Source organism: Neopelma chrysocephalum, unplaced genomic scaffold (assembly GCF_003984885.1).
Source record: "Neopelma chrysocephalum unplaced genomic scaffold, ASM398488v2 Primary Assembly neopelma1_200, whole genome shotgun sequence".
NCBI classification, from domain to species: domain Eukaryota; kingdom Metazoa; phylum Chordata; class Aves; order Passeriformes; family Pipridae; genus Neopelma; species Neopelma chrysocephalum.
Window position 1 is genome coordinate 461314 of NW_020897862.1, and position 71347 is coordinate 532660.

General features: G+C 50.9%; 1 protein-coding gene across 1 annotated transcript; it reads right to left on the minus strand.

Moving 5' to 3' along the window:
• Positions 1 to 20190: 20190 nt before the first annotated feature.
• Positions 20191 to 52641, minus strand: ZBTB40 (zinc finger and BTB domain containing 40). Its single transcript, XM_027702926.1, is given in 16 exon segments — positions 20191 to 26745; positions 27802 to 27827; positions 27885 to 27990; positions 27993 to 28080; positions 28332 to 28336; positions 29068 to 29143; positions 29145 to 29473; positions 33957 to 34169; positions 36678 to 36755; positions 38138 to 38330; positions 43273 to 43415; positions 43934 to 44174; positions 50010 to 50037; positions 50039 to 50138; positions 50731 to 51148; positions 51150 to 52641. Coding segments are annotated over 16 exon segments (2676 nt in total). The 5' UTR covers positions 51468 to 52641; the 3' UTR covers positions 20191 to 26431.
• Positions 52642 to 71347: the final 18706 nt, after the last annotated feature.

Sequence of the window (71347 nt, forward strand, 5' to 3'; positions counted from 1 at the left end):
GGGAGAGAAATGGGAATTTCCCAGGGTCGAGGACAAAAGGATGTGTGAGGACTGGAGCATCAGCATTGTGCATAGGGCTGGGACAAATTTCAGGTCTGATCTCTCCATGTCTAATGGAAAGAGGAGCCTCCCCTCACAGGCTGTTCCACTGCAGCAGGGACAGGCTCAGAGGCACGCTGAGGGAGGCATGCAGATGCCAGCATAATTAGCCACAAAATAGACTTTTCAGTATCACACAATGACAAAGGAAAATAAAAAAGCCCTGCGTGCTGATAATTCCTCAGTGCGCCTCGGTGACAAGGAACTGGGACAGACCTGAGCTTCCACTGAGCCAGAGGAAAAGGTATTTTTAAAAAGCAGATTATCTGGTTAAACAGAGGGCAGGGGGCTGAGCCAGGAGATAATGGGGGTGTCTGTGACAGCTTTATTAGGAAGTGCCTAACGTCAAAGTGATTTCACGGAGGCTCTCAGAGCAGAGGCTGACTGGGAGCTGGATCTCCACCGGGGAGCCTCAGCAGCACTGTCACAGGGGCTTAGACAGCAACTGAACCCGGCTCTGAGCAGCAGGGGACAATGGGAGGGGCAGGCACGGGCTGCAGGGGGTCACCACCTGCACATCCTCCTGGGGTACCACCTCAGGGCTGCAATGGGCGAGCACGGTATCCTTGGGCTGTTGTCAGCAGGAGCAGCTCTGCTAAACTGAAAGAGGGGAATGCTCAGAAACACGGGGCAGTGGCACTGCCTCCACTGTCAGGACTGGCAGTCCCGGCCCAAACATCTCCCAGGCTCAGCAGGCGCAGAATACAACCCTTCCTTGGCCTTGCAGCTGCCATCCAGGACACTTTCACTCGTCTTTTTGCAAGGTTCCCTTGCTGCTCCTGTCTTGGTTCTTGCTGTGTCAAAGACCCCACAAAGCTGGCATGGCATCCATGCAGCCGAGCCCAGCCAAGGATGGTTCTCAAAGTGGTCAGCACTGAACAGGCTCCCCAGGGCAGTAGTCATGGCCCCAGGGCTGCCAGAGCTCAAGGAGTGTTTGGACAACACTCTCAGGCACATGGTGGGATTGTTGGAGTATCTCATGCAGGGCCAGGGGTTGGACTCGATGATCCCTGTGGGTCCCTTCCAGCTCAGGATATTACACAATTCTATGATTCTCATCAAATCTCCAGTGCCCTCTGCATCCAGGGCCTGCAGAGAGATACCATCTCCAGCTCTCGGGGTGCTCCTGCCCACCCTGGCAGCACAGCACGTCCCACAGGAGCACCTCCTGGCACTGACTCCTGCAGTGCTGGGCTCCCAGAGATCTGGGAGTGCACAGCTCCAGAGTGCAAGAGCAGTACATGGGATGGGGCACATCCTGGTTCTTCTGTCAGGGCAGAGACCTGGCATCATGCTGTCGTCAGTGTGCACTGGCAGGATGCTCACCACCAAAAAACCCAAACTGGGATCAAACCATTCCTGGGGACCAGCGAGCGATGCAGGGTACCAGAGAGCAACAAAGCTTTGCCAGCGTGACTCCTGGCCTAGGTCTCTGGAGCAGCTGTAATCGGGAACAGGGGCACATGAACCAGTCTGTAATCCCAGATTTTACATGAGCTGAACAGGTCCTGAGCCGCTTGCCTGGGGCTTACAGTGGGATTGACAGCAGCTCCCACACTGCCCGGAGCCGCCCGAGCAGACCCGAGTGGCTCCTGTCATCCGGGCCAGGGCTTCCCCAGGAGAGGAGGGCAAGTTTGGATGCTGGGCCTGGCCCTGAATGTGCCCGGCCATGGCTCTGTCCACGAGCATCAGACGGAGGATGTAAATCCAGGTCTCCAGGAACAAAAGGCTGCGGCGCCTCTGCCCCCAAAGCTGCCAGCTCAGCGTGAGAGGACTCCCCAGGGCTCAGGGGAGCCAGCGATGAAGCTGTGTCTGACAAGGGAAGCTAAAGATGTAAGAGGCAGCATGAAATCACGGGTGACAACCATAACAGGAGCAGCTCCAGACATGAGAGGAGGAGCAGGAGCTGTGCCGCATCCACCCGGGAGGCTCGGCCGCCTTTGTAAGGAGCGGTGCTGGCGGTGCTGGGGTGGAGGACTGACAGAGGAGGAGATGGAGACAGACCCTGCCTTGGCCCCACTGCCCGGTGATTCCCTGTTCCCTGGCTCACCGGCACAGGGACAGGGTGACACATTGTCCCAGTCTGGCCATGACTCCAGCTGCTGGAGCTTTCTGCCTGATGCTGCAACCCCAAATGAAATAGGAAAAGGTTCTTCCCCCAGAGGGTGGTTGGGCACTGGGCACAGCATCAAGGCTGACAGAGCTCAAGGAGCTCAAGGATGATCCTCTGGGGCACAGGGTGTGACTCTTGGGGATGGGCCTGTGCAGGGCTAAAAGTTTGGACCCAATGATCCTTGTGGGTCCCTTCCTACTCAGCATATTCTGTGCTTCTGTGTGATTCTGTGATTCTGTGAAATGTGTTGAACACAAAGGGGATTGCAGCACCCAGGGTCCAGGATGGCAGGGGGGCAGCTGCTGACAGATGAACCCAAAACCTGCCTGCTATCTTCCCCTGCTTCTCACCTTGACCGGGCTGCTGGCCTGGGCACCCAACTGGGACAGAAAACAATCGCTAATTTCCCCGTGAAAGCATTTCTGTGCCATTATCAGTTTAATCCGGACTGCCTGAGCCAGTGCACCATCTTGTCAAACCCCTGGAGCTGCTGAGCCTGCTGCCTGTGTGGGCAGGGACGTTGCCTGTGCTGGGATGCTGCCTGTGGTGTCAGGAATGCTGCCCAGCCACCCTCATTACCTCCTCCGGCCCCTCAGCTCCACATTTCCCCTTTGTGCACCTCTGCACGAGGGCACCAGAATTTAGCCACCCTCTCTTTCAACTTTTCCCCTCTTTCCTTTCCCCCCTTCTGTAACAAATCAGTGAAAAGAGGGAAGAGAAGAGGCTCCAATGACAGATGGAGCTGGCGCTATCATCTCTCTTAACTGTCACCGAGAAAATCACACGGCAGCCACTGAAATTCAAATTAGAGTTTTGCTGAAGCTGCTAAAACTCATCAAAAGATATCTTTGAAGTCCACTGGCAGGCTGGTCATTTCTTTTAAATTAGTCCCTGTTGAAAATGAAATTGCAGGGAGTTGGTGTATTAGCATATTGGAGTGCGAGAGACAGCATAATGCTGCCTTTCCAGAGAGCAGAGGCAGTTTGCTCCCACACAAAGCCCACACTCAAACTGAGCTCTCACTGCATTAGTTTAAATGAACGAGTCATTTCAAAGCTCCCATTAAGGGGGCCGGTCTGGTGCTGGCAGGGAAGGCAGCAAAGCAGGTCAGTGCTGTCCCCGTGTCTGTGCCCTCAGAGCCAACAGCACCGCAGCCTCCTTGGCAGAGCCAGCGTGGTGAGGAGGGCACAGGGCTCCTCTGCACTCCTGTTCCCAGAGCTGAGGTGATGTTCAGGACATGCAGCTCATCACAGCCCTGGGGGGATGCAGAGCCGGGATCAACCTCACAAAAGCAGGGACAGTCCCCTTCCCAGGCTTTTTACATGCTGTGCTTTATTCCAGTGCCTTCCAGACGGACTGGAGTCAGCATCCTGCTGTCCCAGAGGTAACTGAGTCCCAAGGAAGGGCCCTGGAGATCCCCAGACCATCCCTGGAAAGCTGCTGCAGTGCCAGTGGAAGCCCTGGATGGATCACCCCTGACTGTTTGGCACTGAAAAAGGGGACCATTTCCATCAATGGCTTCTCCTCACCTGAACCCCAGGTGCCTTGCATCCCAAAGACGCCTGTTGGAGGTATTCACAGCCCTTGTGAGCCACAGAATGTGGTAGGACTAAGGGAAGCTCCCTGAGACATTGGAAACCAGAGACTGGCCACAGTGGGGTGGTGACCAGTTGCCCCAAGAACAGCTGCAGCATCTGCCATTAATGGATATTTCCAACACAGACAAAATTGGGCTGACATCCCACTCCAGTTAAGTCCAACCAGGCATTTGCCCAGAAACATTCTCTTAGGATGAGTACCAGCCCCCTTCTCATCTCTCAGGCTTTGCACTGAACCACCCTACCCTCTCCTGGGGGGCTAAGCATAACATTCCTGCTCTCCAGGAGGCAGTCAGGCACTGCTCCCTCTTTCCCCAGCCCCACAGGCAAGGACATCCAGTTTCCTCTGCCTGCCCTGAATCTCTAAGCAGAGGTTTCCCTGTCAGCCCAAATCCTCGAGCAGACAGCTGCTGTTGGATGGAGTTGTTTCTTTCATTCCCGAGCTGATGTGATGGGATTTGGAGTGGCACTAGTCACACTCCTGCATCTTGACACAGAATATCTTTGAGCCAAGAGCTATCAGCTGCAGATTTCACAGGGCTCTGAGAGGGGTTGGGAGCAGGTCAGAGGTGGGAAGTGTGGCCAATTCCCCGTGAACTGCAGGAGAAGGCAGAGCAGAACTTGCCCCAAAGCATGTAACCTGTGACATTTTCCTGGGCTGATGCAAATTGCACCAACCCAGGTGGAGAGCCGAGCTCCTGCCGTCACCAGCACACGTGGCACGGGCTGAGCAGAGGCTTTTGCTGAGGGTTTTGTCGGAAAGGTCACAGCCTGCAGGGCTGAGTGTGTTCTCCAAGTCATCAGCTCCTTACTGTGATTTCCCCCGGATTTCTGACAAAGGGGCACAAAGAGGCACAGATCCAATCTAGCAAGTACACCATCAGGGTGCATGGTGAGAAGGCTTTTCTCCACCACCATGGTTAGTTCATGGTATTTAACTGCATTGCCCAGCCTTGGTCAGGCCCGATACCAAAGTGTTGGATGGGGTGGGGATGCTCTGTAGGTCATGTGCTGTGTAGAGCCCAGTGCCACAACTTCTCAAGCAGGAGCAGCAAGCAGGGAGGACAATGCCAGGGTTAGGAGCACGTGTTTCTGCCATGCAACCCCAAATCCCCTGCGTAGGAGGAGACTTGAAGCAGCACCTGCAGTTTGCCAGGGGTCACCAGCCTCCAGCTTGGAAGGAGAAGCAGTGCCCAGGGATCACTGGGCACACCCACCACTGTTGTTTTTGATAGTACCATAGAATCATGGAATCATGTAATATCCTGAGCTGGAAGGAATCCACGAGGATTATGAGTCCAACTCCTGGCACAGGACACCCCAGCAATCCCACCCTGTCCCTGTGAGAGCATTGTCCGAATGCTCCTTGAGTTCTGGCAGCCCTGGGGCCGTGCCCACTGCCCTGGGGAGCCTGGTCAGTGCCCAACCACCCTCTGGGGGAAGAACCTTTTCCTAATACCCAGCCCAAACCTCTCAAGCTTTGGCAAGCAGGTGAGCAGCTGATCTGCAACTGGTGGATCACATCCCGGTCACCTCAAGCAAGGCACTGCCTCAGCTGGAAGTTCAAACCTCTGATCTTGGTTTTCAAGGTCTCACCTTGTCCCCTGAAATCCTGTCACTTGGCTGCCAGCAGCCTGGATGGGAAAGCAGTAGGATGGTTGGAAAGCCATGCCAGAAACAAAACTTCTTGCAGCTCTGGACTGTTAATTGCCATCTCTCTAAGATGATGCCAGAGGCTGCAACTGCTTTGCTCTTCCCCGGCGTCTCACCATCCTTCCACGGGCACCAACAGTGCCAACCAGAGTGTGCCTGGGGCAAGGGCAGCAGCAACCTGCCCAGCTGGGGCAGACATCTCCATCACTCACCCAGGCACCAAAACACACCAGGCATCGACACCAAAAGCTGCCGAGCTCCTTTGGAACAGCTCTGAGGCAGCGGCTGCGGCGGGAGAGGAGGAGGCAGGGCAAGGCCTCTGTTCCCGTAGCAGGCACACAGAGGATGGCTCCTTTCATCTGCTCCATGTGACAGGAGGAGCAGCTGGTGCCTCCTCTGATCCATCCCTGCCCTGCTGCCTCCTGTCTTGGCAAACACAGCCCAGCCCAGCCATCCAGCCACGGCATTAATTGGGGAGCAGAGAGGACGGCAGGGAAGGGCAGAGCCCAGAGTCATTAGCTCCTCATTGTGAGTGCCACTTCCTCTTAGGGAGAAAGGCTTTAAATGTCACCATTTTCTGCTGTAACTACCCGGAGGTGACGCACACTGAGCACTACTTGCTTTGCCAGCCCGAGGCTGGGGAGATTTCCAGCACATGGGCATTGCAAGAGCAAAAGAATCCCACCAGCCTGAGTGCCAGCTCCCCATTTTGCTGAGCCCAGGGAGCCTTGAGTGCCACGGGAGAAACTTCTCGGGATATTTCCTCAGGATGTGAAAAGCCCCTAAGATCGTTTTCCCATGGGATCACAGGGAGAAGTGGGCTGGAGGAGAGGAGTGGGAAATTCATGTCCCAGGCATGGACAAGTGTCAGTCCAGGGACCAGCATGATGGCACAACATCCCACAAGGTTCTCATCTGGAAGAGATCTTGAGACTTCTCCATTTAAACCTGCTTGTTTTACCGGAAAAGATCCTGTTGGTAAGATTAAAAAGCAGGAAATTGATGTAAAACCTCACTGGAAGGCTGCATGAATGGGAAGGGGATTTATTTAATGCCATTTCCAAGATGAACCAAGCACCCAGCAGCGTCCAAGTGCTCTGAGCAGAATCCCTTGTGTATGACAGAGGGGACACAGGATGACAATGTCCCATCCTCGGCAGCAGTGACAACAAAGTGGCTTTAACACCCTTTGGGGAGCAGTGGTGGTTACAGGGTGATCTCTCACCTTGGGATCTTGCATACTTCACCCTCACAGACCATGGGCCAAGTTGCTGCCCACTGCACTGGTGTTTGTGTCCTCATTTTGCACATCCACAGCCACAGCTTTCCTGCTGGAGGTCTTTCCCAACTGACCCCTCTGCTGCAGGTTGTTCCCAGGGCAGGGCACAAAGCCTGGGTTTGCAGGATGGGTATGGAGGGAGAATTCCAGGTCATGAGCTGTTTTCAGGGTGGGATCTGGTCTGTTCTCTGTGGGGAAGGAAGAACTAATCTGAATTTCTGCAGGATGGTGAGGATTTACCACCTGCTGCTTCAAGGAGACCCTTACACCAACACATACAACAACCTGCAGAGCATCTCTTAAATGTCTTGCCCAAAGGCAGGATTTGTCACAAAGGCAAACATAGTGTCATAGTTTTATGAACAGCTTTATCATCCATTTGGGTTTGGCATCAGCCTTGGTGTCTGGTGATGAATAACCCAGGGTACACTGAGGCAGCTGGAGAGACAGAAATGGGGTGACTGCACCAGGAATGCAGACAGGTAAGTAGGAAACCAAGATCTCTTTAATGCTACCCAAGAATCATAGAAGTTGAAAGGGACCTTAAAGCTCACCCAGTTCCCTTGCCATGGGCAGGGACACCTTCCACTAGCCCAGGTTGCTCCAAACCCTGTCCAACCTGGCCTTGGACACTTCCAGGGATGGGGCAGCCACAGCTTCTCTGGGCCTCCCCACCCTCACAGGGAGGAATTTCTTCCCACTATCTAATCTGAATCTGCCTCCCTTCAGCTTAAGGCAATTATGGAAGGAAGGAGCCACATTCTCTGGAAGAATTAATGGTGGGAGCAGCTCGGTCTGTGCTGGGCTGAGGGAATCACTCTCCCCTCTCTCTGCTGGGGTCTGACATGTTGTCTGCCCAGGGACAGTTGGGTCTGGTGTGACGGATGGCCTGGCAGTGAGCTCCCAGAGCTACCTGTCTCTTTGGGCTGGAGCCCCGTGATGAAGTCTGACAGCACCGCTCAGATCTGCTCTCCTGCTCAGCATCATCTTAATGAGGGGGCAGATGAAAAAGAAAACTACATATATCTTATTTTCTCATTCAGGAGACAAATAAACAACCTGTGAATGCAAGCAAGCAGAGTTTGGAGAGGCTGGCTCAGAGCCTGATGCTGCACAGACAGGCTGGTGCAGCACATCCCAACTTTTCTCACGGTTCCTGGGTCACTGTTCTTCCAGAAGGAGGAATGGTATCTGCAAACAGCACAGGCCCAGCAAACACCAGGTGCACATGAAGGACTGTGAATGAGTTTTGCACCTCCAGGCAGGATCAGAAGAATCACCATTTACCTGCTGAAGCACCGACCAGCTCTTAACAAAGAGACCCTGAGCTTCTCCAATCTGATGGCTCCCAAAGAAGGGCCACTTTAGAAATCTGGAACCTTTTCAATCCTATTTTTTTCAAAAGAGGTATTTTTGCCCAAAATTAGCAAAGCTTCAAGATTAGCAAATCAGCATTTTCTGTGGAAAAACCCCTAAGCTGTCCAGCCTCAGTCACCCTCCTGAACCCTTCATCCCACGGAAGACACCATCAAATCAAGCAGACACAAAGCATGAGCTGGAAGCATCCACACCTCTGCCACGTGCCCATGCAGACCTCACCAGATGTGCTTACCAAGCCTCCCCTCATCTCCTGAATCCCGGGACACAACATCATCCTGGACTTCTCCTTCCCACTCCTGCTCTGTCGAGGGATTCCTCAGGTATCACTGTGGTCTGGCTGTCTGGGGTAGGACTTGCTGAGTGCAACCACCAGCTCTGTCCCTGCTGCACCTGCAGGGGTGAGGACTTTAGTGGCCCTTTGATGCAGCCAACACCTGACCAGACTGCTAATGCCAGAGGCTGCTCATGCCAGACGTCCCTCACACAGTGACAGGGCCAATCAATAGGGTGGCTGCTCCTTAGCAACCCCTGGCAGGGAGTGACAGCTCTCCAAGCGCTCCCTGCCAGGCAGGTAGGCAGCCTCTTGTCTGTGGGATGGATTAGGGACAGAGTGACAACCTTCCCCTGCAACTGCCACCCACACACTCACACAGCAGCTGTGGGTGGTGGGGATCAGGCACTGGGACCGTGTCACACCCTGTGCACACGTGTGCTTTACACCACACATGTGCAGCTTGGGGTTGTGCTGGAGGGCAGCGTTGGCTTCCTCAATCCCGAGGTTCCACAGAGCATCATGTGCTCCCCAGGCACAGAACAGTAGGACAACAGACCCCCCAAATTGTGCTGGGCCAGTCCTGGGTGCATGGTAGAGGGTTTACTGTATGATGCCACCAGCACCCGTCCAAGCAAGTCATGTGCAGTGCCACTGTCAGCAGAAAGGTACTGAGGGAAAGGTTTAGCTCAGCACCCTGGGTTTAAATTTGCTTAGTCTATCCAGCTGCAGAGACAAAACCAGCAAACCAAAGCTAGAGAAATGCAGCCAGCTGGGCCAGGCATTGCTGCCACAAGGTCCTGTGTCCACCCCATTGCCCTTTTTACAAGAGCAATGAGTGATAGGACAAGGGGAAATGGCCTTAAGATGGAGGAGGGTAGATTTAAATTGGATGTTAGTAAGGAATTCTTCCCTGTGAGGGTGATGAGGCCCTGGTAGAGGTTTCCCAGAGAAGCTGTGGCTGCCCCATCCCTGGAAGTGTCCAAGGCCAGGTTGGACAGGGCTTGGAGCAACCTGGGCTAGTGGAAGGTGTCCCTCCCCATGGCAAGGGGCTGGAAGGAGAAGAGCCCTAAAGTCCCTTCCAACCCAAACCATTCCATGGTTCTATGACTGTGCAATGCATCAGGGTAATTTAAGCACTCTGGCTGCACCCTGGTTCCTCCCAAGGTCCCTTGGGATGGTGCTACCTCTGCACAGCACTTGCTCTTTGACTGCATGGACCACATGCATCTCTCCTGCCCCTGGCTGGATCAGGACTTGGTACCCAGATCCTCACCCAGACTCCTGCATGCTGCTGAGCTGTGCTGGCCTGGGGACAAGGCTCTTCCCTGGGGTGTGTGACCAGCAGCAGGGTCCTGAGGGACCGTGCATGGCCAAGGGGAGCCGAAGACACCCAGCATCCTGCTGCTCCCTGCCCCTGGGGCTCCTGCAGGCAAGATCCTTGAAGGGATGAGAGAGGAAAGGGGAGGAAAGATCTCCTGCTGCCACCACAGGTCCCACTGGAGCAAAGGACCAAGGACTTGACACGGAGTCCGCAGGGCTGGCAATGTACTCAGCCAAGTGCTGGTGAAGCAGAGACGAGCCAGGGAAGGCAGCCAAGCTCTCCCATCCCAGGAGAGCCCATCACTGCTCAGGAACAGAAGCACATTGGAGCCTCTTTGTTGTCTGTGCACGGGAGGGAGCATTACAGCTCTGAGAAGGTGCCACTGCCGGGCAGAGCTTGCCAGGACACGACACAGAGCTGCACAGGGGAACCAGTGGTGCAGGGCCAAGGTGACTGGTGTGGTCAGGACAGCAGTGGGAGCTTGCATGGACGCTGCAGTCACCTGTGCAGGCTCCCAGGGAACACGTCGCTGCACTGAGGCAGAGCATCAGGAAGGGGAAAGCTCTGACCAGGGGAAAGCCTCTTCCTCAGGGGGAGAGACGGGGACAGAATAGGGTAGAGGGTGAACCAAAGCAATGAGATCGGTTCTGGAGACTGAGAGAAATTGCTGCAGATGCTAAATGATGGGACTGCACCTCTCAGTGCAAATCCCAAACCGGTGCCAACATGTAACAGAAACACCCTCCTGCCATTGCAGCCACTTGGTGCAGGCAAGGACCAGCAGGGACAGCACCAAGAGGTGCCCAGGTCTAGCCCTGACAAGGAGCAGCCTGAGAAGACACTGCAAATAGTGCCTGAGAGCCCTTCTGTGATAAATTTGACGTTGTTTAGTAAAGATTCCCAGCTTTTCCTGTGCTGCAGGAAGGCACAGGCCATCATTCATACAAGGGATCTGCAGACCTGTGTCAGCAGAGAGGTGCCAAGTGAAAATATGGTTTGATGGCACAGGTAAACTGCACTTACATGAAAAGTCTGAAATGGGCTTCCCGCAGCACCCCAAATGTGTTGATTCTGATTAAACAGCAGAAAATAGTTTAAATGCAACAGAGTTCCCTTGCACTACCCAAGCCAGAAAAGATGGGTTTCGATACTGGGTTTCCAGGCCACCTTCTGCTAGAGAAGCAGAGGCATCTTCCAGATCCAGAGGATCTGTGGCTGCAGGGAAAGAGCCCTGGGAGCTCATGATGGGTCTCAGCAGCTATGGGCTCTCTGCAGAAGCAGGGAAGAGGGAGAGCAACATGTATTAAGCAGATTAACTTTGTGCCAGAGCAGAAAAGCCCCTGAAGCAGCTGCTGTGCCACAGCTGGAGCAGGGAGCCTGCCCTGAGCAAGGCAGACCTTGCTGCCATGCAGCAGGTATCATTTGACCCTCCCTAGCTGGGTACCGTGTCTCTCCCCATCATTTCAAAGAGACAAAGAGAGGAGACTGTCTCTTCCTCCTGAAAGATAAATGCCTCCAGATTGTAGCCACTCGACAGGTCCACTGAAATTCATCAGTTCTGACTTGAAATGAAAGCTGTAATAAATCTCCCCGTTGAATAGGAGATCAAAGGCAGATCATTAGAGCTCTTGGATTACCCAGTGAGAGTGCACTTCCATCAGCTGCTGTGCTGCGGGGTCCCCTGTGTCCAGAACGACCCCTTTGACAGTGCAGCTTTGACTCTAAATAAAAGGACAATTTCCCTCAGAGGAGGTCTGGGCTGTGACCCTCTCCTCTGCCCACCTCTTCCCTGGCTGCTCTTGGGCAGCTCTGTGTGGCTCATGGCCACGTCCTTGGCAGCCTTTCTGGCACAAGCTGCTGCCCAGAATGGAGTGGGACATTGCTCCATCTCACAGGCACAGCAGAAGAACTTGATGTTGGCCCAGCCCTCAGAGGAAGCCCTTCCCCACATCACAAACCTCCTGCATTTTCTTTCCAGGGAAGAAAAGTCCTCCCCAAGCTCTGGGAACTATACCAGCTCAGCTGTACCCCTTTAATTAAAGACAGACCTAAAAGCTGCAAGGTAAAGCCCTGCAACCCTTCAGTGGGACCTGGTGTTCATGTCAAGCCTGGCTCTGGAGGAGTCCTCTATGACAGCGTTGTGCTGATTTTCCACTCTGCTCTGTGGATTCCCAGCAGGGATCAGGAGCAATCTCTATCTCAGACTCTCCAAATATATGAGACATGGTCATGGTCTTCATGGGCTGCACAGGCAAAATGTCCCCCTTTCCCAAATCTTTGTGGGTTAACCCCTTCCCTCTGCTTGGGCCGTGGGGTCCCAAACTCAGGCAGTGCCCTGGGCTTCCTCCTTCCCTCATTTCAACCTCAGTAGCCATGTTCACACATCCAAGTTGGCATCTGCTTGTGGGTGCAAGGGAAGGTTGTGCAGCAGGAGCATAAGGTAAAGGAGGCTTCAAACTGCAGGTGGTGACATCCTATCAGCCATACAGCTGCTGGTCCACCCTTCCTGGCTCCTTGGTGCTGCCGGGGAGGATCTTCTCCCAGCCTAATGCTGATCTGGTGAGACAGTTGTGTCTGAGCCAGCTGGAGGATACTGGAGAGTGGATACATCAGGGTCAACCCTGACTCTCTAAATGGTTTCATTTCTCTACCAGTGTAAGGCAGTAGGTCTTTTCCAATGTCCCGGTCTGAGGATTGATAGATTTTCACCAGGACAAGCTGGCAAACATCATCTGACATCCCTGGTTCAGCACAGTTGGGACCCAGCACTTTGCTCCACGTGCAGCAGAGCTGAATCTGGGCTGTGGGCTGCCTGCCCAGCAGTGCCTGGAGAGCTGGGGACAGCACAGGGACCAGGCCCTGCAGAAGCCACACAGAGGGAGCTTTATCTCCGTGCAAAACATGTCGCACATGACAGAGTGAATTTCATTCCTGGAGAGATTTTTTTTTTTCCACCCCGAGACCAGGTTTGCTGAGCTTAGGTCTGAAATGAGGGACCATAATAAGTCCATTAGCTTCAGAGGAGTTATCCTGAGCACACAGTTCGACCTGTGATCCCTCATTTTACAAAGGGCTAAACACGGAGAGGATGTAGCAGTGGAAGTGAGAGATCCTCTGCCATTTTGCACGGCTGTGATGTGAAAATCAGCGCTGGGGTGAAATCGGGGTTACGTGGGACTTATTTCACTGACTGAAACACGTGGTCTTGGCAACTGAGCATCTCACATTGTGGCTGCTCTTCTGTGCTGCAGGACGGGGTGTGGGTTGTCTGGGGACACAGGGTGTGTGTGTTTGGGGTGTCCCACAATGTGGGGTGTCCTGCAGTTGGTGCCCTGTGATACACCCAACCACACGAGGTGTCCGAAATTGCAAGGTAGCCCAGAGCGTGGGAAGTCCTGAGGCTGCGGGTGTTGATACAGGACATCCAGCACCCTGAGAATAGACACTTTGGGTGGATTTTTACTGCCTGGCTGCAGGGAAATATCTGCAGCTGGGCAGAAAGCCACAAAAATGGTCCCAGAACCTGGGGCTCAGATAATGAACAAACAACCCTGCAATTTGTAGCTGAGTCCACAGTTTTGGAAGCCCGTCTCGTGGCTTTTGAAGTGCAGACCAGCACGACACCCCCAATTGCTCACCCCGAGAACAGCCCCAGCCCTTTATGTCACCTCCAGCGCAGGAGGTTTCCCGGACCCCCGAGCAAAGCCCCCGCCGGACACTCGCGCAGACGAAACTGCTGAGCAAGATCAAACGCAAAGCATTCCCCAGGCTCCCCCCCCCCGCCTGCTCCAGCTGCCCGATAATCCCTCCGACTGAAAGGGAACCTGAACCCTGAGTGATTTCGTGCACTGGGAAATGGAGCGGAGCCCCCCGAACCCTCTTTGTGCGGGGATAATGGTCCCGGTGCCTTCCATCCCCACACTGTCCCGCTCCCCGCGGGCACTGAACAGCCGGGAAGATGAGCTCCGGAGCTGTCACCGCTCCGAGCTTCAATCCAGCATAAACCAAACTTTTTGTTTAAGGTAGTAGTTAAAAAAAAAAAAAAAAAAAGGCCAAAAAAAAAAAAGCATCATATGTCTTTGATCTTGAATAAAGCTTTTATCACAGCGCCTTCAGGCCCGGTGAGCGAAGGGGATTATCTTTCTCTCGCACAAAAGTTCACCTCCCGGTGCAGGTCACGGGAGGAAGATTTCACTGGAGTGGGAGGCGTTTTCTCCGGGGCATTCACCCCCAGTCCGGCAGGCAGCCGCTCCCAGGGAAAGCTTTTTGTGAGCTAACCTACTACCTCAAATCCTTTCACATGCAAAGGGAAGGGAAATAAAAACCCTCCGAAAGAAAGAAGCGGGTGCAAACTTGCTGACAATCGCTGCCAGCCTTACTCAGCAGGAGAGACCTCAGCCCAGCGTTCCGCCCTCTATCCTGACTGCCGGCTATCCCAACTCCCAGGGAACAGCCAGGACTCTGGAAAGCCCTCGAGGAGTGGGGTGCTGCCGGCTGCCTGACGGAAGGGTGCCGGGGAGGGACGAGATCCCGCTCTCCCAGGACATTAATCGAAGTGACAAACACGCTTTGACATCAATTATGTTGCTTTCTTGTTCAGCCGAGAAGTAATTCACTTAAGCGAAGCAATTAGGTAAATTTATCGAATGAGGTCTGCGGTACCTTAAACAGCTATTTGGGCTGGGAAGGAGTGGAGATAAAAGGGGGTGGGATGACACTCCCGAAAGAGACCTGGGGGTCCCCAGGCGCTGAGGTTGCTGCCGGCATCAGTTCAAGGGGGGAATCCTGCGATGGGAATGCCTGGAGTTGAACATCCCTTCTCCCGTCCATCCCTCTGAAACACGCTGCAGGTCACATCCCCCCCCCCCCCCCACTTGCTGTCCCTCCTCCTCGTCTCAGGACGCGGGCAAGAGGAAAAGACACTGCCCCAGGGGTCTGCTAAGAGCAGAGGTAAGAGATAAAGCGATCGATGGGGCCCCCCACCGTGTACAAGAGACTCAGACAAACAGGTCTCAGAGCGTTTGCTGATAATAGCAGGTGAGGCTGAGGATGGAGATGGACGGTCAGTGATGGATTCCCTGCAGGGACAGCAAAGTCACAGGCGACCGCGTCTCATTCCCAGCCTCCTCCACCAGAGGAGCAAGAGGAAGGGCTGGGATGGTCTGTTGGGACAAATGGTTGCAGAGCAGTGTCCTACAAGAAGGTGGGATGGTGGCATGGAGAGAAGTGCTGAGCTTGAAGCCTCTGTGACCCGGAAACACTCCTGGAAGCCCCTCTGCTCCACCACTTTATAAGAGACTTAAAACTCTGCAAAAGCTGCCTCAAGAAGAATGACAGAGGGTCAGACACCAGCCTCCTGTCATGTGTGGAGATGGGTGATGTCACCCCAGCCAGTGCCACCCCCTCGGGCACGGGTGCAGCCACGCCTGGGGCACAGGCACTGTCCAAAGACACTTTCAGATTATTTTCTCCGTGGTGCATCCAGCCCACTGTCCCACCCTTTGAGCCAATTAAACTGGTAAATTTCCAGATTTAATTTCCAGATTTCAGCAGAATCCACCGCACAAGCTCCTTTTAAAGGTGTCGAATCAAAACGCAATACTATAAATCATTAATGCACCCCCATGTCGCAACAAAGCTGGAATATTTTAATCACTGAATAATGAAGTCAATACTCACAAATCTCAGCTGTCATTAGAAGATGCACATGCCTCCGTGTGCCCAGCTGGAGAGGAAATCTTGCAAGTGGACTGGATTTGCCCAGTGGAGGTGCACCAGGAGCACTGCAGCAGCAGTGGGACATGAGGGGATGGGTTCTGCAGCCCAGTTTTGTTACCAGCAGTGAGTCAGCAGCCTTGTGCTCTGAGCAGCGTGTTGGGCTTTTGACAAGGGCATGTAGTGACAGGACAAGGGGGAATGGCTTCCCACTGACAGAGGGCAGGGTTAGGTGGGATATTGGGAAGGAATTCTTGGCTGTGAGGGTGGGGAGGCCCTGGCACAGGTTGCCCAGAGAAGCTGTGGCTGCCCCATCCCTGGAAGTGTCCAAGGATGGATGGGGCTTGGAGCAACCTGGGATAGTGGAAGGTGTTTCTGCCCACGGCAAGGGGCTGGAAGGAGAAGAGCCTTTAAGTCCCTTCCAGAGCATTTACAGCTTGGATAAGTGATGCATTTTCGAAGTGAACACTACCAGACTGCTTGCCTTGGTACCATGAGAGTTTTCTTCACTGCCATTAAGGACAGACTGGAGCCAGTGCAGAGTGGGAATGTCCCACATCCAAGGCCAGACACCATCCTAGAGCTGGGGAAGCCCTGGAGACATGGAGAGAACCAGAAAGGGCAGGTCTGGAAGCTGGTGAACAGAAGGCAGAAGGGCAAAGTTAAAACAGCTCTGTGAATGCTGGGACGTGCCTGCAGGCAGCGAGAGCCGCTGTGTCCCCGGCACAGATGGAGCATGTGGCTTGGAGCTGCAGCAACCATGCAGGTGGGAGGATGGTCGACCCTGACAGGGAAAAGGGGACAGGCATCAAGCACTACTGAGTAACACCAGCTTCCTCAGAGAAAGGGAACTCCTGGAAGGACAGAATGAGGCTGGCAAACAGCCACGGCCAGCATGGAGGCTGAACATGGAGAGAAGAGCCGATATCTCTGCCTGCCCCCCAGGATGTTCACAGTGATGTGCTGCTCAGGTGTGTGATCCCACAGCTTCTAGGACCTACCTTGTGATGTCTTGCACTGTGTCAACAAGCCTGAGGCCCCAACAGTGCAATGCTGGCAGGATGGGGCTGCCATCCAGCTGGATGTCTGGGTACTTGTGGAAGCTGCACGGTCAGATTAACGTCACTGGGACAAGAGGGCAGTGTGGTCCAGGGCAGAGGAACCTATAGTTTGATACCTCCAGAGCTGGGTACAAATCGTATTCACAGTAAGACAGAGCTGGTATGACCTGTGGGAAGTGAAAGAGGTCATAACAGTGCTCTCATAGGGCTACTACCTTGGGCACAGAGCTGTCAAATGGTCACTCGAACCACAGGGAACCTCCCAGGCTCTGCACAGGGCAGACCAAAGAACCACACCCCCATCTTTCTGGATAAGTGGCATAACTGGGAGTCAGATATTCCTCCCTCAGGAACCAGGTGAGACAAAATGTCCACCTTGAGTTGTCCTGTTTCATTCTGTCTTGACACTAGGATTGCATTGGAGCCTACATCAAAGGTGTTTGGGTTTAGTCCATTTTTAGTCTGGCAGAAATATGGAAGCAGCACTCTTGAGTTTAGGGTTTGCTTAGGTTGGAGAGGGACTTCATTCAAGGACATGTAGTGATAAGACAAGGAGGAATGACCTTAAGCTGAAGGAGAGTGGATTTAGACTGGATATTGGGAAGAAATTCTTCCTGTGAGGGTGGGGAGGCCCTGGCACAGGTTGCCCAGAGAAGCTGTGGCTGCCCCATCCCTGAAGTGTCCAAGGTCAGGTTGGACAGGGCCTGGAGCAACCTGGGCTAGTGGAAGGTGCCCCTGCCCATGGCAGAGGGATGGAATGAGATGAACTTCAAGGTCCCTTCCAACCCAAACCATTCTGTAGTTCTGTGATAGTGATCTGTGCTGCAGTAGGGGAACCCAGCCAAAGCCTCAGGAAAAATGGAAGAGATCTGCCAAAAAATTGCAATCACAGAATTGCAGAACAAGCTGAGGTTGGACAGAAACTCTAAAGATCATCTAGTTCACCATAGCCCCCTACTCAAATCCTTGCTGGGCCTTTTCCTCCCAACACCACTGAGCCCTCAGAGATGCCGTGCTGGCGTAGCTGGTCACACCACAGGGTGTAACAGCACAGAGGCACAGCAGGATACAGAGCTGGCATCCTCCTCTGGGTGACATCAACATCAACAGTGCCCATCAGATATCACTGCTGTCTCACCCTGTTTGAGGTTGTGATTTCACAGCTGGAAGTTCCTGGAGCTGCTCCCCTGGACACAAGGGGCCTGAAGCAAGTGCTGCCAAGTGATCTGTAAATTCATTCCAACCTGGATACTATAGGCTTTGCAGCAGTGTAACAGGGTTTGGCCCTCCAACAGGGATGGCCAAAAGATTTACTTAAAATCTGGGAGGAAACCATGCTCTGAAGGGATTTCTTTTCCCCTCAGGCTGCTGCAGAAGTGTTCGCGTGGGTGGCAGAGGATTTTTACCTTTGGTGCCTGAGTCCAGTCACCTCTGAAGAGAGGGCCCTGAGCGAGCTGGACCAGCATGGCAAATCCCATTTCCTCATCGATTTTCTTGAAGGATGCTCTGGAGGAAGCTGGGTGTTATGTATTTGTGTGAGCAAGGGATATTAGAGACTCGTGCAGTGAGATTAGAACCGACACCGAAGGTCGTTCTCTCCTAAACCCCTCTTTTAAGGCATTAACAACTTAAAAAAAAAAAAAAAAAGAACCCTTTGTGCTGGAGATGTTTCAGGCTTCATCACAGACGAAAGGTTTTTTTGGGGGAAAACTGAGCCAAAATCTCTGTGGATGTGTTCTGCATTATTTGAGCTTAGAGAAAAAAAAAAAGAAAAAGGCGATGGGGAGTGGCAGGGGAGGGCGGGGAACACTCCCTGGTAATACTGGTTGTCATAATCCTCTTTTTCCATCATTCTGCCCAGCAACAGCCGCTCCGCTCTGCTCCTCCTCCGAGACCAGGCGGCCTCGTGTGAGCACCTCCCTCCTCTCCCCTTTCCTGCTGAAGCCATCCAGAGCAGACCAGGTGGGTGGATCAGGGCACCCGAGCACGTGAGATACCCTCCTAGACCATCCCTTGGGCAGGCAGCTGGAAGATTGTGGGCCCCCATTGTCACCCTCAGTGTTGCCTCCAGAGGAGAGTGACCAGGCTGGTTCCTTGGCACTCATTGTACAGGACGGGGCAGGAGGCCCGTGGTCTCAGCAAACAGTTATTCTGGCCATGCTCCCACAAGGTTGGGAGGGGAAAACTCATCCAGTCTGTCCAGCCCATGCAGTACAGAGCACACAGAGCATGGAGGAAGGCTTGCCAAGCGAGCTCACTGGAGGGAAGGGAGGGATGCAGCACAACAGGCAGGTCCAGAAGGAAACAGAGAAACCCACTGATGAGCAGAGACCTGCTCCAAACACACAGAGCAGAGGATGGGGATAGCTCCCTACAGTGCAGGGAGGGAGACTGCCCCCAGCCCTCACCACTGCCCCAAATTAAACAGCTTCTGTGGGTGAAACTGCCAACCCCCTGTTTGGGGTCTCCAGAGCACCAGCAGTGTGGTTTCCCCCAAGGCACCACCACCAGTGCAAGGGCTCAGAGGGAGAACAGGGCCAAGACAGCAGAGGTGCTCTGGGGATCAGAGATTACTGGAGATGCCAGTGTCCAAGCCCTCAGGGTCCAGCCTGTTCCCAAGGGACAGGCAGATCCTACAGCCCCTGCTGAAGCCCATCAGCAGCTTGGGGCTCTGTTCATCCCCTTGAGCTGCAGCCCATTGATCCCAGCTGCTTTTGGATTCTTTTTGCTTCCCATCATGGCAGATAGCAGTTTCCACGTTTAAACCAAAACCAGTTAGTCCCCACTCAAATTACAGGTCTGAGTAATCCCCCCAGCCCAGTGGAAGGGATTGTTCCCAACAGGAGACTTCTCCCTGCGAGCACCTGGCCTGAGCACAGCCCCAGGAACGAGCTTGTGACACAGAAAAAGGAAATTGTGTTCGATCTTTTTGGCAAGATGAGCTGTCTGCTCCCTGAGGGGGAAGGGGAGCACTGGATCCCTGCCAGGGCTGCAGAGTTTTGGGAGGGGGAAAGCAGGCTCAGAGACAGGAGGGCAGCGTGCTGGGCTTGCCCAGCACTGTGTCCCACATCCCTGCACAGAGCCTCGGCTGACACAGGGAAGAGTGCAGGGACCCTGATCACCCCACTGCTTCCCAGAGCCACTCCAAGATGCTCAAAATAATCTCTGGAGCATCTGCAATTCTCTGCCAAGTGCTGAATCATGCTCCTGCAACGTTTGCATTAGGAATGCAGGAGTGGTAGAGCCTTTTGCAGTGAGAGCCGGGCGGGGGGGGGACAGGTACTGACACAGAAGCAACGAGGAGTAGCAGCAGGAATGTGCTCTCTGTGCTGCCTGCTCTGCTGCCCCTCCCGAGTGCCAGTGCTTGGCAGTCACCTGTGCACATCCCAGAGGGACACAGCCAGAGAGGTTGGACACATGGCAGGGCTGAGGGTTTGATTTCTCCATCATGAAACAAGTCACTGTGAACCCCCAAAGCAAGTCTGATCTGTCCTCATCCTCCACTAGAGCTGTAGGGAGACCCAACCTCACCTGTGCAAAGCTCCTGGAATCCCAAATCCAATCACCTACCATGGGGTCTCATCAGCTGCAGCAGCTCCTGGCCAGCTGTACCACCAATAATGTGAAGCAGTCTGTTGGGGGAACAGCAATGCCTCACCTTTAAAACAGAAAAGCCCTCAGAACCACTGAGAAATGGATGAGTAAAAGGGGTTTATTTATTTAGACTTTCAACAAAACTTTGACAGAATCCTGCACCGGGGGATTTGAAATCTTGCAACATACCCTGGTTATGCACAAGGACACCAGAACTCATGTGTGTTTAATAGATCTACTGAGATGTGGCAGATAGCAAAGGATTATCTGGGTTAGCTGATGTGAGAGGCTGGAGGGAGCTGTGGAGGGAATTCACTGCTCACAGAGACCGGCTGTTGATAAATGGGAGTTCACACACGCCACAGAGATCATCTGACCTGCTCCTGTGTATCACCAAACTCACTATCATCTATAACCCTGCTGGAGAAAGCCCCTTGTGTCACTGGACAGCTCAATAACAACAGCTTTAAACACTCAGGGACAAAAGAAACAACTACAGGTCTGAAGTGCAACGTGCTGAACCGATGTGATGTTATTATGGCATTAAGTATCAGTGGATGGGGCAGCTCTGCTCTAAACAGGGTCTCACTGGAGCCTCTGAGCTGGAAAAATAAACACACAAGTTGGACAAAAGGAACAACTCGTGGGGTCCTTACAGCCATTCCACCCATCCTCCACCCAGCACTGAGTCCCCCTGTGACTCCTGTAGAAGATCAGAATGGGAATTATATACCTGCAATTGGAGACTCTCCAGATGTGCCCCCACGTGTAGTCTCTACAGAGAGCAAAACCCTGCATGGGGCAGGAACACGTCGAGGTGCAGGCACCCCTCTGCAGGATGAGCTTTGGGGAAGAAGGTCTGGGTGAGGGCAGATCAGGGGAAGGCAGGTGGAGGGCTGGGGTGAACCTGCAGGGAGACCATGTCCAGGTGAAGGACAGCAAAGCTGAGGGATGAGGGCGGCTGGCAAAGACTGGAGCTCAGCTCTTCCCCACCAAAGTGCTGGCCAGGAAGGCCAAGGCCATGGAGGAGGTGACATATGGCCTTGGCCTCCTTGGGCAGAGAAAGCCAGATTCACATGTCAGGGAAAGCCATCATCACACCCGTTAGCAGGTTCAGCACAGCTGGAGGGGCATGGATTATCTCCCCAGGCAGCCTGAAACCCGAGGCAGGGCTCTGCTCACCTTATTGCAGCCAAGAGAAAGAGAGCAAACTCCAGCTCCAGCAGGAAGCCTCCAGTGGCTGGAAGACCTGTGGGCTGAGATGATTTTGCACAGCCTCAAGATAGATCTAATCTATCAGGACAGACCCATTTGCTGGCAGCTCCTCCTGGTGCTCGAAGGGAGGATGTGCACACCAGACCCATCCCGGCCAGCCCTCCCCATCTGCAGGAGGCTTTGGGGCCAGCGGGAGAAAGTCTGGGAAGCACAGAGAACACAAGCAGCCAGCCTGCCCAGACGAGGCTTCCCATATGCTGCAGGGCTCTAAGCATCCCTGATCCATGGGATGAAGGAATATCGGCCAAAAAACTTGACCCTGAGCTCCTCAGAAGCAAGACAGGGACTGCCTGCTCCTGTCAGGAGTGGAAAGGTCACTGCCTGGACCACCCACAATGCCAGGCATTTCCAGGGTGTCCAAGAAAAGGGAAATAAGGCCAAGCTAAGTATTTGTGCTCTGTACAAATGGGCCTTGACTAACATTGATGCTCTCCAGCACTTGCCAGAGTGCAGAGATGGCAGTGAGCACCACCTCCCAGCACAGGGGGTGAAGCTGCCACCGGGTCACTCCTCAGCCATGCAGAGCAGTGAGAGCTCCTTTGCTCTCGTGTTCCAAGACAGGTTTCCCACCTCCTGACTCGTGCTGTCAGGTAGACATCTCCTGCAGAGCCTTCAGTTTGTCATCTCCTTGTCACACGCTGCTGTGGGTGAGCACTGACATCTCATTGCAGCAACACTCAGAGCAGGGGCAACAGGAAACTCCTCTTGGCTTCTGCCAAAAGCATCTCCTAAAGCCCCCAAACATTGCTCAGGGCTCTTGTTCCAACCAGCAGCCCTCAGGATGCTGTCACACATCCTAACCAGTCCCCTCCTGTCCCCACACAGCCAGCGTGGCACCTTCCCAGGCACACGGCCTGACACTTAGTGATGCTGAGCTGCCAGGCAGTTCAGATCCCCACTGCTCCTCACTGCTCCTCCAGCCTCTGTCTCACCAGCAAGGGCTTTCTGTTTCCTTGCAGGTCACAAAAACCAGTGGCATGGTCTGACCCACGGGTGCTTCCCAGCCCCACTCCCACTGTGGATGAAGGTTTTTTACCACAACTTACACAGCATCCGTGTGTCTGATGTTAAACGGACTAAGAACTGCACTTTATCAGGTTTGCTTAAACATGATTAGAAACCTGGGTAGATTTCCTGCTTTGAGTGATCATAAAGGGTGCAGGGAAGGCAGAGTGAGAGCTTCTGCTTGTGCAGAAGGCTGGCTGGAGACCCGACCAAAGGAAATGGGGAATTGTGGAGGTTACTGTAAGGAGGCCTCGTGCAGCTGATGGTGCTGGGGCTCAGGAACTGATGCTGGGGAGGCAGCCAGGCCCCCCATCAGCCAGCCTGCTCATCCCAGGACAGAAGGTTACCAAGCCCATGTCCCAGGGAAGTGCCTCAGCTCTCACCATCTGCAGCAAACCACTGAAATTTGGGAGGATCCCTCTGGCTGCTGACGTGTCTCATCTCCGTGCTGTGAAAGGGCACTCAGGTTTTGCTGAGCTGGATGGAGGCTGTTGGAGACATCACTTCCCTTCTCCAGTGCCTGAATTCACTGGGGATGTGCCGGCAGCCTGCCAGACCAACATTAAAATTTGCCAAGATATCAGAATCACCTGGGGCTGCCAGGGCTTGCCTGAACCACACACACAGTGTTTTCAGACCATTAGTACCCATTCTCCTCCTCCTCTCCCCCACAAGAGGCTTCAAGCTCTGTCCAAACTCCCTCCATGCTCCTGCCACCTCCTTCTTTAACTCCTAGGTGAGCAGCATCTTTGCACCTAATTACAGACAGGTTGGGTTTAAAAATAATAAAAACCTCAACCCAAAAATGAGGCCCAGAGCACTGAATTTGCAGGCACTGTTAAAATAGCACCTTGGGGCTGTGAAATGACACTTTACATGGGAAAGGTCAAGTGCTGTACACAAGGCACACTGCCTTGTTCCAAAGGATCCCACAGCAACAGGACAGACACGGGGTCAGAACCAGGGCCTCACCACCCTCACAGGGGAGAATTCCTTCCTAATATCCAATCTAAATCTATCCTCTTCCAGCTTAAAGCCATTTCACCTTGTCTTGTCATTCCACCATTACCTGACCTAAAGTCTTTCCTGGGATGTCACTTCCCAGTTTGTTGGAGGCACTGCCCTTTTCCCAAAAGCATCTGGCAGCTCCAATAGGAGGACACAGTGAAGGGCAGGATGGTCCCATGCTCCAGCCTGACCTGCTTCCTTAGAGGATGGCACCAAGGTCAAGGGGGGCACAGGACCCAAAACCCAGTGGGTCACCCAGCACCTGGCAGAAGATTTGAAAAAATCATATTTTCAAGCACAGGAAGGTTTTCTTTTCCAGTGAATTGCTTCAAATGACACTCTGCAGATACATCTTTCCTTCTCCACGTTTTACTTTTACAGAGAAGACAAGGAATCACCAGCGACCAGCATCCCCAGTGTGGTGCACACCAGGCCAGGATGTGTCCTGGGAAATGCATCTCCCTCCCGGGTAGGACATGGGTGTTGCTAAGGCTGCAATTTGCTCTGCTGTACATATCTCATCTATCAAGAAGGAACTGGAATGGGGGGAAGTAAGTTATTATCTCCTCGTAATGATATGGGAGATACTTGATGGGCTCTGTCGAGCTACAGAGCTCTCACTGGGGGTGTGGAGCTGGCAGGATTCTGCTGAGGACACGTCCACACGGGACCTTGCTGGGCAGAAAGGCAGGAGAGATGGCCCCAAACAGCAGAGGTGAGTCTGAACCACCCCTGAAGTGATATCCACACTGTCCCCTTCCAGCTGTAACAACAACGAGGAATCAGGGACCAGAGGAATCAGGGACCAAAGGTATCACGGCCAACAGGCCCCAAATACCTGCTCTGCCCTGGTTGAGCTGCCTCTGCCCTGTGAGATGGACAGAAATAAGGAAAACTTCTTCACAAGCCCTGCTAAACCTTTACCCCCCCCTCCACATTTTTTCAGGAACAAAGGGACATTAGCTTCACCTTAGCTCTCCCTGCAGATATTGGCTCACACATAAAGGCCAGGACACCTGCAAAGCATTGTCTGGACAATCCATTCCCCCCTCCAGACCCCCCCCCCCCCCAGCCTGTGTAGGATTTCCACAGCTCCCAGCTCCCATGGAGTCAGAAAAGGGGGAACAGCTTCCAACTCCACCAGCCTGTGGGACAAAATCCACTACTTTCCTCCCAACACATTTGCTCTGAAACCATCAAGACACAGTTGCTTTTTGTGCCATTATCCCCATGCTCATCCCAAATGCCATGCACACATGCCACACATGAGATGGGCTCCAGCAGCTCCCCCTCTGGCCCCTCTCCTGGTCAAGGGGGATCCCAGGCTTTTTCATCTCTTCACCTCAGTAACAAGTGCATTTTACCCTCTCTACAAGTGGCCAAGACCCAGCTTCAGGCTCTTTAAGCAGTGATATCCAGGGTTTGGAGGTGACCTGTCCAGGGCTTGGAGTTCTCCTTCAGCTTGGCAGTGGCTCAAGATCTCTCCATGGCTGGCAGCCCAGGAGCTGGGGAAGGCCTGGGAAGGCTCAGAGGAGCTTCCACAAAGGTGCAGAGGCACCTGGCCATAGCACTAATCCTCAAGGCCTTGAGCACCATCTCCTGGTCATTCCTGGATTCATTGGCAGCTTAACCTCACGCTTCCTCAGTGTCACCATCCCTGAAAAGCTTGGGGGGACAAACCATATGTGGGAGCCCTTCAAGACACGTGCAACACTTCAGCAGGGTCATATGCTTGCTGCTACACACACACACAAAATGTCACGAGCTCCCCCAAGCCCCTCTCCTGGGAGCTCTGCTGCTCCCTGTTCCTTCCAAGTTATAATGGGAACAAACTCTCTCACTGGCACAGCCACCTTGGCACGCTCCTGTGCCACCATCTCTGCCTGGTGGCAGTGAGCAGCCAGCACAAGATGCGGCTGGAAAACTCCAATCTGTTCATCTCCCGTGGCTCTGGGCAGCAGGACACAACAGCTCACTGCTCACCGTGGGGTCCCAGGCTCTGAGATCCAGCGGGATCACTGCTCCCTGTGTAAATATTGCAGTGGCAGAGTTCAACCTTCTGGCATGAGGGAAAGGAAGATAAATGCTACCAGTCCCCTCAGAGCCACAGGAACCCTGCATCTATCTAATTGCACTTCATAATGGATGCAGCAAACCATTAATTATCAGATTATATTTTTAGGAAGCTGCAGATAAAAAAGCTTTATGGAATTTAGCCTTAAAGGGACTGGTGTGCTGCAATGAAGCTGTTGCATCTTGCTGGCACCAGAGAAGCAAACTTTACAGTGGGCACCTGAATGCATCTTACAAGGCAGTGCCCCCTGTGTGGCAGGGGAATGTCCACTTGCAGTCACAGCAGCTATCCCACACTCAAATACTTTCATTAGTGCCAAGTCACTGTCACCAGTAATGAGGGACCCTGGAACACAGGCACAAGTCCTTCTCCTTTTTCAGCATGTTCCTGGTGAATTAAGAGGGTGGTGGGACATCTCAGGGCTGTTTGCTTGCAGAGAGGATGGGGATCCCCAGATCTGCCCTGGACCCTCCTTCCTAACAGACAGTTACAGCAAAAATATGGATGGGATCAGAACCTGTGCTGCACAAGGTGCTACCTAAACAGCACTGAAGTCATTTAGCCCAATTTCCAGGAAGTCCCTGCTGGAGAAGAGAGACCCAGAGGTCAGATCTGTGCTGGAGGAGGTCTCTAGCTGCACATCAGTACAGGTGGGAGTAGAAGACACAAAGCAGCCCTTACACACCCTGCAGAGAAGATACCTGTGACTACATCACTGATTCAGCCATAAAAATCTCCATCCTAAATTCTCAGGACAGCTTTTTTTTTTCCTTCCCATACCCATAACATCCCAGTTTTGTCCTGCACTAGTCCCCTCCCCTCCATTCACAGCAGCACAGGGTCACACCCAATTCCCATTTTTTTCCTCTGCTTTATTTCTCACCTGGGAGAGACAGGTGGTCCAGCTCACCTGAGCTGGCAGCTGATTAATGCAGGGAGACTTCCCAGGCAGTGAATGTCTATGAACCTCTCCTGTCCCTGGTCATTCTGTGCTTGCTGCCTGCCTGGGATTGCCTTCCCAGAGAAGCCCCGGATCTCCGAGCTGGAGTTCCTGAACAAGTCTAGGGGATACCAAGTGGCAGCTGGAGGCACCCCCCACTGTCTCCCGCTTGGTTTCTTCACAAATCAGAGTTACTCTGTCATCAAACAAGTCCTCCATAGTCACTGCCACCTGCTCAGAGCCACTTTGGCTCACATGGGATTCAGGCAACATCAAAAAGACTTGTGAGCCAACGAGCCAGGTGCCATCAAAGGAGATGATGTGCTCTGCTGCTCCTGCTTTGGCGTCGGAATCACCTGTGTGGAAGGAAGATGGTGCAAGAGTCAGACATGTACAGCACCACGTTCCCCAGGATCCCTTTGCTGCCCACACTTTCCCCAGCCTCAGCTCAGGTAATAACATTTAGCTCCACGCCACAGGTCTGCAATTACAACAGGCATGAGACTAATGGGAAACGCCAAACCACACACACCAGTGATCTAAGAGAAGATAGGAGAGTAATTTGAATATTTCTCTCCACAAAATTGCTATAATTTAGCTCCACAAGCAGCTGTAGACAGTAAACACTCTGTGATTATCCACTGGAGGAATGCCATCCCAGGGAATCTTGCACACTGGGTTCTCTCATCCAAGGAACTGCTCTCCACTGATGGCTGAGATTTTGAAGAGGAAGAGGCTGGGTTCAAACCTAGCACTGGGCCTCCAACAAAACAGCTGTAGTCTCATGGGGTGTCATCGGGGTGTTAACAGCCTGCGAGTAGCCAGGCACCTCTGCACACCCTCCTTGGCTCCTGAAAGCCAGGACTGAGCTGCTTCCCCTCCAGCAAGACCCCCTCATGCCAGCACAGAAATGCCAGAGCGCTGTGGTTGGGGGTTTACATCATGGACCCCTCTAAAAATGGGGAATCATTTCAACCCAAACCGCTCTGGGATTCTATGATTCAGTTCCAGGGGCACCACGACAGCAAGAACAGTGTAGAAAGCAGAAGTAACAGGGGAATCATGCTCAGCAGATACAAGACCTGATCCTCCTCCCACAGGACAAGCACTTACACCTCACTCTGTTTCTCAATTGTCCCTGAGGAGCTGAGCACAGCTGAATCCCTGATCCTTGTCTCAGGTCTCCTTTTGGTGTGAATTCTTGTTCCCTTGTAGCAATGTGCTCCCACACACATTCCCTCCAAGGCATGCCCTTTGCAACATGACTATTTTTAATTCCTACCACACCTCTTGGTAGCTAGAAACTTGGGTGAACGAGATATGTAGCCCTTTGCAGTCACAGCCCATCTCTCCCCATGGACCTGCCTTTTCCCTAAGGAAAAGTCCAAGTTATCCCTTTGCCAACCCCAAACTGCTGCACATGGCCTGGAGAGACATCCTGGTGCAGGAGCAGGCAACAGCAACATGAGACCAACTCCTGGCTGCACCAGCTCACCTGGTAAGTCTTGTCACAGAATCCAAAGTCTTTCCCCCAGTGTGGCTCTCCAGGAGTGATGGGGCACTGCAGATTTTGGAGCAGGTAGGGCAGGGCTGGAATCCCAGGAAGGTGCTTCATGGACATGCTTGCAGTGTTCCTGCAGGGTGGCAAAGCTCATCTGGCACTTCTTGCAGCTTGTAGGGATCTTCAGTGTCTGCCACCCAGAAACACAGCACAAACCACAGAGGGCAAAGAAATCAAGGGAAAAGAAGAATTAAGAGACAGTCAAAAAAAAGGGAGGGAAATTTTACTTTCCAGGTGGAAACCAGAACTGGAGTTTGGGCTGTACATACAGGTTTTACTGTTCCTGCATACCAACAGCTTTCCATGGTGAGCTCCCAGCAGCCTGTTTGCCATTATGTTTGAGACAACCCTACTCATAGCATCAAACCATTAAAGTCTCACTTTTCCTGGGAGGGAAAAATCCCACCATGAGACCCTCAGCCAGCCCACAGGGAGGATTAAATTAGCACCGACCTCAGGTATCCAGAGGTGCTACACACTTTCACGCTGGTGTGTCTCATGTTCAAAATGCATTGCCCAACTGCATCACACTCGGGGAACAGTGGGAAATAGAGCCAAGGACATTTTTTACAACCCCATCAATACATTCTCTGTGCCCATGAGCTGGAAGAGCCCTGCCTCAGCCCCGGGAGTGCATGGCACTGAGTGCAGGGGCAGGAGCAGCAGGGGCATGAAAAATATGTGGAATTCAGCCAGAGGGAAGGGCAGGAGAAACTAGGATAACCAGAGGAAGGATGCATCACTGGAGTCTAGGTGTGATGTCCTCCAGCCTGGAGTCCACCAGGACATCGTGAGCTGCCCAGGGAGGGCAAAGAGACTCAGCTCCTCTTACTTGTCCTGCTAAAGCAGCCAGGAACTGGAACAGCTCAGTTATTTTTGGAGGCTTTTAAATTTGCCAGTAGCCCCACTTTTCCTTGATGAGCCATGTGGAAAACCAATTAGGGAAGAACTAATCAGAAAGTGGTTGTGCTCAGTGGGGCAGGAGAAATGAGCTGAGCTGCGTTTCTCACACATGGCACTCACAGAGCTGCAGGGAGGAGGAGGAGGAAGTTTCAGACTATCACTTTACTATACTGTCCAAACTTCTGCCTAAACATCCTGCTCCCACCAACCCTACCTGAGGCATGAGCAAACTCTCTTCCACAGATGTCACGTGCCACAGGGAGCTGCTTCTTTTCCTTGGCCATCCCCACCCACCCCGTGGACCTCCAGCTGATGATTTTCCAGCTCCTTCTTGGTCAGTTTGGCCTGGCTGCACTCTTTACACTGGATCTGCTTTCCTCTGGACACCTGATAGCATTTCATGTGCACCTTCAGGCAGCAGCAGAAGTGAAAGGTCTTATCACAGGCTTTGCAGACAAAACTCTTCTTGGACTAAGCTTTGTCTTGGGATTCCTTTGCTTCTTTGGCACCAGCTCCTCCTGCCTTGTCCTCATCTTTGTCCAGAGATTTAACTTGGGATTCACTGTTCACCTTCCACGTCCTGATCCCGGGTTTCTCCCCACTTCTCTCAGTCAAGAGACCTATGGAAATAGCAAGTACTGGTTCGGTGGTGACCAGCAGGACTGGGTACCTGCCCCTCAGTCTCACATCTCCTGAATGCTCCTACAGAGGCAGTTTGTCCTGCACAGAGGCAATCAGACACTCTGCCCCTTGCAATTGGTGCCACATGGCTCTGCCCAAAAGTGGCTCTCGTTGTGCATGGTAAGATGCATAAAGAGTGATCCTTGAATTTCTCCACCACACATACCAGGGGCCAAGAACCAGGGCCAGATTTTCCTAAAAGCTTGCTCCTCAAACTGTTGCTTCCAAGCACTTGCCTCCTGCTCACACACATGAAGTTACAGCCATGCTTAAATGTTTGCAGACCTGAGCCTCAGATATGATATGATACTGCCTAAATCTGCCACTGAGGGTGGATATCCAGCCCTTAATTATGAGAAATCTCAGAAACACTTCACAAACACAAACTCTTTGAAAGGGAACAGATAATCCTACTACGACCCTTTTGAGTCTTGTGCTTGGGGCCCTGAGGTGTTTTAAACCGCTCATTATGTTCATTTCTTACAAAGCTTAATGCTTTCCCTGTCCCTGTAACACCATCATCTCAAAAAGCACAAGCTGGAAAATTCACCCAGGATCTCAATCTACAGAAAAAACCCACAGGGAATGTACGTATGGAAGAAATCAAAATATAAACAGATACATTTGTCTTCTTTGCTATAATGAGAACCAGGGAACTGTGTGACCATGGAAACCAGCACAGACTTCTCCCTTTGCCAATGTACAGGAAATTCACCCTGTAAATTCCAAAACTTCATCTCTGCCTCCTTCACTATGGGAAGAACCCAGCAGTGTCTCCCCACACATCACTACTGCCCCAGATGTCCAACCAACTAGAGACTAAATTATACATTCCAACAGACCTGGAAATCTTAAGACGCCAAGTGGTGAACCATAACCTGTGAACACATCAAGGGAGAACTTAGAGCAGACTGGAAGACTGGTTTCCAGTTTGTCCTGCTCTGCCAAGGTTGCCTTGACCTGTCACCTCTCAGGTTTCTTCCCACATCCCTGCAACCAACACTGTCAGTTTTTCTGACCCAAGTGAAGAAGGATAACTGTACTTTTTCTTTAAACACAAGACCATGAAGAAGAAAAGCCTTTTTGTAGAGTTTTGACACATTTCTGAGACTGGAAAGGGAGACCTATCTTGACAAATGTGATCTCCCAAGAAGTGACTGTAGAGAGCACTGGAAAGCAGATGGCTGGAGAGGAGGTTATGGAGTTGGCTGAAAAAGCCAAATCCTGTCCTTGCATGCACCAGCTGCCAGCACTGACAGTGCTCCAACTACAGCAGGACCCCAAGGAGAAGCCAAGAGATTCCATGTTGTACCTCCACCAAAAGAATCAACTCATTACTTTGATAATACTGAGCGTGGTTGGGAATGGATGCAGTTTCCTCCACAGGGCACTCCAAGTGCTTCAGCTCACCTAGATGAATTACCAGAAATTTTCGAGGGCTTTTTTGCAGCAGAGATGCAAAACCTGTTGCTTTCAAGTGGAAATGCGACTGTTGACATCTCCATGTGGCACATAAATTCTCAGAAACATAAGGTCTCCTCAGCTTCAAGAGGAAGCTCACACCCCTGAGACATGAGGCCCAGAGTTATCACTCATATCTCATGCCAAGAGCCACATGGCTATTGGTTCATAAAGTCACCTGCAACATTTGGGGCTGGTAAGCAGTGGTGTCAGAGCTGAGGAGCCTCAAAATTAAGATATTCAGTGCAAAGATCTGTAGGATGCCAGAAAGAGGCTGGTACCTGGCAATCCTCCTCTGGACACTTCATCCAGAATACACGTTTTCTGCCAAATAAATACCATTTTCCAGGGCTTTTGTTTTTGATGTTGCTTCTTGCTTGATTTCGTCTCAACCTTGGCTTGACTCCCTGCAAAGACACTCAGTGACAGCAGTTCTGCTCTCTTTGATGTTGCTGCCAGAGAGGCAGGATCTGCCAGAGCCATGGCACCAGCTCCCCAGGCCCCTCTGGTCCCCACTGCAAGGTGTCTACGGTAGATGAGTTGGAGGGGGAGAACCTTCAGGCCTGGCTTCAGTCCATACCTGGAAGGTGTGTGCCCTTCCACCCTGCCCCCCACCCCTGTGGCCTGTGACCCCACAAAGGAGCACTCACCAGACCACCAGGGAGAGACGGACAAAAGAGGAAGTTTATTGTGGTTAGGGGTTTATAAAGCTCTTGGGAGGGTCAAAGGGAACCATGCAAGGTAAGGGGTCTTACAAAACACCAATCAGGTAGGGAGTTAACAGCCAAATAAGGAAGGGGTTAACAAAAGACCAATGAGAGCACCTTAGGACATCTTCCCAGGACATTCCTGCCTGAGAGATAAGGAGTTTTACAGAGGGTGTCGGGAAACAGCAGCAGTGACTCTGCAAAAAGCCATCTTAACACGTGTTTAAACAACATTAAAAACTTCTGATTCACCAGTCCATCTTTGGCAGGACTTTTTCCATAACTCCATTGCTACAGGTGTCCATGAGCTCATGTGGGCTGCACATTCACAGGCACATCAACTGCTGGCTCACCTGCTCCACAGTCATCAGGGCATCAGCCCTGGCACAACCCACGGCCACACAGGGTCAAGGGGAGTGGGACAAGTGCCTGCAGGATCAGAAGGAGACAGAATGAAAGGTAGATAAGAAAGAATCACCTTTTCTCTGGAAATCAGAGCTGGATTGGTGGCAGCTCTTGGTGGAGTTAGAAGAGAGGACCTAGATCTGACCTGGGTGTAGGACATCCCTCAGGAGTCCACTGAGGCAAGGAAGGGGAGCAGAGCATGTGCTGTCACCCTCCAAGCCCTACAGCTAAAACAGTCACTGAGATCCTAGATTTCTTCTACCTGTGCCCTGCTCCCAGACACCCAGTCCCACCTTCCAGCAACATTTCCTCACTGCTCAAGACTGTGGGCACACCAACACCCCCAGGGTGCAGAGGGTGACCTGCCCCCAGCACAGGGGGGGCCAGGCTTTGTCTGTCCCTGCCAAACACAGAGTGAGGGCGAGTTTCAAAGCCACAAGGCTTGTGTTCATTCTTAAAGACTGATGGCCCTGACCCATATTTTCAGGCAAAGTCATTCAACTTTCTATCCCTAAAAAAAAGAGGAGACATTAATAGCAACCTGCTTACTCTAACTCCCCAGCAATCTACTGGCATTTCCACACAAGGAAATAGGGATGGATTGAGCTGAACTAGTGCCTGTGCTTGGATAAAAACCACACTGTGCACATCCCAGTGGATTCCACAGCCCCAAAAAATCTGGATGCACTCGGAAACACGATGCCATGAAAATGTATGTGAGCAAACAGAATTAGCAAGTCACATTTGCATCTTTTCCAGGAGGATGCACACCTGCAGTTACCTTCCTGGACCTCTGTTATCCCTGTCATTAAAGCACCAAATCCAGTTCAGCATTTTTCCTTCAAATGCAAAGACACAATTGGGCTCAGCTGGAAAGCCTCCCACAGCTCAGGGCAGGGCTCACACGTGGTTACAGCTCTGCATTTGTTCTGGAGCTCATCAAATTGCTCTCTGTATGGGATGGTGGATGGTGGCACATGGCACACAGCACAGCAACACACTCCATTTTGGTTTTGTCCTGGGGGGGCCAGGCTACAGCTTGCCTTTGTTGGTTAAACTATTCCCTCTTCCATGTAATCTTTTACTATTATTGTTGTGTTTATTGCAATTTCTTCAGTATATTGTGACTCCAATTTGTAATCCTCTTAGGATTGTTTTTTCCTCTGCTATCGAAAAGGGCGCTGTTTGAGTGGGCTTGGTCTTCCTGCTGAGTTTTGAAACCAGCACAGATCCTCACAGGGGAGCATTTGCTCTGTAAAGTGCATATGGAGCAAGGCCAAATTAAAGCATTCTAAGAAAATTAACTCAGAAAATAGTCTTTTGACTACAAACTGCGCCATCATGGTCATCTTTGCACATGACAAGTGTGCTCTGCCATGATCTTTCTGCAGCCTGTGAAAAATCCACATATAGAAAGGCAAGTGACAGTAATCTAAGTCCAAATTGATACACATCCAACAGCACAGGAAGAGCCAATGAAACCCCACAGCTTAAGGATAATAATCCTGAAAAATAATCCAATATAGATACAAATTACAGAACTAAGATGCTTAAATGCTTCCAGAGCAAGGGCTGGGGTGGAAAAATGCAAACACAGTTAAAGAACACCAGTATAGGGTCAGTTATGGGCTCCACAACCCTTGTAACATACAAAACTTTGACATGGTGCATGTTACCAGCAGGAGAAACACACACTCCAGTGCCTGGAACCAGAGATCTCCCCCTGCAAATCCTCCTGCAAGTACAACCCCAACACCTGGCCAGGGCATCAGGCCACCAGGGCACTTGGTCCACCACCAAACTGTCACCCACAACCCTTGTAAAAGGGTGAAGTCTGTGCTTCTCTTACCCACACAGTCCAGCTCCTGCATCATTGGCTGCAGGTCTGGGAAGGACTCATGGACCCTGCACAGCACCTGGTAGATCTTCATGGTCAGGACACACTTCTCCTGGGCTGTGCTCAGAGCTGCTTTCAAGGAGGCCTCTGAACTTTCCTTCTGAGCAGAAATACTCAGTAGCTGGAGAAATAATAAGAAGACAAGATCACCTGAAAGATTTTGGACTGTGAAAGGTCAGGTTGGTCTGGGAGTAAGGGCACATCCTTCCTGATTCATCTCTACTGCTGGGAATCTGCTTTGAGAAACCAGAAAAGAAATCCCTCTCCATACATGTCTGTCCCTCCACTGATACATGTGCATGAGTTGAGAGAATTTCAGGATTAAGAGAAGTTATAACAAAATTAGTTCTCAGACTTTCTGTTTTGGTATTAACCCACTTTAAACCACCTTTGCATGGAAAAAGAGGTTGTTCCTCAACACCTGGTGACATCACCAGCTCACCTAACTCATAAACCTGTGCTTCATCAGTTCTCTTCATCACAACTCATATCTAATCCTAATCTGCCCTCTGTCATTTTAAGGCCATTTCCCCTTGTCTTGTCACTTGCAAAAAGTCCCCCTCCAGCCTTCCTGCAGGCCCTCCAGCTGGCCATTACCTCAGGAGAGTGGCCAGCTCTGAAAGGTTTGCTCATTATAAAACCTGAATGCACAGAGCCACAAGCAAAGCAAGCCACCTTTGCCAAACAAAGTGCTTTTCAAACAATGTTTTACTAAGGATACAGGTGTTCTGAGAGCCATTGGAAGAAAAGAGGTTGCTGGCCAGGGAAAGGGTGAGGAGTTAGAAAGCAGCTGCTGCCAGCAGCAGGAGAAGCTCAGGGAAAGCATAAGGGAACACCAAAGTCATTACCTGCTTGGAAGAAAAACTCTGCACCAGGTTGTTTCCAGATCTCCTCCATGAGCAGGTTCAGGGATGCAGGTTCCTACACAGCCATCAGCAGCTGCCAAATGTCAGAGACAGACAACAACTGCTGCTCCAGCACTGCTGACACGAGGAGGTGAAACCGCTGGCTTCCTGCCTCACAGCCTGCTCCATGGCCTTGGAGAGACCAGAGTGGGGCACTGACACACCCCATCCACCTGCCTCCTACATCCCAACCTGCTCTATGGCCTTGAGAGACCAGAGTGGGGCACTAACACACCCCATCCACCTGCCTCCTACATCCCAACCTGCTCTATGGCCTCAGAGAGACCAGAGTGGCACTAACACACCCCATCCTGCATCACACTTAGACACAGAATCACAGAACATTCTGAGTTGGAAGGGACCCCCAAGGACATGAACAAGGTTCACCAAGACCCAGCCTGCCCTTGCTCCCCCATCTGGCTCACAGTGCAACTCCAGTGGTGACCACTTAGAAGTCCAGAACCTGAACACATCAGCTTCACTCTGAACCAAGCATCTCTCCTCAGGGCCCAGATCAGCCACACTTAGCTGGTAATCCTCCACTTCACATACACTGCCTGCCTCAATCCCACTACAGGATACTCTGGAATCATTAAACCAAGTCCTGCTTGAGGACTACCCCAAACCCAGCATGGCAGGTAGAAAATCAAGCCCTCAGGACTTGACAGGGATCCCAGATGAGGATTATAGCTCAGTATCTGCTTGCACACAGGCAGGAGCCTGCTCAGCTCTCTCTCTGCAGGAGCCAGGCTCTGTACAGCAGAGATGCCCTGCAGCAGCACAGCCCTGTCTGTCAGGAGCTCCACGAAGTTCTCTTGGTATTGTTGCAACAGTTTGGCTCCATAATCCTCTGGGCTCCATTCACCTGAATTCAGTGAATGAAGAAAGGAACAGCTCAGTTGCAGCATCTTCCCAAAGGCCTTCAGAGGTAGGAGAGACCAAAAAAGCCCAGGCAGATAGTTCTCCCTGGGTCACTAATGCTCGGGGTCTTATGCTCAGCACACCTGGATTCACCTTCAAGCTCAGGATGAACACAACAAATCAGAACTTCTCCAAAGCAAAGACAACACAGAGTATCCTCTGCCCACACATCTCTAACAGGAATGGATCTCTGGCACCCAAATGTCTCCTGAGTCTCAGTCCAGGTCTGAGCCCAGAAGAAGAAAGTCTCAGTTTTCAGCACACTCAGCAGATGACCATGTGGCTTTGTCTGTGAAGGCAATACTTCAAGATGTTCATCAGCCTTTTCTGATTCCCTGGAATAACAAAGACCCCTTTACTGACTCTTAATTGGAGTTTCACTGCAAGAGGTCTGTGAGTCAGTGTGTTTGATACACTCCACCAAGAAGGAGCTTTGAAATGCCCCAGCTCATGTCTTCCTCATGCCCTTGTATGACTATCAAACATTTTACAAACACCCAGGTGGTACAAGGTAATCAAGAACTTAGTGGGCTCAGTTGGTGAAAATGTTAAGGGCACACAAACCAGACCTGGAGTTGCAGAGCAGTCATAGCACCTTCTTCTCTCCCTTACACCAAAAAAAGCAACTTTAACTCCATTCCTTTCTGCTCCTCAGTCTAATTCCAAGCTGGAACTGCTGAAGTTTGCCTTGATAAATGATGACTCCAGAGTAACACTCCAATGCTTTAAAGATACCTCAGTGTCAGGATGCAATGGACTAAGTCAAGGAAGAGTGTTTACTCAGGATAATGAAGTGACTTGAGCAAAATCTACTGTGTCCCAAAAGTAATCTATGATTGTACTTCTCACCTGATTAGTTGATAAATAAAAGTAAGAACTGCCAAACAGATTAATCCAAGAAGGATTTTTTTCACCATTGAAGTTTCTAAATTGAAGAAGATGCACAGTAATACTTTTGTAGGAGAAACCAAACCCAAACCTTATAATTTATCCAAGGCATCTGTGCACAATTTTTTTTTCTGTACTTCTGCCTTTTAATCATTCTGGTTCAGTACCAACAAGAACAATCCATGATTCTCACAGAACTACCTGGGAGAAAAACAGCTAAACACACACAGCTTGGGGAGGAAAGATAAAGTCTCTGGGACCCAGAAGACACACAGTGCCAGGTAAGGAGAGAAAACTCTCTGGGATGGAGAAGGAGGCAATGGCAGGCTGGGGGAATAATAAAGGAAAGATTCTGAGCTATTATGAAAAGCTCCCTGAACAAAGACTTCTTAGAGACATGAGTCTGATCCCCAGCAAAGCCAAGGGAAATTCACAGGTGAATTATTTCCCTCCTTCTCCCATCAGAATGCTTCTGATTTTATGACGCAAATTTGAGTTGTTATGAATGCACTCTCAGCTCTGCTGCCGTGCCAAGGTGAGCTCCAGAACCAGAGTGTGCCCTGTGCCAGGTGCAGGACCTCCTCCTCACCATCAGCAGGACAGCACAGTGACACCAAAGGTGCCACCAGCGAACCCATCAGTTGCCGGTAAAATCAAATCATTCCCTCCCTCTTCATTTCCACGATAAGAAATATTTGTGCTTCTGTTTGTTCAAGCTGCAATTTGAGGAGATTCAGCTCTGTGTAATTAAGGAATGCTCCTCCTTGGAATGGGTATTACCACGAGATAATTAACCATGCTGGGAATCTGGTGTTTCAAGAAAGCAATCGTGCTTAACAAATGACAAAGCAAAGGGCCTGTCGGGAATGTTTGCTACAGAGGAAATTATCAGCATTATGAGCACAGTTTTGCTTTCTATTAAACACTCATTTACATTTCACTGCATGTTAATTTAGTTTTTAATTTTTATGTGACTTCAGAGTCTCTCGATGTGAATTGGCTCAGGGTATGTCTAAACCCACCCAAAGTTGGAAGACTGTCCCACCAGGCAAAAGATGGGGGCTCCTGAGTCCCTGAACCATCCCAGGCAGGCAGCAACAATAAAATCCCACCAAAATAAACAGGAGCAGGGACCCAGCCATCCAAGACAATGATGTCTAACAGGGACACTAAGTGTGGGATTGCCATCAGCACACTCTGCTCCACACAAGAGACCACGAGCTGAAATGCTCCCTGGATCAAGGACAGGAGCCCAGCCCACATAAATTTTGCCTCCCTCAATCACAAGGAATTCCAGGTATGAGACTCTCTGTATTTAATGTCGACATCTACAATTTTGGGGCATCTTTAGCTATTTGCTTTCAAAGCCAGTCAGTACCATAAGTTAAAGCCACCAGTGGAAGTTTAGTCTACCCATACCTTTGCTATCAGAGATGTTTGCTGCTGCCACCAAGTTGTCCAGCAGAAGCTGGAGCCCAGGGAATGATGCTTTCACAGCCCCCAGAAGTTTGATCAAGCTTTCCACATTCAGGGTTTTCTCTTCATCCACCTTCCTGAGCAGGTTGTCCACGGCTTCCCTCTCAGAGCTGCTTTCATAGCAATCCAAAACTACCTGCAACAAAAAAAAAAAGTCACAAACCTGTCTGTGAGAGCTTCCTACAAACTCTTGGATCTGAACTGAGACCAGAAAAACAGGAGCAGCATCACAGTACTGCAATAAATCCATACCCACTGCTTCCACAGTTTAAATGGGAGGTGTTACAGGGTGCTGGTTACAGGAAAACCTGCACATGTCCCAGCTCAAAGACCACCCTCGTGGGTTCTTCCACCAAGTCCAGCTCTTGGAAGTGGCTGACAAGCAAAAAAACCACTTTTTAAAGGAAACAAAAATAGACTTAAAGACAGTGTTCAAACCAACATAACATTTTTAGTAAATACTTTTAAAATTGAGAGTCTCCTTTCCCTTGTCTCCCCGATTTTTGTTTGCCATCAAAAAACAGATGGACAGAAAAAAAATTCTCTTTATTTAAATAATCATCTACTAATTGAATTATTCTTTCTCTGATGAGGCCACATGAGACATCTCTCACATTAGATGCAACCCCTGTAGCTTGGAAAAGCTCTAGGATACCAGTAAAATACCTCCAAGGGAGAGGCAGCTAACAAATACAGGTTGACCTCCTCTCCACCAACACTGTGCTCCTGAGCAGAACCTCTGCAGGGCACCAGCTCAGTTCCCTGCTGACAAAAGCACTACACTTCACAGTCCCATCAATAAAATTATTAAGATCTGTTCTAAAACTAGTTACATTTTTACTCCCTTTCCCCTGGTTGAAAAGCCCTTCCACAGCTTCATTCCCCTGCTAATTCTTCTAATTTTCAGCTGAAATTTATTCATGGCCAGTGTATGCCTGTGTGTACAGGTGCCAGCATTATCTTTTAGCTTAAAAAGCCTTCTAAACTCTCTGAGATGTTTACCCTACCCTTCCTTTCCAATTTCATTATAAGAGCACAATCATATATATTCCCTTTCAGTCTTCATTTCCCTTGTCTATATAAGGCAGCTTCTCCCATAAAGCAGCTTCTCCACTCCCCTGATCTTCCCACTGCAGGTCTGTCAAGTTCCAATATGAATTCACCTTTTTTGAACCAGACTGGAACAGAAATTTCTGCAGGGTCATCCAGAGCAGATGACACAGGAACTCGTCCAGGTGGATTTCCAATGTCTCCAGAGAGGAAGGCCCCACACCCTCCCTGGGCAGCTGTTCCAGTGCTCTGCCACCCTCAACGGAAAGAAGTTGTTCCTCACGTTGAGGTGGAACTTCTTGTGTTTTAGTTTATGGCTATTGCTCCTCGTCCTGTCTCTGGGCACCACTGAAAAAAGTCTGGCACTGAAAAGACTCTTAGCATCTGCCTTTAAGGTATTAATGAGATCCCCTCTCAATCTTCTCCAGACTAAACAGCTTCTGCAATCTCTCCTCATACGAGAGATGCTCCAGACCCCTCACCATCTTTCTGGCCTCCACTGAACCCTCTCCAACAGCTCCTTACCCTTCTTGTCCTGAGAAGCCCAGAACCAGACACAGCACACGAGATGTGCCTCACTAGGGCTGAGTAGAGGGTCAGGATCACCACCCTCAACTGCTGGCAACACTCTTCCCAGTGCACCCCAGAATCCCACCGGCCCTCCTGGTCCCCAGGGCACACCATGGGCTCAGGGACAGCTTGTCACCCACCAAGACACCCAGGTCCTTCCCAGCAGAGCTGCTCTCTAGTAATTCAGCCCCCAACCTGTGCTGGTACTTGGGGTTGTTCCTCCCCAGGTGCAGCACCTGCACTTGCCCTTGTTGAACCTCATTTGGTTTCTCTCTGCCCAATTCTCCAGCCTGTCAAGGTGCTGCTTAATGGTAGGACAGCCTTCAGATGTACCAGCCACTCCCTCCAGTTCCATATCATCAGAAAATCTGCTCAGGGGGCATTTGATCCCTTCATCCAGGTGTTTGATAAACAAGTTGAATAAGACTGGACCAAGTATTGATCCCTAGGGAATGCCACTGGCTACAGGCCTCCAACTGGATTCTACTCCACTGATCACGACCCTCTGAGTCTGCCATTCAGCCAGTTCTCGATCCACCTCCCTGTCCATTCCCCTAACCCACATTCCCTGAGCTTACCTATGAGGATACTATGCCTTGCTGAAGTTGAGGTAGACACCATCCACTGCTCTCCCTCATCGCCCCATCCTGCCATGCCATCACAGAAAGCATCAAATTGGTCTTAACTGATTGTTGAGAGATGTCCTTTGAGCTGTGATTTCCCTTCAGCTGTAGGAAATTTCTGTTTCTGTGTTTCTCCTGGATAGGGCCCCAGGCTCAGAAAAGAGTTTGCAGGTCATGTCCTCTCCTTATTCTTTTTCTTTACTTGATCAGACAAATGTCTGTTGCTTGTCATGATATCTGCCATGATGCCCAGCAGCCTGATGTGCCACAAGCCTCTTCACAGCTCTACAGTACATTTATTTGCCTCTCAGATGTTTTGGCCATTCCCTGCAGGTCCTAAAACCTTTCCTCAAGTTATTCACTCACTCAGGTCTGTAACCTCTTACAGAAGTTCTCTCTCATTCAGGATGCAAACTTCAGACAGTTCTCCTACCTTTAACATAAAAGAAACTAATCCAACAGCTCCTCCTCCGCTCTAATGAGCACCTGAACTCCTTAATTAGTTTCTCTCATTTCTAAAGATCCATCCTTTTGTAGCCCAAACTCTGTTAGCAAACCTGTTGATGTGTCCTCCCATTCAATTCACACCGAGCTGCCTCTGGATCCCTCAGTCTGAAGTCTGAGAAGAGGTACAAGAGCAGCATCTCTTGGGGAGCTCACACTGTATTGTGAAGTGGTCACTGAACTCTGCAACAACCTAAGCCATGAGACACCACAAATGAAAGGTTACCTGCCCTTCCTTTGTATCCAACTTTATTTCTTCTAGGTGATAATCTGCATCCAAATCCTCTGCCCCACCTCCCCACATTACAGAAACACCAAAAAGCCACAGAAGTTAAGCACTCAAAAAAAAAAAAAGGCTAGGTTAAAAAGTTCCCCAGAAAAAACCCAGAGATTTACAAAGAGGCTTCACAAAACATCGTGTACTGATTTTCCAGCAAAGAAAACCAAACTTGCTCCACACACAGCTCAGAACAGGCACAGAAAGAACCCAGTTGCCCAGAAAAAAGGCTGTTACATGAGAAACTACCACTTATCTTGCTGAATAAATATGTAGCTAATGAGGCAGCGACTGTGAGAAGAAAAAGGAAAGCCTCATCTTTATGAACCCTTGGAGAACTAGATCCCATCCCTGCCAGCCCAGAGCTCCAGTGCAACACTGGCTGAATCAGGTAAGACGAAACCTTCAGAGGTGGCTGCTAATTCCATGTTCTTTTTCCCAGTCCCTGAGATACCAGAGATCCCACCTGCACATATGCTATGGGCCTGCCATTTTAATCAATTTTTCTGGAATAACTAAACACTTTTCCATTGGTCTGAGGGGAGAGGGTAGAATTAAACAAATAAACCAAACTTGAAAACCAGGAAAGCTGTTAAGATCAAGTCTACACTTGGCAACTTCTGCCTGGTTTTCCTGTGCCACAGCAGGACAGAGCTCTGCCCCCCTCCTTACCAGAGTGCTCCCCAAATACATCTGTTATTTGATGGGAAACCGTGAGCTGAAACAAGAGTATGAAGGGATCCCATAGAGAGGAGAAGGATTTGGTATTCGGAGCAGGGTTTGGAGGCTCTGCAGCAAACAGAGCTCTCAGTGACTGACAAGGATGAAAAGAAACATGGAATAACACTGCTCCTCCACCAAAGGAGGCAGAAGCCCTGCAGCACATGATGATGCAATTACAGGCTGTATCCTGTGCCCAAGGAGCAGAATTACGATGGCAGATTGGTTTTGGTTATTACTGGGGGGTTGTGTTTGTTTTTTAAAATGGGGAGGGAAGCAAAAAATGGCTGAATTTTAACTACCTGATTCCACGAAGACAAAAAGAAGAGTGCAGGGAAAAGGTGTGGCCTTTAAAATAAAGGCCATGCTGCAACATGAACAGGGATATATGAAAATCCTAATTTCCCCACTGCTGATGAAGCTGCCAGAGCTTGGTGCCCAGCTGTGCCTGTGCTCAGAGATGCTCCACTCTGGATCCAGTGAGGGACCAGGAGCAAGGCAGACCTTACTTGAAGGGATTATGAGCCGGGCAGAGGTTCTCAGCCCAGCTGTTGTGGCTCTGGTCAGGATCACTCAGACAGAAAGCAGAGATCATTCATGTCACTGAGCACAACCTTCCACTCACTGTAATCCTGTGTCAGAGGAACTAACTGATGTGACAAACTAGGACAGGAGGTCTCAAGCTGAGTCCTGATTGCAGCAGGCGAGGGCACCCTAGAAGTTCCAGCTGCACAGGGTACAGCCAGCTCCCCCCAAACACAAAGGAAAGCAGGTTATACACAGAATTTTGTCCTTCATGGCTTCTGCAAATCAGCACACATAGTGCAATTGCTTACATGAAAGGAGAGCAACAGTCTTCCCCACCAACTGCTGCCTTCAACACATAAGAAGTAACACCAAATCAGTTAGTCTTGCAGACAACTGTGTGGTAAGAGCCACAAAAAAGAGTTAAAGCCGGGAGTCAGCTGAAAGGGAAGCTGATGACCATGAACTGGCAAGCACGTAGCAGAGTGGTTCTGCTCACACTCCCCTACAGAGCCTTCTCCATGCTCCCAAAAAGGCATTTTCAGGGCTAGGAGGAATACCAGGCACCTCCTCTGCCCCAGGCTCCACTTGCAGGGGCAGTTTGACACGGATCCTGGTTTTGAGGTTGCCTTCACTGCTCAGCTGTCACTATTCCCACAGTCCAGCACAGAAGGACCTGAGCCCACCCACGTGCTTTGCAGAAGGCAGGTGAAGCAGCCAGGTGAGGCAAACCACGGTACGACACTGCTTTGCATCCCACCGACAGCCCACCTCGCCCACACAGTTTGCCTCATTCCAGATGGTTTTACCCACTTCTCCAAGGGGGTCAGGAATCCCTCTTCTGCTGCCTCCAAGAACTCCACGATGGGGCTCAGCTGTGTCACGCTCTGGATCAGCTCCTCCCTGCAGCCCAGCAAGCGAGCGGTCAGCGTCTCCTCCTCAGCTCTGTCCTCTGGGGGGAAAAGGATTCAGAAACACAAGAGAAGAAACAAGTCAGTCTGAAGGAACTGACAGGCTGCTGAAGCAAGGGAGACTCTGTGAAAGATCTAAGTGAATAGCAAAGCTCATCCCAAGCACGAGCAGCAGAGGAAAATCACTTTACTATTCTCTTTAAACTCTATGAAAGGAAAACGTCTGATTTATCTAACAGAGCACAAAGCCATAAAGCAAGCTGGAGGTTAACATCAGGTTTGCAAGGCCACTGCTTTGTGTCAGGCTCGAGTAAGAAAGAAGCCTTCAATCCCAAGCCTCAGCTGTGCTCTGACCCACGTTAGCTGCCAGCCATCGATCCAGCCCTGCGGGCAGTGATGGGGAGAGCCCTGCACAGCTACACCTGCTGCTGCAGGCAGAAATGCTCCAGGATCTTGGCCAGCACGTGATAAACCTCCTGCATCCAAGGACACAGGGTTTCTCTGCTTTGCCTGTAAGATTACCCACTCAATTTGCAAGAGGCAGCACCTAATTTCCTACCTCCTTGCCATGGGGCTTTTCCAGTGCTCTGTTCCCTTTCCAGTAGAGCTGCTCTCAGCCTGGAATTCATGTCTTGAAACAGCTTCAGAAAACACAGGAGCGTCCGAGTGTCCAGGGGCCAAGTGTCCTGGGTGTCACTGTCCTGGGTGTGAGTATCCCTGAGCAGAGCATGCTCCACTTTGCTCAGCAACTTCTTGAACAGTGACTGTTCCCCTGCCTTGGCGAGACAGGCAGCCAGAGCCTACAGCAGAACAGAAATGCAGGAAGATTTGGATAACAGAGTGAACTGCCCTATACAAACACACACAACAAGCAGAACCCTGGGGTTTTGTTCAGGGAACAAAATTAAACAGAAAAAAAACCAAACAAACAGCCCCACATAGACACACACTACTGAACCCAAGCTCCAGCCCCGAGAAGGAAGGCAGCAAGCCCTGCTGCCAGCCCTGACCTGTACAGCAAATCCCACAAACTGGAGCTGGTTCCAGCACCAAACCTCTCTTCATGTCTTCCCCAAATAGCCACAGGCCAAAAAGTGTAAGGGACCTGATAAACCATGGATTACAACCACTACTTTGGAAGGCCAAGGCTAGGGCAAGGGATACTGGATCTCACTGCAGAACAAGGAGGGATCACTTGCATAGAGAGCAGAGAGCATTTCAAACGGGACTTTCAGGAATCTTCAACCTCAATCACAGTGGAGTTTTGTCTCCTAGAGAAAGCTCTGGGGAGGAGGCACACAAACTCTTGAGCTCCCAGCACGCTGGGCAATCAAACCCAGAGCTCCAAAATCTACTTCAGTGACCTGAAACAGCAACCAGAGGCAAACGTGCCTGTGCAGTTATGGAAATAAAAGGCAAAGAAATAAGCTGGAACTCTCGCTCCTATTTCCCCAGAGTCCTTTAGCGCTGTAAACATTGCCCCTGAAGACACATGCTCCCCAGCTCTCCAGGAGGGATGCCAGCCTTTTGGAGCAGGTGGCCTTTACTGGAGACTCCAGGGATGCTATAAAGGTACCTTTGAAGTGGGGAGTTCAGCCCTGCTCCAGGGAGAACGGCCATTTTCTGCTGTCACTGTCATTTTTATTCCAGTGATAAAAAGACTGAATGCAACTGCTTGGGGCTGCGCCGGGGGAGGCTGGGCTGGCTTTCCCAGCAGGTGGAAATGCTCACAGATTTGGGGAGCAAGGCAGTGCAATGACCTCATGCAATGACCATCCTCAGAGGGGGAACTGCACGAGTCCCAGCTTCTCCCACTCGGTTTTCCTGCCGAACAGAGACTGTGGACATGAAGGGCTCTGGTGTAAAGAAGAAAGGAGATGCCGCAGATGCGCTGGAGAACAAACTTAAAGGTATTTTTTTTTTAATGCAAACATTAATTTGTAATGAGACTTGATAACCAGATCATGTTTGTTCTCAAGGTTTGCATGCCTGGCCCCTTCCAGATCAAAACGAGCCTGTAAAACACAAAATACCTCCACTCTCACCCATCCTGAAGGTGTTCAGATCCTGCCAAATCCATGTTTGTACTAATATGGATGAAAAATAACTTGTCATTGCTGCAATATATTTTTTAATTTGGGGATTTTTTTAAATTAAAATAGCACAGCATTGCTACCTAGAGCCCCAGGTAACATCCTTTCCTCAGTGCATGGACTTGGTTAATGGAAATGACTTTTCAGTAACTGAAATGCTCTGCTATTTATAGGCTCTTTCCAGAAGACTTTTCCTCAGACATGTTGCTCAGTGGGAACAACAGCCTTTTAGCATTGCTATGAAAGAGCACACAGTACATTTTAGACTTACTTTGAAGCACTAACAATTCCAAAAGATCCTGGAAAAATGGAGAAATACTGATCCTAGGTGGAATCCCAGCTTCCACTTAGTCATAATATGCCCCCACATTACAGCCTGATCCATCAGGCTTTCACTGCCTGGGATGCTGCAAAACCCTTCCTGCCCAAGTTGGCACAAGTTAGCACACATCCAGCTTCCAGATGGGAGCAAGAGGGAAACTGAGTCACCAAGACCTGGCTTAAGCTTGAGCAGTGCCACCAAACAGGCTCCACTGTGACTGAGAAGTTTGGTCCCAGTTGAGGATGTCAGTTCTGGAGGCCACAACACTCCCAGCTCACACACCAGCTCAATGGTCACACACCATGGAACAGCCCTCCCAGTTCATCTCAGGCCTTCCCATGTCCACGACAGCCCCAAGGCAACTTCTGAACAGGAACCTCTGCAGGTAAGGGCCCAGGAGGTAGCTCTCCTATCTCTGTATCATCTCCACATCTTCCATGTTTTTCCAGAGAGGACCCCAACCAGATGGGCAAACAATGTACATCCCCCCAGGCAAGGTGCAGTGGCCCATAACTGAGACTAACGAGGGATGTGAGGAGAGAGGGAGGGCAGGGCAGTCACTAGCCCAGCTGGCCACTAGCTCTTCCCTACAGGTGGGAGACCAGGCTTATGGCTTTTCATGCCTTATCCATGCTCCTGCTTCCACTGTGAGAGCAACATCCCAGCAAAAGCCACTTTAGTGACTATTTCTGAGTGATCTCCTTCAAGCACTGGCTTTAGAGGGATTGCAAACCTCCAGAGGGTGGTGAGGAGGGATCTGCAAGACACAGGTTGAAAAGCAGCTGTTCAGGGTGGCAGAAGAAGCTGGCTCCCTTCAGACCTCTCCTGTGTGAGCAGAGGGACACTCAGGTACACCACAGGAGGCTGGGCACCGTGGGGAAACTTCCAGAGCCACAACATCAGTGCTCTGTGAATGAACACTGCTTTGGGTTTTATACTGTTCATTTTCAATGCGAAGAAGGTGAAAAAAATATAAAAAAGTCATTGGAAACCTGCACAGACTCACAGGGTTGGTGCACAGACAGGCCCAGGACAGGCTCCACACACCTGGCTCTCAGAGAAGCTCCTTGGCTGTGACCCCACCATGAAGCCAATCAACTATCACCGTGCATATAATAATCAGAAAAAAACTGTGTTCCCATTTCTCCTTCAGAAACCCAAACTGCTTTTTTTTCAAGCCTGAATCTGTGTGTGACTGATGAGGGAGACCCCATGAAGGCTCTGTGGACAATGCTGACCTCCTGCTTGCTCAACACAACAGGAGCAAAAGCTCGGCCCAAACTTCTACACAAGTGCACCAGAACAGGGTGGAAAAAAGTTCTCTAGCTCTGTCACCACGACAGGAAAAAAACAAAACCCTCACAAGCTTTCATTGCTAATCAGGATGCAGAAGATAACAGGAAACTTCTTTCTTCTGCTGCATCCAGAAATCCCTGCAGCTGCAAATGAAGGACGACAACCAAGGACTGGACAGGCCCACAGGCAATGGAAACGATCCACAAACACAGTGACATTTATTCTACGTGGGAGCATCAACGCTCCCCCACTTCATCTGAGCCCAGCAGTACAGGGAACAAATGAGCTGTGCAATAATTTGAATTGAGTTTCTCTAAGAGAGCACAGGAAGATAAGACTTGACACCAGCAAAGCTCTTCCACGCTTCCCCAAATTACTGCAATTTCAGTCTTGTTCTCATTTCCAAGCAGGTTTCATCCAAGCCGGAACCAAATTAGATAGGAATAGTTTATGCGAGATATACAGAGAAACTCTAAAGCAAAAACAAGCCCAAAAATCACATCTCCCTAAACTGAAAAGCAATTCATCTACATTTTTCAGTTCGGGGAGCAGAACAGAACACCAAAATCAGAAGAGAAGCAATAGTTCTCACAAAAGCCAGCCTTGTACCACAAACCTTCTTGGGAAAAAAGCCCACGACCAAACAAGTCTCCACTGGAAGCAGGAGGGAATAGGCAGGAACAGCAGAGGGGAGCAGACAGGAATGCTGCAGGGAACAAGGCACCATGCAGGGATGAGCTCACTAGCAACAGAAAAGAAATAAAGAAGCATCCAAACCCAAATCCCAGAGAAACCAGAGGAGCCTGAACACCAGGACAGCCTGGTGCCAACAGGCAGGCTTGCAAAACCCCCCTGAACCCTCACACTGCCCAGGCTTTGCTGCCCACAGCACATCACTGCTTGCTCAGAGAGATCAGCCACCCCCAAAAGGCTCCCAAGCAGAAGCACCCGAGGGATAGGAGACCTCCCCTGCAGCAGGGCAAGCACACCCAGCAATGCTTTCTGCAGAGAAACTGCATCTCACCGGCTTCCAGACCTGCTTTTACTTGCCCTGAGCCACCCAAGACTTCAAGCAAATGACCAGCAAAAGGATACAAAGAAGGGGAAGGAAAAAAAAAAGGAGAGAGAAAGAAAATCCATTGACATCTACCACTGGCACAACCTCAGCCTGAATTACACATCCGAGCTGGGCTCTTAGGAGCTGAACTTGCACTTCAAGCATGACTTTAGAAACACACCACTGTGCTTCCCCCTAAAGAAAACACCAGGCCCTTCTGGGAAAGAGCTGTTCTGTGTCCTACAAACAGAGCCCAGACTCAGTGCTGGTGCCCAGAGGTCCCGCTGATCTCAGAGGGGAGCTCAGAGAGGGACAGATCTGGTTGAGTCCTTGCTTACAACAGGCTGCAGCCTGTTCCCCCACTGCCCTGGGGCTGACACTTTTCATGCTTGTCACAGCTGAGAAGCGATTTTTCGGGAAGGCTTAAAGAAAATCCATTTCTCATTTATTCAGCATTTATTTATAGCTGCAGAAAAATTGTCCAGCTACCGCTTTGCAGTCAGACACCCAAACCGGCTCTGAGCACCACAACCTCTCTACTTGGCTCCTGCTGCAACAGCTCTTTTGGGAGCACAAAGGGCCACAAATGGGTCTGTAAACCTTCCCTGCTGGGTCTGAGGTGCTGAAGGAACATGAAACAGCAGTGACTGCAAAGCAATAGCAAGTGAGGCCATTGTGCAGCACAGAAGCTGCAGCTCACCTGCCTGGGCACTCTGCCCTGCCGAGAGCAGCAAGGGAGGCAGGAGACAGTGGTGGTGCTGCTGGCACGGGGGCATCGAGCTGCCAAATCCCTCCTGGTCACGCCCATCCCCACTGCACAGCACTCACCTCAGCTCTGCTCCTATTGTAAGGGTGGAGAACAGCAAAACCTTAAACCTGGCATTTTTATCTGATCACGGCAACAAGCAAACGTACAAAAAACTAATCCTTCTCTGAGCAGGGCACTCAGAGGTGCTTGTCAGCCCAGCCAGGCTCGGGCTTGCCACTGCAAATACAAATCTGTCTCCTAAAGGCCACGAGATGTTACATTCAATACCATCAGGAGAACCAGCAGCTCAGGGAACTCAGATTTCCCTCCATGAACACTTAAGGGCTCAGCAGAAAACAATCCTTTGCTCCCCAACTCAAGGGAATTCTCTTCCCTGCTGTCATACATCTTTTGGGGGTTTTTTCTAACAGACATAATGCCTTAGGCTTTTATAAGCAGAATGCCACCACAGCCAAAATGTTCCATGTCCTGCTGTTTCTGTGGTGGCTCTGAGCTGGGACAACAGCTGGTATGTGGCTACCACTGCTCAGAGCCCAGAGTACTCTTCAGCACACCCCAAGCACCAAACTCAGCTATCCCCTCCAGTAACCAAGCATCATTCACCAGCTCTGACTGCTCTCAAAGCAGCACACTGCCAGGAGAAGCATCACGGGGCAGCACCTGGCACCCCCCTGCCACCCTCCATTCCACTGCCCCCTCAGCAGCTCTGCCACCCACAGAGCACAGCAGAACCTCCACAGCAAGACAGTGCCAAGAGCTTGGGAAATCTATATTGGGATCTCATATGTCAGTTGTTTACAAGTCGATGCAGTTCCTGAAGCAAATGCCATAAACAGGAGGAGAGAAATCTGTGCTGGAGCTCTCCTAAAACACAAGGATGTCTTCAGGGCAGGACATACTTTTTATCTGTGTGCATGAGCAGCTTGCACTTACAGATGCTTCTCTCCAGGGTGGTGCTCAGGTGAGCACATGGCGCCCTTCAAACAACCAGGCACCAGTTTCCCATGCAACGATTTCCTGAACAAGGCACACTATTCTAGCCCTTAGCAGGATGGGCTAAGAAAAACTTGTATCATTTACGGAAGTAAACACACCTACCTCCTTTTGAGAGGCATCAATTTCTCTGCTCGAGTCTTTTCAGCACAGCCTGGGCATCAGAAAGGGCCTCAGAGAAAACACTTTCATACCGAAGAAAGAAATCCAGTTTACAGCTTTTGCTCTCTGCTGCTGTGCGAGAGAAACAAGATGAGTTATTTGCTAATTGAAGGGATTCGCAGAAAGCATGATGTGACTGAAAGGCATCGGTTTGTAACCAGCACATTGGCTATAATAGGAAAACTGTGACTTACAAATCCCTTCTGAAGACATCACACAGCCTGGGAGGGAAAACTAACGGTTTATTTAACACCAGTTATAAATGGAACATTTATTTTAAACCCAGTACAGCCTCTGTTTTCCTCCCATGCTGAACAGGGGTTTAAAGGATAAGGCAGCATTAGCAGGCAACTCTGTTCACTTGCTGTTAGACAGACTGTCTGATCAGCCCCATGTCCTGCACAAACACAGATCCCACTGCACGGCAGATGCATTCACACACCCAGGCATGAAAAATTTTGCTCACTACAGCTCTGGCAAAATGGTGAGCGTGAAACAACTGCAAAAGCCAAAGGAAGAAAATCCCTGCGGAACAGGGTGTTGCTACCAACCCAGGGCAAACTAAAAAGACCCAACATGGAGGAAAAGATATCCCATAACAGGAAAATGTGAGCCTGTGTTGCCAACAGGAGGCAATGCTGTGCCCAGACTTGAGGAGTCTCACCTAAATCCCTCGATCGCCCTTTCCCCTCTGGAGGCTCAGCAAGCTCTGGAGGCTCTTCCACACAGCCACTTCACTCAGCATGGGCAGGCTGGTCAGGGCCAGAGCTTGAATCCTCCTGGAGGGACCTGGAGACATCCAACATCAAGTCCTCGTGAACCCAGGTGCAATTCACAGTAAGTTCCTGGCCAGGAGGAGAAACATCTGCTTCCATTTCTGCTTCTACAGGGCCAGGTAAAGGGAAAACTCTCTGAATGAGGAGGATATCTGTTTTTTCTTCTTTGAGTTTTCCAGACTGGGGCAGGTTATTAGCTTCAGCTTTGTTTTCAGACGAATCTGCTGCCTGGTTGGAGACTCCTCTCAGTACCTGGTCCCGAGGAGAACAGCTTATGAGGTCCCTGAGGAGGCTTTTGCAACTAAAAAGCCACATCAAACATCTGCAGACTATCTGCCACGGAGATAACTTTGGTGCAATTGTGTTTCCCCAGTGGGAGTTTGCCACTGTACATCATCTCCAGCAAGAGTGCAAACTCCTCAGGCATCACCACAGAAGCATCAATGGAGATGCTGTCTGTACTGTCCAAGAGGGATTTAAACAGCAGGCTGGCAGCAGCCAAAACTACCTTGTGTGCTCTAAAATGCACGTCCCCAGTGAAGATGGTGCAGTCACAGAAGTGCTGCTCCTTGCACAGGGTGTACAGCTGGGGCAGCAGCTGCTGGCTGTAACTGGGGAGCTCCATGGCACCCACTGGCCTCCTCTCACCGTGGTCTCCACGCTGCTCTCACAAAACCCAGCTAATGACAAGGAAAGGGACCCTGTCAGCATTTTGCTCGGCAAGACAGAAGAGTAAGTAAAAACTACTTTTCAGTTTACAAATTTCAGTAGTTTACTGTGCTGCAGTTTTGTGGTTACAGCAAGATCCCCATTCTGAACTCACATTCCACGAATTCAGCAGTTTACCCTGAGACCTAAAGAGCCTCGATAGCGTTCAAACCTCAGTGAGCAGATTTGGATTGAGCACTGAGTCCCAGGAGCTGTAAAAAGGGAGCAGAGCCTCCCTGATGTGCCATACAGCTCACGGAGGTGGGAGTGCCCACCAGATCAGGCACTGCAGTGCCAGGCTGTGCCTGCAGCCAGGGGCTGGAGCTGATGCTGAATTCAGCAGCTGGTTTCTGAAAGGACAGGTGGGAAAGCAGGGCAGGAAGACCTGTTCAGATCATCTATGAAACACAGAGGAGAATCTGAGAAGCTAGTTTTGATCTGCAAAGCACTAAGTGGTTTGGGACCGGTTCATTTTCTCCCTACATCACTGATAAGATGAGCAGGGCCACGTGAACATTAGAGATAGAGGTCTGCTTGCAGCCCAGGTCCTTCAGCACCCCTTTCTCAGCACACCACAGTCCCAACTCATCAATTTACAAGTCTTTGTCCCCAAGCTGTAATTTTTTTGCAGAAGTCCAGAGCCCTAAATCTCATCTACCAGAGCCTTCCTTCTGCTCCCCCCCTCCCCACCCTGTTGCAGGAGGGAGAACATATAGAACATCTGCCAACAGAATTTTGCATCAGCGGGATACCTGGAGTTTTTATCTAAGCTAGACAAGATAAAGATGTCACTGCCTTGTCTACACACTTGGATGCCTAACACTAGTGCAGGCCACAAAACAGCATGAACACCAGAGAAAGAGCACCTGGATGGACACAATTTACATGACCTTCAACGCTTAACATCTTTGCACTCAGCTTCCTGCTCTCTTGCAGAGAACAGGACTAACACTGCCTGTCAGCAGGGCATGAGCTTTAAGGAGCACATACTCCACCTCAAAGCACTGCCTCTCAGGAAAGCAGGCTCAGAGCAGCTCCCAACACTGCAAGTCACAAGCAGACACTGGGCACAGGCTGAACTGGCACCTTGCTTCTTCAAGGCACAAACCCCTCTGGAGCTCAGCCTTTGTGGGAAGCAGGGCTTCCTATCCACAGGCAGGCAGGATCCCCCAGCTGTTATTCTGAGTGGCACTGCCTGTGGTGGCTGTGGGAAGACAGAAGAAGCTGAGAGGTATCACCTCATCCCAGAGGTACAGACAGCTGAGCAACTGGTTGGTGGATCCCAGCCATGCAGGAGAGCTCTCCTGAGCGGCCAAGAACTCCCACATGCTTTAAAGATGAAGTGCTATGGAACGTGTTTTTCAATCACCAGGTGAAGATCCCAGATGGTTTTGCCATCACCTCAAAGCAGAGGTGTCCTGCTCCCCATCTGGGTACCTGTGAAGCAAGGGCACATGGTGGTCAGGTCCTTCTCTGGAAGGCAGGAAAACCTGAGCGGAATGATAGCCCACCCTCCTGCTCCTCAGAGACAGAGCTTCTCCGGGCACATTGCTACCAAAGCTTGGCTGGTTTGCAGCTCATCTTTGCTGTACCAGATCCACCCCTTCAGCCATGCACAGGGCTGGCCACCTGCACTTCCAGCCCTTCCAACATGTGGGCTCTGCTCTCCTCCCACGCTGTTGTAAATCACAAGGAACCAAGCTGCCATGAGCAGAGTCACTGCTGGCCATGGGAGAAAAGAAAGACCTGATTCTTTTGCCAGGCTCAATGTAAATAGCATTTTCAGTCCACCCACTCTTTCCTGAAGCTGAAGGACTTCCAGTATCTGAGATGAAATTGGGTCTGCTGGTTAAATAATAATAGCTGTGGCTCTTCCTACAAAAGGACGAGCAGGAAACATCGATGTCCTGGAAGAGACGTCTGCTCACTTTGCCATGAATAGCCTTCTGCATGAAACCTATTGCTTGCACCGTGGCAAGCTGGAGGAAGCAGCAGCACCGTCTGCTCCCTCTATTCCTGGCAGGAATATAGAAGACATATTTGCTCATGACAGCTCGAAACAGTGAAGCTCTAAGCAGCCTAGCAGCATGTCCCCTTCTTCATTACAGCAACTCAGAGCACTGGAAAATGCGTCCTAAGCAATTAGCACAGACATATTTGTTTAAATACATTTTACTTCTTTAATTATAGGGGCCCAACAACCCAGTACTGCCAAAGAGAACAGGCATTTGTAACAAGGGGTGCTGGCCAAGACCAGCCTCAAGGCAACTGCCCCCTACTTAGAGCACACTTCAGGCTTTTATTCAAAGCTTAGAGCCAGAAGGGACCACACCAGCAATCTGATTCCTCATCCATCACTGCCTCCCAGATTTCCAGGCTCATAACTTGGGTTTGGCTAAAGCCTCTCTTCCAGCAAGGTGCCTAGTCATGATAAGAACTGATTTTCAGGGGGAGGACCCTCCATCGCCACAGTTGTTCTAACTGTTAATTTACATGTCTTCTTTCTCACCTGAGTTTGTCTGGCTTCATCTCCCAGCCATCCTCTGGATGACTTCTGGGAGAGTTGGCTGGAGGACTGGGTGGAACTGGGAATCTCTGAGAGCAGGTAACTGATCCTTCAGCAGTGATGAGTGCTGACAGAACATGAGCTGTCTGCCTCTGCCAGCAGCACTGGTAGGAAATGGCCAACTGTCATGTCTTCATCTTAAAGCTGCTTCTCTGCAGCCCTCCTGGGACATACTGTCAGTAAACCAAGACAAAGACTGACTTACTTGAGTCACAAAGGGGACAAAGGAGACAGGGCATTTGCCCATCTGAGCTGCACAAAAAACAGCCTTTGCAAAATTAATCCTTTGATGGGACATCTTAAACCCCATCCTTCCAGCTTTCCAGGGAGAACACCAAGATGGCTTAAGAGTTTTCCTTCCACCAGCTTCCACTGAGACTGTGAAATAAGCAATTTAAGCCAAATTTTCAACAGTGCCTAAAGTTCCTAAGGCTCTACTTGACAACATGTCAATAAATGTCCCCCGTCATCCAGAAGCAGCAGTTGCCATCTGTGACTGCTCTCAGGACACCCACTTCAGCAAAATGCCCCTTCTTCTTCTGAACTCCCAAGCAGAGGTGGTCCAGAACAGGTCTGCAGCAAACATCACCCTCCACTGTTCAGTTCCAGCTCATTCCACCTTTTCCCAGGTATTCCTGCCCTCCACAACTCCACAGTTTGAGGGAATCACGTCTTTTTCTTTAAGCTATATTAGGACAGGAAAAAGATCTGTTGAGAGCAACAACCTTTCTTCACAGAGAAGGAGGAAAGATGGACACCCAATTCTATCCAAATAACTAAAAAAGAGTGCCCAAAATTAAATTACTTCTCTTCATTATTCATATAATTACTTCCATCTAGATCCAACAGATTCAAAAGCCACCCACATCACCAGGTTCATCAAAAGATAATTGAAATTTAGGACCAAGAGCTTTAGCAATTAAGACTCTGCAGAGACAGGTGGTCCAAAGGTGCATGGATGAGACCACCCTTCCCTCACAATTCCTGCTGCCACAGTACCCACACCTTTGGAACACCCATCACAAGGCACAGAAAGAACTTTAATGTCTCTAGGGCCTTAGCAAAAGGATTCTGTATGTCCCTCATTGCCATAACTAAGGATTTTTGCTGCCATTAATAACACCAAAAGCTCTTTCTGCATCGATCTCAGTGGCCAGCTTGAGGATGTGTTCCATGCCTGAAATTCCTTCTGGAGCAGGCTTTTCGTAGCTTTAAAATAAACCCCAAACCAACTACTATTGCTGCACGCTACCAAAAAATGAAGCACTCCCAGCACAGTGGTTCTGAAAGGCACAAACCCACAGCCTGCTGCTCCCTCTGCTGCCGGCACAGCACAGCCCAGCACTGCCCAGAGCCAGGCAGAGATGGAGAACTTGCGGTGCCCACATGGATAATGAAGCTTCAAAAAATCAGCCGGCACACCCGATGTGAAAGTAGAAGAAAGCAAGTCCTATGTGAGTTCTAAAAAGCTGAACCAAAGCAGGCAGAAAACAAAACAAAACAAAACACGAAGTGGACAGAAAGAGATAAGCAAAATGGAAGAATCCAACTTCCCTGTCTTAAGTAAATGCCACTTCTGCTGGAGGTGACGGGAGGCGCTCACAGGAGCACCCCTCAGCCCTCCTGCTCCCCAGCACTCTCTGCTCAGGGAGCTAAAACCTGAAGTGGTCACTGAAGCAGGTGCCAGCCCACAGAGTCTCCTTGCCCTGTGAGAGGGGCTCACCCCATCCCGGCCCACTTGCAACCACTCAAAGGCTCATTTCACAGTTCTGATGGAAATCAGTGAATTCAGCAGGACGGAAAGCTGGAATTCATCTCTCATGTTCCTCGACCCTGGGAATGACACTGGCCTCTAAACGAGGGGCAGTGTTTTGTTTTTAGCTCTGAGGAGTTAAGGGCAGTGACAGCCTTAAATCACAATCTGAATATTTTCTGCGTGTGTTTACCAGTTTCCTGTTTTTCTGTTACCAAGATGATGATCTTACAATGAGGGTTATTGGAAAGCCAGAAAATCAAGGACTGCAATTCAATTTTCTTACCTCTCCCACCAAAAGTAATTCAGTCTTTGAAGTGCTGAAAGAGGCTTGAGGGGTCATTACTTGTCTCTGGGGTGCTCCAAAGGGGCAGAGCAGGCAGCTCGCCCAGAGGATAATGTGAAATCCAGCACAAGGAGATAGGGCACACCAATTTGTTTTTCAATCTATTTTGTTGCAGTTCAGAGCATCAGTGCAGACTGATAACAGAGGAAAATAAGCAACACTTTGACTAAATTCAGCGCTCCACAGTCTCTAAAGGCAGCAGAATATACCGCTCGAACCCCACGCATTTTGTCTGCACTGATGCTCAGAACAGAAATATAAACAGATTGAAAAACAAACAGCTCTGCTCCAACTCTTAATGTTAAGCTTTCTGTTACTCTTCAAACCGAGGGCTGCCTCAAAAAGCGAATAAAATCACACAGTGGAAAACCTGCACAAAGCCAAAAAAATGCCAGTTTGCTCCAGTCACTGCTCAGCCACAGATCACTGTTCCCAAGAACACTGAAAAGTGCTAATTGTATTTTGCAGGTTCCCCTAACATCCCCAAAAAACAGAAGCTGGACATTTGAACTGCTGTTTGTAAGGCAGGTTTACATCAGCGAACTGTGTGTTGTAATTTATTTGTGACTTGTCAAAACTACACTAGACCAGTTTTTGTGACCCATTTTGCATCAGTAGAAGCACGGGAGACATCTGTTCCCACAGCCAAGGGCAGACATGGCTCAACACACCCCTGAGGTGCCTTGATCCAAAGGCCTGTTTAAGCACACAGGGAATTAAAAAAAAAAAAAAAGCTTGAAAATGACATTTCTCAAGCGTGGTCACCCCAAAACAGGTCCAATTCCCTCAGACTTCTTAGTAAGTACACACAATTACTGTGAGCTGAGTCTATGGACATCTGGACTTTCATCGCTGTCTCCACCTGCTTTGGGCCATCCGAGGCATCTTCTCAGCCACAAAATTCCATTAAGCCCTTCAACAACTCTACAAACGTGAGCGTTTTAAGACACAGCAGAGGAAGATCCAGCACTGTGAAAGCCGAGTGGGGTTTACCCCAGGAAGCCAACGCTCTTCCTCCACCTCCTGGAAGAACTCTATAACTGCTGAGCTGCTTTTCAGGTGACAACAGGCTCATCTTTGGCACCTTCTTTAAGTGTATGTTGAGGCTGCTAAAATATAGTGGAAAGAGATGAAACATGAGCAAATGAGGAGGGCTGAGAGGCTGGGAGAGGACCTCTGTTCCAGCTTGTGCTCTGACAGGCTGTTTCCTGCATCACCCTGTCTTTGAATGGGGGTTTTAACCCAAATTCCTCCTCAAACACAAGACGCTTGGCACCTCTTAATCAAAACCCTGCAGAGTCCTGCTGCCTTATGTCATGTCTGGCCCATAGGTGTGTCAGCACGGGAGAGCAAACTGCCCCCCAGACTCACCCTCTGTAGGGAGGAGCTGGGCTTCACTGACCAGAACCCACCACAGCACCTTTCTGTAAGACATCTGACCTGACCTGGGAACAGGGTCAGCCCTGCTGCTCTCTTCTCACTGCTCCTCTGTAGCAGCTCTGTCGAGCTGGAGATCGCACAGGAAAAAATGGATCCGACTGCTCAGTTTTTTGGTATTGTGCAAAAAACCTATTTATTTGTCTCTTGAAGGCCCAGTCTTGATGGATCATCGAAAGGAATGGATGTGATTATTGGATGTGATTAGAGAGGAATGTGCTGTGGCCATAGGTGTGAAAGCAAAAGATAAACCCCCTTCCAAGCCTACCTTTAAAAAACATCCTGGAGAGGGTCACAGCTCAAAGAGGCCCTGATGCACAGCTAATGACAAACACCTTTGGAGGGTCAGTGGTACCCAGCGGGCAGGTAGAGCCAAAATTCCGGTGGAAACATCTTTTATGTGTAGGTTACGAAAAGAAAGGCCCCTGCCACATGGGATCACCCAGCTCCCTTTGGCAGAGGGAAGGCGGGTAGTGTTTTAAACGAGAGGCAAAGTCGTTTTTTGGGCACCCGCGGAGCACCTACAAAGGCTCGCTCCGATTTAACACAGCACCCACGGGTGGGGCGCGGGGGTATCCCCTCCCGGCCGGGATGCAGGCAGGGGCACCCCCAGGCCCCCCTCAACCTCCTGAAAGGCTTCGCAGGGGCCCTGAGGGCGAGGGAGGGACCCTCTCGTCCCTCAGCCCCGCGGAACGAGGCGAACCGCCCCATCCGCGGCGCGGGGCTGGGGTAGCGAGGGCGGGGGCGGCCGGAGCTGGGACAGCCCGACGGGGTCGCAGCCCTGAGCCCCATCGCCGTGGTTTTTACCTTTATTGGGAGCGGCGCGGAGGACGCGGCAGGCGGGCGGCGGCGGGAACAATAAAACCCTCAGCAACAGCCGCCCTCGGCCCCGCCCGCTCCCCCCTCACGGCGCCGCCATCTTGAGGCCGCGGCGGAGCCGCCTCCTCCCCGCGGTGTCTTCAGTGGAATTCTCTGTCCCCCAGGCTGACTTTTCTCACCTTTTGTAAAGGTGACTGATGTAGTCAGATAACTTCTGCAACAGGAGTTGCTTAATGAGGGAAAGAACTCTTTGTGTTTCAAGCATTGCGTGAGGTCACATCGCCCAAATAAATATGCATTAGGTAGGCGGAGAACATGTGTTAGATAGGCGGGATCATGCGAATTTTACTGTGTAAAAGACGTATCTTTTTGCCCCTTGGTGTACTTGGTTTGTGGAAACCTACACGTTGCGTCTTGAGCTGAATAAACATAAACATAAACTCCTTTCTGAGCTAGAAACGCTGTGTCTGTACTTTGAGAGCTCCTGAGGTCGCGAACACCACCCCTAAGGGGCCCGCCGACCGTGGCGGCTCCTCCCGCCGCACCCTCACCCCGTGCCCGCCGCACCCTCACCCCGTGCCCGCCGCACCCTCACCCCGTGCCCGCCGCACCCTCACCCCGTGCCCGCCGCACCCTCACCCCGTGCCCGCCACCTCAGGCGCTCTCACAGCCCCCGCGGACAGACATCGGGACGGGCTGCCCGGGGAGGTGGGGGACTCACCGTCCCTGGAGGTGTTCAGGGAAAGACTGGACGTGGCGCTTAGTGCCGTTGTCTAGTTGACAAGGTGGTGTTGGGCCATGGGTTGGACTTGATCCCAGAGGCCTTTCCCAGCACCAGGCCTAACCCTGGGGTGGTGAGGGGGGTGTGTGTGTCACAGGCAGGGACACCAGGGTGGATGGCTGCCCCCGGGGCGTGCGAGGGGCAGAGGAGCCCTGGGATGCTGAAGACCACCGTGCTTGCCGATGTTCTGTGCGTGTCAGCCGTGTGTCGGCGTGCGGCAGGATGCAGGGTGGGAACAGGCTGTTCTCAGTCTGTGCGCCGGCATCCTGCTCTCAGGGCAGGGGTGACAGGACTCCGGTCTGTATTTCTGCCATAGCACGGGTGCTCCTTGTTCCTCCCTGAGACCCCGAACTGTATTTCTGCCTTAGCGTGGGTGCTCCTTGTGCCTCCCTGAGACCCCGATCTGTATTTCTGCCATACAGGTGCTCCTTGTGCCTCCTGGACACCTCGGTGCGTTTACGTTCCGGGTCTCCCTGTCAGTAACCTGACCAGGCCCATGGCTCACACAAGGTCTCTGGGTGAATTTCGTTTCAGCAGGTCTGAGAGCTTCCAGATGGCCCCAGCAAGCAGGACTGGCCCTGCCTCCAGCAGCCAGTGCAGGGGACAGTCGGAGGCCACCGAGTGGCCCCGCTGGCCTTGCTGAGCCACAGCTCTGCAGGGACTGTGCCTGTGCCAGTGCTGATGTGACCCCTCTCCTCTCCCCTGTGCCACCGTGGAGTGGGCATTCTCTGCGCTCTGCATGGTTGGACACCTGAAAACTGCCGGTCCCTCTGTGCTCAGCTGCGACAGGGCTCTGGGGAAGCTTTGTTTTTGACTAGTGTCACTGAGGAAGCAGAAAGACTTTGGCTGTGTTTTTCATGAAAAATAATAATTAAAAAAAACCCAGCCTTGCCTGGCAGCAGCAGGTTCAGGTGTGAACATTCACATTCCTTGGCCTGGAGGGGGGTTATCTGCTCCATCTATTGATAGATTGAGGAGGAGAGCTAATGAACTGGCTCATTTGCATAAACAAGTGCTAATTGCAGGATAAGTGCACAGAGGTGTGGAGAGTGATATCCTGGGCTGTGTGTGACCTGGTATAGGAGCACCAGACAGGCAGCAGGGCCTGGGACTGCGGGTCCTGGCGACTGCCAAGCCCTCTCCACAGGGATGCAGATGAAATTCTGGGGCTGGCATGTGGTCAAGCAGATCAGCTTGCAGACAAATGGGTATTAATTATAAACCCACAACGTCATGATGAGACCTGCTCTGCTCTGAGGCCTCTGTGCTCTGCCAGGGAAATGCCTCTTGGCCAGGATCCTTGGCCGAGAGTGGCACAGCAGCTATTCTGCCAGTACAATAGAAATGGCATAGCAGCAGTAGGTTTCAAGGTCACTTTCGATGCATGCAACAAAAGCAGGACAGGCTGTTTTCTTGTGGAGTTGTGGAGAGAGGTTCCTGGGGACCTGTTCAGACCAGAGTCCTTTGCCAGTCTCCTGCACTGAGTTGTCTCTGCTCGGGCTGTCAGTGCCCGCTCCACCAGTTTTCTCCTGAGTGTTCCTATTTTATATGCTGAAGGGATCCCTGTGAGAAAGCGCCGCACCCACATCTGGTTATTTTTATCCCCAGGCTGGTGATGATCAAAGCAAGGGGATGCTGAAGCCCTGAGAAGTCACCAGTGGCTTTTGCTCTGAAGCTGCTGTCAGCAGCTGACCTGGAGGTGATGCTCTGGCTGTGATGATGACCTGCTCCAGGCTGCCATGGGGAGAGACTGGCCCTGGCCAAGGAACATTGATGAGGCAAAGGGCAGTGACTGCTACACAAGGCACATCATCCCCATCACTGTCAGATCTGTGCTTGCTGCAGGGCCATCTCATTCTGTCTGTGGTGTGATGAGCAGGAGCTGTGTGTTGCAGCAGGTGCCTTCTCCGCAGCAGAAAAACCTTTCCTGCAAGACTGTCCTTGATGGCAGAGAAGATCCTGATGTCTCTGGTACCTTGAGATTTGGTCCTTGGGGGAGAAACTTGCAGTTCAGGCACTAAAAGCAGTGAGGTTTTGGCTACATGCTTGTGAGCCTGCCTGTGTAGTGTCTGGCTTTGTGTTGTGGTACTTCCAGCAAGCTCCTGGAGCAGGTACCTGTGGGAACAGCTTTTCGCCAGAATTAGAGAGAGGAAAAAGCTGAATGTCTATCCCTGCCCAGATCGAGCTAGTGCAGCAAAAGGTGATAAAGGGGTGGCTCTTTGCTGAAACCAGCTCTGCAGCTGAAATTGCTGTTTGCTGGACAGTGTCTGTGATTCAGGGTGGCCTGACAGGATGACAGCAGCCTGCTGGGAGAGCAGCTGTGGTCTTCTACCTTGTGGGGGATGGACAGTGGTGTAGGAGGTGACAGGACAGTGGCATGTTGAGAACTGATGGAAGAGAACAACACACATGTCTTCAGAGAAGCTGGGCAGACTTTCCTCCAAGGCTGGGGTGGGGTGGTCAGGGGCACCATGACACTCTGGCTGCAGGGACAAAAACAGATTCAGAAGTTCCCTTCCCCATCTCCCTGTTTCTGTCCCCTCTGCTGCTTAACTCAATGGGATTTGGGTCCATGCAGTGTAAATCAAACCGATGCCATGATCCAGGAGTAGCCTCCCCAAATAAGGAAAAGGGTGAGGAAACAGGAAACAAGAAGAGTGTCCCAGTATAGGTCTGTCAATTCCCACCACAGTAACTCCCTTGGAATCATCTTAATTCTTGTGCAGCAAGTCCTGGCGAGTGAAGCTATAGCATTGAGTGCTTGCTTTCCCCAAAGTGTAGGACTGTGGGATAAAGTTCATGAATCTCCACGGAACCCACAGGGGAAGCCCTGAGTGAGGTGAGCTGGTTTTGAGTTCACTATCCTGACAAAGATCACCTGAATATCACACAAAGGAGCCCAGGTGAGCATGTCTCCAGCTCCCCCTCTTACTGGGAGTGGAGTCAGGGGTCCCACAGATCCAAACAGGCCTTATCTCTTGTCCCTGGAAAGAGCCCCTCTTGCTGAGACCCAGCCCACTGAAGGAGTGAGGACTGCCCTGCCTTGTGCTGCCAAAACTGCCTCCACACAGCTTGAAAAGCTCACGGCAGGGAGTCAGAAGGGGTGAAACTCAACCTCCCCTCTGGAGCTGGGACACTGGGGCGCTGTCCTTTCCTCTCCAGAGGTCACGTCTTCTGAAGGAATGGGTCCAGGAAGTCTCCTGGGTGGGATCACTGCAGTGGCGAAATCCAAACCATGCTGTTTTCCCCAGATTGTGATGTGTGCATCTTTTCCGGGCAACGCAGACTTTGGATCTGCTTTTGATGCTCTTGGAGCATCTCTTGGTGACAGATGGGCTGTCACACGGCACAGATCCGCCCATTCGGGGCAAAAGAAGTAGGAGAAGACACAGACATTTCAGCTTAGCTCAGGCAGGGACAGCAGCGAGCCAAGCTCAAGGCCATGCGACCACATCTCTCCCCTCCTCGTTCACAGTCTCTTCTGCGCCGCAGCCTGGGTGGCAGCGAGCTCCATCCCTGGCTTGCGGCTTCTGCTTTGAGCACTTGAGGGCACTGTTGGCGTTTGGAAAGAGGCAGATTTCTGCGTGAAAGATTTGTTTCGTGTCACACCGTGCAGAAGCACATCAGTTTTGTGGCTTCCATTGGAACACTGCTGTTCTCAGGGGTTCGTAGCTTTGGCCTGAATGCTCCATCTCGGGCAAAACCTTTCACAGAAAATATCAAGTCATGCGGACTTAATTTATCTTCCTTTTTCTGTAAACATTTCTCCCTTCCATCTTTTTAACCCCAAGGCTTCTCTCTTGAGGGTCAGATCTCGGGGCTGCACAGTAGTTCTCAAGAGGAAGCAGGGAGTTTGATCGCTTCACCTGCACAGATCCTTTAAGTTTTCAAAGCACTGTTGATGCAAGGAGGCACAGCCTGTCCATGTGTGGACAAAAATCTCCTTGCTCCTGGTGTTGGTCTCCAAGGGAGCTGGAATCACAGGGTGTGCTGAGGGTCAGTGCTGCACACAGCTCTCTGCTGGAACCTGTGCCAGAATTACTATTTACATGTGCTGGCATAAAGTAATAGCTAATGGAGCAGAACACCATGCACAACCCCTCCGAGCCGTCCCAGAGGACACGCTGGGAGTTACCAAGCAAAGTGCACTCTCCATGTACCAAACTCCAGATTTCCTCCCACCCCAATCCTCCCCTCTCCTGGAGCTCCCACTGGAGCAGCTGCTTTATGGCAGAGAAATCTCTATTTCCCCTTTTGCCCCATCCTCTTGTCTTTGCCAGCAAATTCCAGGGTTGTAATAACAGTTGCCCTGTTATTCCAGCTAAATTGCCCTCAAAACTGAGTTAGATGATGTTGTGGGGAAGGGGACGTTCCCGTTTAGGAAGAGACTGTAAATGGGATTGGAATACTTCACTGCTGTGTTTCTCCAGCCAAAGTGAAGTTTCACTGAAGAGGTGGATGGTGGCACCCAGGCTGACTTTGTAATGCCCTCTTGTAGTTCCTGGTCCACCAATTTCCTTGGCTTTTACTTCATTGCTTTTTATTGCAAAGATTCCCAAGGGAGACCATCTCCGTGGCATTTGCTATTCCTGCTCCCTTCTGTGGGGTATGTGGGAAAAGAAGTCTTGTGTCCAGGTTCCCACAGGATACTGGGCTGCATCCCCTATTGCTGAGTGTGGTGGCCCAGTGTCTGAGAAGAACATGTTGAGAACATCAGGCTTTCCAAAGGGCACTGCCCCTTCTCCATCAGATTCTGACTTGTGTGGCCTCTAGAAAGTCCGGTTCCCAGGCTCTGTGGTTGCTATTGCAGCTAGCACATATCTGTGATCCATTCCTAAACACGATCAGGTTTCTTCCAGTCTTTCCACAGACAGGTTGGAGTTTCAGGAGGCTGCAGAGATTCCTTTCAGAATGGGGCACAGCACTCGTCTTCAGCTGAGCATCAATATCCAGTCCTGGCACCACTCCAGGCATGCCTTCATCCTCCACTCAGCATGCCTAGGCATCTGTCCATGATGTCAGCTCTCCAGTCCCTTGCTATTAGTGCCTGGCCTCTTTCAAGCAAAATCCCACCCTAAATGCGACCCAAAGCTCACCCCTCACCTGCTGGTAGGAACTACTGGTACCTGTCACATTGATTTTCTGTGATCTCACCAACCTTGCTGTACAAATTATTGTCCTGCCACTGTACTCACATATGTTGGGATCTTTGGGACACCCCTTGGGTCTCTCCTGTCCTCACACAAATGCTATAACAAAGTAACAGGCTGCAGATCCATCTGCGTGTGTGGTGAAGGGGTTGCCCAGCTCTGCTTGAACTCTTCTCTCTCAGAGCTGATCTCCAAAGCTCCTCAGGAGGGGCTTCATGGTGAGCAGGGATCGCTCAGCATCTGCAGTGCAGTGAGCTGGGGGTTCAGAGGCCAGAGGCTGCAGTCAGCAGCTCCTGTTCTCTCTGAGCACAACCTCCTTCCTATCCATAGCTGCTGTTAGCAGAGCAGCAAGATCCTGGCTTAGCAGGATCCCTGCTCCAAGATCTGCAAGCTGCAGACTGTCCTGGACACTGAGCACATGCAGTTCCTCCACTACTTTGCTCCCTCCACAGGCCCATGCTGCTGCAGAGTTCCCTGCTCCAGAATCAAGTATCTATTTCTTTCTCCTGTGCCTTGGCTTTAGGTAAAGCCCAGTATCCCTGTACTCTCATTTTTTCTCGTGACAGCACCCATCAACACCTCTCTCAGCTGTTCTAGTGCTTCAAACACCATTCCTGAGCTGAAGGGTCTGTTCTTCCAGAAATTGTGTCCTCATTTAGATAATAAAAGGTTTTCCTTTCATTTTCCTGCCTTTGCTCCAGGTGGTCAGCTCTCCTCACAGTCTGTTTTCCCTTCCATGCATGTGCCTGGGTTTGTCTGCGATCCAGCATCCCCGGTGGTCTGGGTCCCTACATGTTGTCCATTTGCTCTGTTTCTAGGTGCTGATTTGTTTTCCTATTAATCTGCCTCCCTCCCTTCCTCAGCTCTCCCTAGACTGACTGCTGCCAACATGTTTCACGTATCCTGTGCTGCGTAATAACCCAAGGGAAGGGGGCTCGATGCCTGGACCCCGGGGCTCTGTAAGAGCTATTTCCAGAGGTGGCAGGTGCTGGCGGGGCTCCAGCCTTGCTGATTTAGTTGCTCTCCCTCCAAACGACTCTCCATGGCACATGTCCCTCTGCACGTCCCAACCCAGTTGCTGCATGGGCCATGTTCCTGCTGGGGTCAATCCCTCTCCGTCCCTTTTTGGCCCTCAGCACAGGCAGGCAGCTGCACACCAGTGCCTGCTGCTGGCTGGAAGGGAAGAGAGTGCTTGGCCTTCCCACCATCTTGCTTTGCTTTTTCTGCTGGAGGAACGGGGGATGGAATCTCCTGCAGTCCCCTGATGGTTCCAAGGCAGTGTCATGGTTTGGATCACGAGCTCCTCCCTGGGCAGGAGTGTTGAGCTGCAGAAAAGAGAAGGGCTTGATCAAAGAATCATAAGATGGTTTAGGTTGGAAGGGACCCTAAAGCTCATCTCTTTTTAACCCCCTGCCATGGGCAGGGACACCTTCCACTATCCCAGGTTGCTCCAAGCCCTGTCCAACTTGGCCTGAAACACTTCCAGAGATGGGGCAGCCACAGCCTCTCTGGGCAACCCGTTCCAGGGTCTCACCACCCTCACAGGGAAGAATTTCTTCCTAACGTCCAATCTAAATCTACCCTCCTTCAGCTTAAGGCCATTCCCCCTTGTCCTGTCAAGGGGGATGTTCTCCATCACTCAGCCAAGCATCCTTCCTCCAGGCCTCCATCACAGAGGACTTGTGCCCCAAATACTTCACAAGGGTCCTTTCTCATGGACTGGGACCTGTCCTGTTGTAGGATCAATGGAGGCCAAGTGGGAGAGGTCCTGATGGCTGGCATCTAGTGAGGTGGGACCTATCCCTAACTGATGCAGGCAGAGTAACCTGCACCCCATACATCACCCCTTGGCTATCCCAGTCCAAATGCCAGGTAGGACATTTTGGGAAGTGGTGTTGCAAAGGAGGCTTTTTTTATCAGGGGAAATCAATTTATGGGGTTGCTGAAGGTCATCTCTCCATCCTCATCCACAGCTTGCTGTCCCCATGGTCTGCTGACACCTTTGTTTGTGTTAAAGATTGAGCTGTGGGGATGACTTGGGGGGTTAAATATAACCCCCTATCTGCTTTCTATAGCACTCACAGTCAGCTGGATAGGAGCAGTGGAGGGGATGACAAGGCCCTGAGGGGAAAGAAATTATTAAAATCATCTTTGTCCCCCAAGAAAACATGCTTCTGGGAAGGGGAAAGATGACCTGAAACCTGGGCATGGGAGGATGGAGTCAATCTTCTGTGTCCAGGGGTTACCCCCAGCTCCCTCTGCCATCACAGAGGAGCCCTCAGCTCTTTCTGATGTGGGAAACCAGCTCACCACCAGCCAACCTTACTGGGCAACTTCATCCTGACTCGGTTGGCACTGGCACTGAATTCCCTCAAAAATTCATCATATTTTCACATGGGAGGAAAGTTCAGGCTCTGCGTGAGCTGCCCCTGCCCAGCAGCCCAGACCTTCTCCTCGGGCTGCCCCAAGCCATCCTGCTTCCCTGGGAGCAGCCAAAATTATGGGCACTGTTACTGCCCACAGACCCAGCCAGGGCTGCAGCAGCCCTGTCCAACCTGGGTCCTGCATAAATCACCAGGGCCTGGAAGTCACGGCCTTTATAAATATTGATCCCATCTTTGGGGAAGCTTACCAATTTCAGAGAAGGAGGCTTTTCTAAATAGCATTAAATAGAGATGCTGGAGTTATTCTTGGCTCTGTAAACAGCGTGGATCTGTGTGGCTGCCCTGTGTGTGGGGCTGAGTGCTCTGGCCTGAGCCTGCTCCCTGCTCCTGCTCCTCTCTCCCCTGGGGCTCCATGCCTAGGGGTTATTTATTTTGGGATCTCTCTGGGCAGGGCAGACATGGAAAAGGTCTGTCTGCCACAGAGCTCTTTGCAAAGGAAATGTTTTAGCCCCTCTGACTGTTTTAGCTCTGTCCCTACACACTGGGGACAGGTTGTGCATGACCACCTTCCCCTGCAGAGCTGCCTCAGGGCAACACTAACCCTGTGCCAGTTGTGTGGTGTTCTCTGTTCTAATGTATGGGACTCAGCAACAATCATCCTCTGGGAAAAACTCCAGTGGCACCTCCTCTGTACCTCACAGGCACCTGCACCACCTGGAAAAATGGAGAGGAGACTGAGAGATAATTTTCATATACTAAGGGCAATTCAATTAATAATTAAAATGATCAAGAGGCTGGAGGAGCTGCCTTGTGAAAAGTATGACAAGATTGGAATTAGTCATTTTGAAGAGTAGAGAAAATTGGGAGGGATGTGACTGAAGTTTGCAAAATCCCCAAGGGAGTGAATCAGGTGAAGCTGAAATCAAATCCTGAGACCGAGAGCTGGGAGCAATCAGTGGAACTGGTAGGATATCACTCTGAAACAGAGAAAAGGAAAGATTTCTTCATCCACCTCAAGAATCTGCTGCCACAAGAAGCTGTGGAGGGAGATGCTGTCAGCATGGTGAGAAAGGGATTAGAGCTAATGGAGAGCAGGAAATATCCAAGGGAACAGTCAGGCTTGCCTCTTCTGCTGCCCCAAGCCCAGTGACTGTGAATGCTGAAGTAGGAGGTTCTTAGGCTGCAGAAGGCTCCCCCAAAACAGCATCTCCTATTTGCCCTGTTAGCTGCAGGCTAGCTGGGCTGTAGCTCTGACCCAATAAAGTTCCTGTTCCCTTTCCTGTTCCAGTTTTCTTCTGCAGGATTTTTCCATGAGTTAGCACTCAGCTAATGGGGTATCTCAGCAATGGGGCTGAGGGGTGTGCCCAGGAGGATAAATAACCTCCACCCTCATCGTGGGAAGAACAAGCTCATATTGATAGGGCTGGAGCAGATGGTGTGTCCTGTGCCTGTGTCCAGGCAGTGAGACCATCCACACTCAGCTGCAAACACAGAACACCCTTGGCAGCTCAATTCTTGGCCTGCACAGCCCTGAAGTGCCTGTGCCTCATGCTGGAGCCAGAGGCCTTGCTGTGCCTCTGTGCTGGAGAGATGCAGCCCAGGGTGCATCTGCTTTTCCAACATATTACCCATAAATTATTGAGACTTTGGATGGGGCTCGGAGCAACCTGGTCCAGTGGAAGCTGTCCCTGCCCATGGCAGGGGCTTGGAATGAGATGGGCTTTAAAGTCCCATCCAACATGAACCATTCCGTGATTCTGTGATTCCCAGCTGAACGGGAGGCATGGTGTGACGTTGAGGCAGACCTAGGACATCATGATAATGAGCCATCTTCCCAGCCAGCTAACACTGATCTCACTGCAAGTGCTGCATGACAAGGAAGTGCTCATAAAGATATATAGGAAGCAACCCGGGATGGGTAAAATCAGTTGGGCTGAGTTAGGAAGAAAGCTTTTGTCTCCACCTCTCAGTTCCCAGTTTCACAGAGAAATTATTTAGAAGATCTTATGTCCTTCCCAGAAACTCATGTGTAAGGATGCAGCTGCACTTCTTCAGGATTCTGTATCAGGATGCAGGACTCCTCCCAGCCTTGGTAACATGCTTAGATAAACCTTGTCTGTAGCAGTGAGCTGAGGGGTGCAGTTCAAGCCCGGGATTTCAGCTTGAGCAAAGCATCGACTCTGGCTTCAGGCATGAGAGGCATTTCAAAACACAACTAGCTGGGTATGAAAGCTGCCACTGTCCAGCGACACAAAGCTGCAGATGAATTTCCCTCTTTTCCAAGTCCTTCCCAGGGTGATCTCAGTTCCTACCAGTAACTTCCTCAGTCATGAGTCTCGGTCAAGTAACTTGGACAAACAAGTGTTAGCCTTAAACTATTTTGAGAATATTTTCTGCTTATTTTCTATTTGTTCACCACACTGCCTGTCTGGGCTGCTTGGCCACATTTGGTGGCTTCTATTCAGTGCAGCAGAGAGGTGACCAGCTTGGCTGCCATGTAGGGAGCCTGTGGTTTAAGTCCTGTCAATGTCGGATGTCAACCTTTCTGCCACGATGCTTGTTTGAACCCTCTCACATCAGAGAAAGGATGCTTTAAGGTGCAAAGACCACCTACACAAAGCATCTTCATCTGACTGACCAGAAGGCATCTTACTGTGGCAGTGCTGAGACCTTCTTAGTGCCATGAGACGTGGAGGAGGAGCCTCTGCAGAGCAGAGCTACATTATTTGTATGCTGCTGTTGTTGTGATACCATCCAGTAATGCCCTGGGAACCCCTGCAGCATCTCCCAGTCTCCCTAATTCACACACTATGAGCTGTTGTGATGCCATAGAAGGTGCCTGGGGAAGTGATGAGTTCACTGACTCCTCCTGGACCAAAGCAGCCTGTAAAGGGTTTCTGCTACATCAGCTGCAGCCCAGCAGTTTTCATCACCATACTCGTGAAAGACATGACATGATATTGTTCCTTCCTAGAGGCAAGAGAGCAAAGTCCACAAATGAGTCTGAACATATTGTTAACCCTCCAGTATAACTGGGAAGAGGGAGTTCCTTAGGAAGGGTGTCTGGGGAGAGGGGCTGAGCTGCCCCATTGACACCTGCTTCTGCAGGACCCCACATCCCCTCTGCTGACACTTGAGCAGACAATGTCAGGGAAGTTCAGGCATGGTGATTCCCTGTTTCATGTTTTCTTTGAGAAAACTTATTTTCAGTTTTGTCCTGAGAAACCTAACCTCTTGCTTTCCTAGAATAAAGTTTAGCTCTGTTGGTCTAGAGCTGCCTTTTAGGAGAATTACAGCAATTTCCAAATGAGGCAACCCAGTGAGTTTGGGAGTTATGAGACCTGGGGGCTGCCTGGGGAAATGCTGAGGGAAGGGGGGACCCCTCACCTCCAAGGGTCCATCCCCTCACCAGCCAGGATCCTCTCCAAAGGAAAGGTGACAGTCTGCACATTCATGGAACCCTGCCCTTGGTACCTTCATGTTATCAACCTTGTCAGGCTGGGCTGAGATATGCTGCACTAATTCCTACAAGCTGAGCTGAGTGCAAGAAGGAGCAACTGAACTGCCACAAGGCCCCGCCACGACACTCCTGTTTCACCAAGTTTTGTTCTGTATAACTTCCCAGGAACTTTCTCCTCATGAAGATGCATTTTCAAAACATGTTTTCAAAATATCGGTCAGTGGCAGAAAGGTGGGGTATCAAATGAGCTCCCAGTAACATGGCCCTGATGGATCAATGAAGAAGGGATCAACAAGGAAGAATGCATCACGGAAGGGAGGCTCAATAGCAGAAATTTTGCAGTCTCGGGCAGGACTTGGTGCAAAGGAAGAGCAGCTTTGTGCCTCTCAGCCTTCACCAATGTCAATGGGAGCATGTGATGGAGATGGAGGATCCCTCTCGTGCCACCACGGGTCATTTCAGGTTTTCTTAGCTGAAAATTCACATTTTTAATTTAACCAAGACCAATACCTTATATGATTCAGTTCATATCCAGGGAAGAGTGGCCAGTCTATGTTCCAAGGCTGTGTGGGATGGAGAGTTTACCATGTCTCTGAGCTCCTTGTTCCAATGGTCAGTTATTCCCACTGTTAAAAATAGCTACTTTATCTTGAGCCCAACAACCACCAGCTTTGCTTTCCAATCCCTGGATCTTTTTCTGTCTTTTTCTGCCCTCTTAAAGAGCCCTTTGCACTCAAAGTATTCCCCCACATCAGTTCTCACAGACCATGATTAAATCACCTCTTAAAAACCAGATAAACTAAACAGATCATGTTCCATTAGTCTCTCACTGAGAATGATTTCTAGCCCTGGGATAATTTTCTAGTTCTTTCCTGAGCCTTTTCCAAGTTTTCACTGTGACTCCCAAGCATAAGCACTGAACCTGAATGTGCCATCTTGGTGATGATGTCACTAAAATCACATGCAGGAGCAGTGCCACCTCCGTGATATTCCCTGCCTGTGAATGGCAAGATCCTGTCCAGCCTTGCAGCAGCAGTTCTGTTCTCTGGCTTTCAGCTGAAGCCTGAACCCTGTCCAGAGTCCCCACTCTCTCTGTTCCAT